This window comes from Scylla paramamosain, unplaced genomic scaffold (assembly GCF_035594125.1).
Source record: "Scylla paramamosain isolate STU-SP2022 unplaced genomic scaffold, ASM3559412v1 Contig11, whole genome shotgun sequence".
Classification (NCBI taxonomy): domain Eukaryota; kingdom Metazoa; phylum Arthropoda; class Malacostraca; order Decapoda; family Portunidae; genus Scylla; species Scylla paramamosain.
This window is the reverse complement of record NW_026973676.1, coordinates 803482-865000: the sequence shown is the minus strand read 5'-3', so window position 1 is coordinate 865000 and position 61519 is coordinate 803482. Positions and strand designations below refer to the sequence as shown.

Sequence of the window (61519 nt, the reverse complement as noted above, 5' to 3'; positions counted from 1 at the left end):
TCTCTCTCTCCCTGTCACTTTGTATTGAGCTGCCTCTGGAACGTGTCGCTTGAGCGGAAAAAGAAAAGAGAAAATGGAAGAGAGAAAAAAAAAGTGATTTTCGTACATTTTCAATATAATTTTTTCGTGTTTTTAGGGCAAAACAATTAAACCAAAACTCAAAAATGAAGAATTGTCTCTCCGCTAAAAAACGCGCATACCAAAAATCAGAAATAACTCCAAACGAAAGAGACAAGACCGATCACGAGCAGTTGCGACGCCGTACTGAAAAACATTGAAGTCTCCAATGCTGAAATATTGTTAATCTGTCACAACAATCTTAAAAACACCCTTGAAAAAACCTTTGGAATATCATCTAGGGTGTTTGGAATGTAGAAATGTTGTTTGGGTGTGTTTGGGAGTGTTTTTATGATTATTTTTATTATGTATTTATTTTTTTGTGCTTTAAATTCCAATAACTTCAAATAGAGCCTTTTAAAGAGTGCTTCTCCCTTTAGGAATGTTGAAATGTTGTTAATCTGTCACTACAACCTTAAAAACACCCTTGAAAACCACAGTAACTTCAACTACAACCTTTTAAATACAGGTAGCAGGGTTCTCAAGGATGTTTCTCATGTCAGTAATGCAGAAATGTTGTTAATCTGTCACTAGAACCTTAAAAACACCCTTGAAAACCACAGAAATACAGCCTTTTAAATACAGTTAGCAGGGTTCTCAAGAGTGTTTCTCCTGTTAGTAATGCAGAAATATTGTTAATCTGTCTCTAGAGTCTTAAAAACACCCATAAAAAGCCCTTGTAACTTCAACTAGGGCCTTTGGAAAGTAGAAATGTTGTTAATCTAACACTAGAACCTTAAAAACACCCTTGAAATCCCACGTCACTTCAACCACAGTAAACAAACAAAGAAAATTTATTATTATTCTTTTTATTTACTTGTTTGTTTGTTTATTTATTTTGTTTGAGAGAAAAAATATTATATATATATATATATATATATATATATATATATATATATATATATATATATATATATATATATATATATATATATATATATATATATATATTATTTCATTATTTTGTAGTAATAGTAGTAGTAGTAGTAGTAGTAGTAGTAGTAGTAGTAGTAGTAGTAGCATATTTTCATTGCATTTTATTGTTGTTTTTGTTGTTGTTGTTGTTGTTGTTGTTATGTGTGTGTGTGTGTGTGTGTGTGTGTGTGTGTGTGTGTCTGTGTGTGTGTGTGTGTGTGTGTGTGTGTGTGTTTCCATTGTATACATACCATACATAATACATTAATATTTTTTTAGTGAAAATACAAAAAAATATTATTATTATTATTATTATTATTATTATTATTATTATTATTATTATTGTTATTATTATTATCATTATATTATTATTATTATTATTATCATTATTATTATCATTATTATCATTATTATTATTGTCATTATTATTATTATTATTATTATTATTATTATTATTATTATTATTATTATTATTATTATTATCATTATTGTTACTATTGTTATTACTATTATTATTAGGTAGGTGAGAGGTGAATCAATAAGGTACTACTAGTTGGAGAAATTGATAACTAATTTTTCACACCATTGTCTGGTAAAGGTCACTCACAAAAATGATAGACCCGGGGCATGTTTTCTTCTTATTTTCCTCCTCCTCCTCCTCTTCCTACCCTCCCCCCTTTCTCTCTCTCTCTCTCTCTCTCTCTCTCTCTCTCTCTCTCTCTCTCTCTCTCTCTCTCTCTCTCTCTCTCTCTCTCTGACTGTCTTCAGCCTCTCTCTCGCTATCACAAGCACATGCACAAGACTTTCTTCTTTCTCTCACCCCTATTCTGTCCACCTTTCTAATGCAAGAGTTAACCAGTATTCTCAATCAATCACCACTATTCTGTCCTCCTCTCAATTGCAAGAGTTAACTCTCTGCCTCTCGTTGCCATTGATCAATGACTCTCTTACATAAAATTAATAAATAAAATAATGATATATATAAAATGAATGACCAATTAAATTAAAGAACGAAATTTTTGTAAGCCTAATCTAGCCTAATCTAGCCTAGCCCAACTTAACTGAACCCAGTGTATCTGTCAGATGAAAACAGAATTGAGACACGTCTCAATCTCTTTTTTTCGGTATTGTTACACCAGGGGTATGGGTACGGGTGGCAGCACTGTGGAGTTGGCAACACTGGGAGAGGCGGGAACAGGGAGAGAGGGGAGACGCGTGGCCAGAGAGGAGGCCAGCTTGTGCCTGCCTGCTTTGTAAGTGTTTCCCTGCCTGTTGAGTGCCTGTCGTGCCCTGGGAGACTTGTGGTGTCCCTGTAAACTTGTAAAGCAGTGTACTTGCGGAGGATTTGTCGATAAACCTAGGAAGTAGTGCCCGTGTTTTCCCTTGTGCCCCGGCTGTGCCCCGGCCTCGTGTGTGTGTGTGTGTGAACTGAACTGAACTAAGTAAAGTAAAGATGGGTGAAGTAATTTAAGAGTGTTTATTGCTGAAGGAAAAGGTAAGAAATAAAAGAAGGAAAGTAAGAAATAAAAGTTTGTGGGCAAACCACGTTGCTATTTTTGTGACTACATAATGTTGGTTTGTGTGGCTCGCTTCTTCATTTATGTATCTAGGTTTAGACTCCCCAGCCTAGAAGGTTGCTTTTGTTGTCTGGGATGTGCTTGTGTGAGTGGAGGTGTTATAAGTGTATCTGTGTACTTGTTCGTGCAAGTGTGGTACTACGCTGTAAGTCATTGTCGTGTGTCACTCCGTCCGCTGCCAGCTGCCGCAAGCATAGACTGGGATGTACCTCCCCTTGCCAGGGCGGGTCCTGTGGTTTTACTGGGAGCTAACTCTCCACCTGTTTTAACATACCGCCCCGACAACTCAGGGCGCAGAGTAGAGTAAGTGTGACGCGAGTTTGATAAGTTAGGTTTCTCAGTGGAGAATTTCCCTACACCGCAGCACCCATGTGATATCTCCCTTCCCCGCAGCCGGCTGCAGCAAGCATCGACCGGAGCCAAACCCCTCGCCGAGACGGGGAAAGATATACGAGTACGTTGTGGGACCGTTCCCAACCACACTGAACTGACTACACGTCCCGTCCCGGCGACTCAGGGCGCGGAATGGAAGTGGAGAGTCCTGGGAACGCGCGCATATCCCACCGAGTAAGCACTTGTTGGTGTGTATTACAGGGAGTGGGTCTGAGGCAGTTGATTTTGATATTATTTGTATTTAGGTGAGATTGGTTGTTGTATTTTTTCTAAGCTACTGGGGTAGAATCTATGATATTTTTGTATGTGTGTTTTATTTTCTATAAGTTTTAGGTAGGTGTCGTTTTGCATGCGTTCCAAGGATAGCCAGATTTTTTGTGCTTGTTCCTGTAGAAAAATGTTTAGTGGCTTAGTATTGGTGTGCATATGTATTTCTTCGGTAGTCATTGTGTATGGATAATATTGGTTTGTGGCGAATCTCAGAGCTTTGTTTTGTACTTTTTGCAGTATGCTAAGTTGGCTGTCGCTCACTGCATGTAGGGGAACAGGTGGGTACTGCAGTATGGGTATAATTAATGCTTTAACCAAGTGAGTTTTTATTTTATCTGGGAGTCCTTTTAGCCTGTATAGTTTATTTAGGGCAACATCTGCTTTTACTTTTCTCTTTTTTACATGGGAAATATAGGCATTTGATATTGTGAGGCCTAGGCTTGTTCCTTCTTCACAGAATTGTATAATCTTCCCGTCTATATTCAATGGTGTCTTTGTTTTGCTGGCTATGTGTAGTGGGGTAAATTTGTTGATATTTGTCTTGATTTTCCATTTTCTCTCAAATTCATTTACAGTCTTAATTTCTCTTTCTGTTATGAGTTTAATCATGTTTTTGGATTTTCCTGGGTAACCTGTTATCTGCGTGATGTCGTCTGCATATGCAATGTTGATTCCATGTCTTGGTTGAGGAATGTCACTGGTATATATGGTAAAGAGTGTAGGTGATAATACGCTGCCTTGTGGCACTCCTGAATGTAAGTGTATTATTTGCCCTGTGTAGTTTTTTATTTTAATCTGTGCTGATCTATCGTCCAGGAAATCACAAAGGAGTTTTTTTATGGTGATTGGGATGTTTAGTTGTAGCAATTTATATTTTAACCCTAAGTGCCATACTTTATCGAAAGCCTTCGAGATGTCCCTGAGAACTACTTGACAATGTCCTTTATCACTTTTGTTTTGTGCTATTTGTTCGGTTATTAATGCAAGTGCTTGGTGTGTACCCCTGTTTGCTCTGAATCCGAATTGATTATTGTTGTATTTATTGTGCAATTCCATAAATTGTTTGATCCTTGAATTGATGATTCTCTCAAAGATTTTTCCAGGCACTTCGAGTAAGGATATGAGTCTATAATTTTCTGGTTTATGTGGGTTCTTGCCAGCTTTAGGAATAAGTTTTATTATTGATTTTTTCCAAATATCGGGAAAATACCCTGATGAAAGTGAAGCATTGAATATATTTGTTAGCGATTGTATTGCTTTTGTGGGCAATTTGTTTAAAATTATTTTATTTATATTACTATAGCCTGGGGCTGTGTTCTTACTTTGTTTTATTGTATGGTTCACGTCTTCAGGAGTTATTTCTTGGTCTAATGGTGTGGTATTTAGGCGGGAGTAGTCTGCGGTGTTAAATGGGGTTATTCTGTATGAGTTATCCCTTAGGAAGGTGTGCACATCAGGTCTGTTTTCGTCATTATCATCTTCAGTGTTTGAGTCTGATTCTGTGTCTGAGGTTTCGTCTCCAAAAACCTTTTCCCAGATTTTTCTGTGCTCTATTTCTTGTGAAATTGGTGTATATAGTTTTTTGTTGTTACCATTAAGTATGTAATGTGGTTCAGGCTCTGATTCTCCGCAGAGTAGTTTGATTTTTTTCCAGAATGTTTTTGGGTCGTGGTAAACATCTGCTGTCTTTTTTATTGTGTTGCTCCAACTTTCATTTGCCTCTCGAGTCATAGTATCTTGTAAAATTGTACGTAGAATTTTGTAGTGTGTGTAGTGTTGGTTTGTCCATCCGTGTGTTTCTGCATGTTGTCTCATCGTATTGTAACTGATTATAATCTTTTTTGTGTTGTGACTGTGTGTTGGGGAAGGCAGTTGCTTAAAGTGAGTTGTGGGTATGTGATTGGCTATTGCATCTTTTGTGACTTTGTACCATTTTTCTATTTCTTGGTCTATTTCTTCTAGACTTGCTTCTTGAAGATTTGGAATTGTCATGTTGTTGTTAATTTCTTCGCTGAAATTTTCCCAGTTTACTTTTTTGAGGTTTTTCCTTGCTGGTGATGGAATAAGAATTGGTGAGGAGGATATAGTCATGATGATGGGGATGTGATCACTGGTGGTTATGGGTCCCTGAGTAATGTGGTAGTTATGGTAGGTGCTGTTGTTTGACAAGATTATGTCTGGATTTGTTCTTCGGTTTCTAGTAAAAAAGGTCGGGAAGTGAGGGCCGACATGTTGGATTAGTCTATTGTCTATCATTTTTTGAAGCTGGTTTCCCTTTGTATTTGTGTGATTGTAGCCAAAAAGAGGGTGGTTTGCATTTAAGTCTGCTATCATGTAAACTGGCTGTCTTTTTCTGAAGAGTTTTGTAAAATCGGGGGTTGGTATGTAATCCCTACTTGGTGGTTGGTATAATGTACTTATAGTTATCGGGCCTGTGAGTGTTTCTACTTGAATTGCTATTATGTCAGATATGAAGTCAGAGGTGACTTTGTGTTTGATATTATGTTTTATTGCTATGGCTGTTCCGTCACTTGCTGTCTGTAGTGTGTTTTTTTGGTAGCATCTGTAGCCAGGGATTTTAATGTGGGTGTTGTTTGTTTGGCAGTGGCTGTTTATCAGAATTATATCTGGGTTTAGTTCTCTGTATGTATTGCTAAGTTCCAATTTACGCTTTCTCCAGTGTAGTACATTATGTTGGATTACTTTTATAGTGTTGTTTAACATGGTGAACTATTGTGAGTTTTTCCTGATTTTTTCTTGTCTGTCTGGAGGTGAACGCAACATTTCTCTCCCTGGTCTTAGTTTTTTGTACAGATCATCAGCAATTGTTTTGAAGCAGTTTACGTATTCTATTTTTTCATCTTTAATTGCTTCAATTACTCTGAAATAGTCTATGTCATAGCTTTCTATTTTTGCAGTGAAGGTTTTGTTTGAAATTAGCTCGAATATTTCATCTCCTGATAGGGTTGATTCTGGAAGGCCAATGCTCTCTGGGGTGAAGATTGTTAGTCCAATATCTGTAGACTTTATTTTATTTTTAGTGTTTCCTCGTTTCCTAGATCTTGATCTGTGTCTGTCTGATTTGTGTTTTATTGAGCTGCTTGGGTGAGGTTTATGTGCTTCTTCTTCTGCTGTGTTGTCTGTCTGCACTGACTCTTCATTTTGGTTGGATTGTGGTGCAGGAGTATTATTCTGAAGGTTGTTTGTGTCATTGGTATTTGGGGTGTGTGAGGTGCTGTTTACTTGAGGAAGTTTGTTTATTATTTTGGCAGAAGGAGGGTTAGGAGGAGCTTTTATTTGTGGCAAGCTGTTCATAGCTAGCATGTTGTTTAGCTCAGTGTTGTAGCTTCCAGGTTCACCCAGGTTGTGCATGTGGGCGTGCATGATGCAGGTGTAGATTTTGGCATACATTTCGTTACTTAGTTGTGGTGTGTTTGGTGAGGATGTATTAGGTTGTTGGCTTGAGGGGGTTTGTAATTGTTGTTTTGTAATTTGGCTGTATGTGGCTGTGCTTTGCTTGCTGTTTGTTCTCTTATTTTTTATGATGTCCTTCCGCATGGGGCATTTGGCTGCTAAGGTGCGATGGGCTCCTTGGCAATTCAGGCACTTTTTGTTGAGGCTTAGACATTCACGCCAGGTGTGGGAGGTGGAAGAACATTCTGAACAGATTTTGTAGTCTGTTGGCTTTTTGCATTGGTTTGTGAAATGATCTTCTAATTCGTAGCATCTGAAGCAAGTGGTGATATTGTAAAATACTTCTTGTTTTATATTATAGTGAGGGATGCTCATCTGAAATAGTCTTAGGCCATCTGTCTGGGCTTTCTTGGCATATGAAGTCTCTTTGAATGTAATTTTCAATGTCCTTGAGTTTGGGAATTTGAAAATAGAATCGATACTATTCGTGGTCCAGGTGTTATTCTGATAGATTTCTTCAAGGATGTCTGCTTCATTGTTCTTGTAGATGTGATTTTCAGTGCTTGGAATAATTACAGATCTGCTTGCCTTGAGTTCTGGTGGTGTGATAGTTTGAAAGCCTTCACCTTTGAGTTCGTTTTCGGTCTTTTGCTTGAAAATCTTGTCTTGTTCGTCTTCTGAGCCCGTGATTATACTATAGCCGTCCGATAATGGAATCAACTTGGTAATGTATACACCATTCTTTGAGAGTATTTCCAAGAGGCAGCTGGTTCTTCTTGAGTCCTTGCTGTTTGGGGATTTTATTTTAACTCTAGGCATTGTTCCAGAATGAAAAATGCTTACATGGGAAGAATAATCCTATAAGGGGGCCGTAGCCCGACAAAATACCACAGCTAAAAATGGAAAGATAAATGAAGATGCCTGCCCATGCAGGGGCAGTTTAGCCACCCGGCTCCTAGAAGCCGTCGCAATGGCCCTGCCCCGCGACCTAACCCTATCCAGTTTTCCTCTGAGGGAGGGAAAAGGAAATGGTAAGATGAGATAAAGAAGGAGGCTAACCCAGCAGCCTACAAGGTCAGATCCAGCGGGTCCACCCTAGCCCCCGAGGGTCACTCTCGGGGACGTCTTGGGTCCGCTCACCGTGGTCTGGCTATGTAGGGGGCTGGGAGCAAGGAGAGGGAAGGGAGAGGATGGCGAGACGCCCGCCGGGCGAGCTCTCACCGGTCAGGGAGAGCTCCGGTACACAGTGGCGCCTTTATCGCTGTCTATTCGGTCCAGAATGTGTGCTCAGTGAGCTTCTGCCTCTCCGGTGCTTGGCAGGTAGCCGTGAGAGTGGGGAGGCAGCGAGGAACGGTGGAGCTATCCAGGGGGATGTGTGCTCTCTCCAATCGATGATTGAGTGATGTCTGTCCCCGCGATGCTGTCAGTTCAGTTGCAATCCTCTGCGATGCTCTTAAGCTCTGTGTGTGTGTGTGTGTGTTGTCCCGGCGTTTATAGTGTGACTCATTTGAGGCCCCGCTGCTCAAGTTTCTTGATCTGTGCCCGTGTGGATAAGACGCCCGCCCGGAGTGAGGGGTGGGCACAACAGTATTATTAGAAAACGTGAACCGTCTAACAGCCACGAGAAAGAAATTTAAATTTTCGTATGGAGAAGCAAAAATCACTGGAATTTGGCTTTCTAAACTAACCTAACTCTCTCTCTCTCTCTCTCTCTCTCTCTCTCTCTCTCTCTCTCTCTCTCTCTCTCTCTCTCTCTCTCTCTCTCTCTCTCTCTCTCTCTCTCTCTCTCTCTCTCTGTCAAATGTGCAGGTATGGCAGTCCATGGAAGTAATGTTGGCAGAGCAAAGGACTGACCTGTGTTCCTTGTTGATAACAAACATGAGCAGGCAGGGTGTAGTAATGTTTTGATGCTACACTGATGCATTGACAAATAATAATCATAAATGGTTTATTAATAATCCAGTTAGGACTAAATTTATATTGTACTGAATATGATAAAAATAAAATGTGATAAATATACGCTTAAAATTAGGATCTTATTAACTAAGGTGGTATTACAGGAGGAGGAGGAGGAGAAGGTTTTGTATTGCTGTACAGGAGGAGGAAGAGATTTTGTGTTGCTGGCAAGAGGAAGAGATTTTGTGTTGCTGGGGAGGGGAAGAGATTTTGTGTTGCTGGGAAGAGGATTAAGAAATTTTGGGCACTTATGGTGAATGTGGGTCCCTCCTGGCTGGGTCCTGCACCCTGGTGGTATGAGTTGCCAGTGCTGCATCTCTGCTTCAGTACTGCCATGCCAGGTGAGTGAGGCAGCCTGGCAGCACAGTGGAATGTTATGATGGGCAGCTAATGTATGTGCACAGGAAAAATAAATGCTGGATTCTTTAAAAAATCAGTTTATCTGTATTTTAGTGGAGAAAGGCCAAGCATAAGTTAAAAGTAATGTGTGGGATCCAAGGAATTAGTAATGTTTTCTTTGAAAGCTACTTGGATGTTATTTGAAAGCTACTTGGATGTTATTTGTTGTGCTTTGTGAGCACACTGTTGCTGCATGTTCCAGCCTTGGCCTCATCAGAGTGATGGTCACTTTCTTTACCCTTTCTTCATCCATGTGGATAAATGCCACTCTTGTTTTTTTCTCATTAGCTTGTAAGTCTCTCCAACAATTTTATTTATGTGTTTCTCAGGTGACGTGTTGTCTGATACGAATACTCCTAGAGATCTCCCTGACTTTGATTTCTGTATAATCTCTCCTTCAAGTTTATATTCCCTTGAAATCCTTTGCTTGCTCTTTCCAAACTCCATTACACTGAATTTGTTGACATTGAATTCTATTTCTCATGTGCAGCTCCATTTCCAATTTTTATTAAGGTGTTGCAGTATTTCACAATTGTCCTGTACACTCACTTGTCTCATGAGTTTAGCATTGTAGGCAAAGAAACTTTTACTGATTCATCATTCATGTCATTCATATATGTTGCAAACATAATTAGGGGCAAAACTGATCCCTGTGGGTGATAACTTCCTTCCAAGGAGATCACTTGTCTCTAATAATCACTCACATTTCCCTGTCTTTCACTGTTATTTGCCCAGGGTCGTGCGCTGGTGCTGCTGGAAGTTATTAGGGTTTTGAGGAGTTATCTTGCTGTCCAGCCAGCCACTCCCTTACGTTAAGAGCTCATGGTTCATGGTGACTGATCTCTGGGTAGGACTGAGGCTCATGTGCCACACACCGTTACAGCCAGGCCACAACCCTCATCTCTCATCCCGTATCTACAATACTTGCTGCTGGTAAACAGTTGCTATGTTAAGAGGCTCACTCCTCTCTCTTACTATTCTTGGGGCTTCAATCCATCCTGATTTTTAATGTTTTTGCTTATGTCATGATCCTAATGATAGATAAAGAGAGAAAAAAATATTGAACCCAGCTAATCATCTCTGTGATCTTTGAAAATAATCCTGATGAGAGAAGAATGCTTTTAACAGTGTGCCTAATGGTCATCCTACTTCCTGCCATTCTTTCAGTGTGATGAATTAGAAGGCTGTCTTTGATTCTGCTCTTGACCACTCCTATATTTCTTTGTACCATTAACTCTTTTCTGTTATTTAGCATCTTTTAATTTTTTTCTGTTCCTTATAAGAGCCACATCTAAACACTATACTGGCTATAAATGTGAAAATCTATTCCTGTAATTCTTTTCTCTTTCTTGTGACAGCCACATTTAAACATTACACTGGCTACAAATGTGAAACTCTTTTCTCTCTCCTGACATCTTTATCTAAATATTATACTTGCTAGGAATTTGATAATCTATTTCATTCTTTTCTCTCTCTTGTGACAGCTTTATCTAAACATTATATTGGCTAGGAATTTGATAATCTATTTAATTCTTTTCTCTGTCTTGTGACAGCTTTATCTAAGCATTATACTGGCTAGGAATTTGAGGATGTATTCACTTAAAAAATTGTTTTTCTCTACATTGTGGATGCATGCAATGACTACATACAGTGCATGTGAACTGCTGTTGAAAGAGTTGATTAATGTGGGGTGTAGTCATCTTGTTTCCTGCCAGTCTTTCTACATGACAAATTGCATGGTGTGTTTGATCCTCCCCATGCCCATTCCTGTATTCCTTCACTCCATTCACCCTTCACTGGTATTCAACATATTTTTCTTCCCTGAGACATTCTATTTTGTTTGACACCCACTTCCAAACATTATACTGGCCAGAAATGTGAAAATCTATTCATTATTTTTTTCCCTTCCTTGAGAGAGCCACAGCTGAATGTTATAATGTGCTGGATACAAATTTAAATATCTATTTTTTAGTCTTTTTGTCTTCCTTGTGACAGCCACATCTAAACATTATACCTAATAGAAATGTGAAAATACATTATTTTAATTCCTTTCTCTTTCTTCTGACACCCACTACTAAATATTATATTGGCCAGAAAACTACAAATCTATTGCTTTCATTCTTTTGTTTATCCTGTGAGAGCCTCATCTAAACATTATACTGGTTAGAAATGTGAAAATCCATTCTGTTTTTTCTCTACCTTGTGACAGTCACATCTAAATATTATAAATGTATTTTCAAGTTCTTTTTGTCTTGTTTGTGACAGCCAGTTCTAAACATCATACTGGATATAACTTTGAAATCTACTCTTTTCTTTCCTTGTTGATGCTTGCAGAGATTGTCCACAGTGCCCTAAGTGGTTGGAGCTGAGAGCTAATTAAGGTACAGTAAAATCCCTCTTATCCGGCATCAACGGGACCGCCGACATGCCAGATACTTGAATATTACTGGATACTTGAATAGAAGTGAAATTATGTACACAATCACCACCCTACACTCACGCATCCTACCATAACAAAGATCAGCTGATCTTAATCAGCAGCTGATCTGATCAGCTGCTTAAGTGTAAGCACAACACGTTTCCTCTTTTCTACAACTTTAGGCATGATGAAGGCATCAGGCGATAAACAGTGCACACGCGGGTCTGAGTCACTGAGTAAACACAGTGTAGTGGGCCGCGGGTGGCGTGAAGCAGTGCTCTCTGGTGGCGAGGGGACAAAGTATGCCTCGCGCGGGAATTTTAATTGATTTTATGAGTACACCTTGATTTTTTATTGATTTTAAGGCTTGGGGAAAAATGTGCCGGATACTTAAAGCTGCCGGATGAGAGGGATTTTACTGTACATATTATTACATTATTACAGTATTACAGACACTCAGGAGCAAAGGAGTGAGGAAGAAAGCTTAGTCCAGTAGTATGTACTAATCCAGATGTTTTGTAATGTGATAATGCAGTGTGTTTAGTGTTTGGAATTGATGTTGAAGGAGTTGATTAATGCACATGTTATTATTACAGGTATTCAAGAGCCAGGGAATAAGCAAGAAAGCTGAGTCCAGTCTGCTGTCTGCACATTAAGCCTCAGCTTGTTTGCTCCCATTATGTATTGTACTTAAAGCTTTGAATTATTATTGAAAGAGTTAATTAAAGCATACATTATTATTACAGGCATTCAAGAGCAAGGGAGTGAGGAGAAAAGCTTAGTCCAGTCTGCTGTCTGTGCATCAAGCCTGAGCTGGTCTGCTCCCACGATGCAGCGTGTGGCAGTGTTAGCAGACACGGCTCTTGTCTGCACCTCATCCTCTTAAAGATATGAGGTGAGCAAGAGGGTGATATTGGTGTAGCTTTGTGTACCATGTGGGAAAACTCCTGCTATGGGATAGAGTCCTTGGTTATAGAAACAATACATTTACTCTGGATGATACACACTAAGACTAAGATACCACTGAGTGGTTTAACTGCCCTACAGGCCTCAGTGAGTACATTGTGGCTTAATTAGGGTCGGACCATTTCATCCTGAGTGTTTATGTGTTGTCCTTTCTGGGAATTTCCCAGCCTGTGGCACTGCCAGACTTTTTAATGGGCAAATTACCAGATTAGACCCTAAGTGTCAGAGATAACCTTGCTTCCAACTTTCTCTCTCTCTCTCTCTCTCTCTCTCTCTCTCTCTCTCTCTCTCTCTCTCTCTCTCTCTCTCTCTCTCTCTCTCTCTCTCTCTCTCTCTCTCTCTCTCTCTCTCTCTCTCTCTCTCTCTCTCTCTCTCTTTTCACATGCTGTGTGAGAGGAAGTGACCAGTGGATTGACAGGTCACTCTGACAGACTTTCTGAGTCACTCAAAGAAACGTGACAACACCTGGAGGAAACGTTGCCAAGTATTGTGGTGTTTGCAAAACACAATGCAGTTCTCACTAAAAAATAGACATATATTACATTAACTTACTTTTTTATATCATTACAGTGTATATATGCTACAACTCCATTTAATGTTGTAGTAGTAAGTATCTGACATAAGGTATGTGTTGGTAAAGTTTAGCAGCACCACAGGACGGGAAATCCCCAGAAAGGACAATACCCAAATGTTGAGGATAAAAGGGTCAGACCATAGGTGAGGCTGTCCGAGTGTTGGAGTGGAGTGGTGTTTGTACGCTGGTGTCAAAAGCAGGTCTTCTGTGAAGGAAGAGAGAGTGGCTGCTCAGACTGGAGGCCAAGACACCTTCACGTGTCTGGCCTCACCACAAGTCCCTAGAACATCATGTCAGTTAAGAGAACTCAGGGTATTAGTTTGTCCTTTTCACAACTATAGACCCAACTAGTTATGGAATTTGGTATTATTTCTGAGATAGTAATCAGCCAAAAAGCATTACTTACTGCATTATTAGATGGTAAGGGAACTGAACTGTATAAACCTTTTGCTTGTTCTTAGGACAAGTAAAAAGATATATGGCCAGCTGTGCTATACCTAACCTCCTGGGGTGTAGTAGGATGGTCCATGAAACTGTCCCTTTCCACCACGGGCTGGCTGGGCTAAGAGTGTGAGTGATGTGTGTGTGTGTGTGTGTGTGTGTGTGTAATATAGGGTTTGAGCAGGGCTCATAGTGTCCTGTCTCCATAGCTATATTTATCCAGCATTTCCTTAAATTTCTGCATGTTTGGTGCTCTAACAACCTCTTCATTTAAGCAATTCCAGATATTCACAGTTCTATGTGGAAGACTGTTCTTCTTGATGCCCCTCAAACACTGACTCTTCTTCCCTCTCAGTCCTCCTATATGTTTCTTCTTCCACAATAATCTTTTATGCAGAACTTTATCAAAAGTTTTTTGATGTCCAAGCACACTACATCTACCCACCCATCTCTGTTTTGTACTTCATCTATTACTCTTGTATAGAAACTCTGTAAATTTGGTACACATGACCTTCCTCTTCTGAAACCAAATTGTCTATTTGTTATAACTTTGTTCTTTTCCAAGTATTTCACTCACTTTTCTTTGATCATTATTTCACAGATCTTGCCTATAACACTAGCTACCAACACCAGTCTATAATTTAGTGGCTCAGTCCTCTTTCCTCCTTTGTGTATTGACACTATATTTGCTCTCTTCCACTCTTTTGGTACTTTTCCCTCTATCAGTGAGCTGTTAATCACATCCCAAATTGGCTCCACCACTTGTTCTCTACATTCCTTTAGTGTCCAGCCTGATACTTCATCAAGCCCCAATGCTTTCCTGACATGCAACTCTCATAACAATTTGCCAATTTCATGTTTTTGCACCAAGACTTTTTGTAACCCTTCCCACCACACTTCCTCATTTGGTTCTATAAAATTTGCTTCCACATTGAACACAGACCTAAAACTCTCATTCATAATTTCACTCATCTCTTCCACTGTTTGATATATCCTTTCTCCCTTTACTATCTTGTCAATGGTCTCTCTGTTTATCATCTTTCCATTAATATACTTGTAAAAAAAAGCTTGGGGTCTTCTTCACATTTCTTTACCACATCCTTTTCAAGTTGTTTCTCCTCCTCTCTTCTTATTCTAAAATATTTATTCCTTGCCTCCTTATACTGCTTTCTATTCTTTTCATTTTTTTTTTGCTTCTTCAGTTTTTCCAAGCTATATCCTTTCTCTTCTTAGCTTATGCACATCTGGCATTATACCAAATATGTTTGTTCCTCCTTACTTTTTATATAGGTACATACTTCTGCACACCTTCATTGTACTTCTTCAAGAATGTTTCATATTTCTCTTGCACTCTCATGCCTTCCGTAAGTCCCTTCCAAAGAATTTTCTTAACTCTGCAAAATTTGTCTTTGCGTGATTTAATCTCCCATTTTTATAATCCTCCTTACATGCTAGAACCTCCCAGTCTTACAGTACCACTTCTAACACCACATGGTCACTTTTTCCCTTTGGGATTAAGCATTTAATGTTTGGACAGGGCTCTGTTTTTTTTTTTTTTTTTTTTTTTTTTTTTTTTTTTTTTTTTTTTTTTTTTTTTTGAACACCAGGTCTAGCATTGATGGTTCCTCCTCCTCTCTGTATCTTGTAAATTCCTCCACCCATCGGTCCATTGTATTCAACATAGCTAACTGTAGCGTATCTTCACTCCATCTGGCCAGCATTTCCATTAACTTCCATCTCCTCCCAGCTGACATTTTTGCGGTTAAAGTCTCCCACTAGTAGTATTTTACTGTCCTTCCTTATCATGTTGTCTAGGCACTTCAACACTTCCTTTTGCATTTCCTTGTGTTGTGGCACGTACGTTAATATGATCCTCCTCCTCTCTCTTCCACTAGTCCTGATTGTTATACCTATCACCTCCACCATACCATCTCCACGTTGCACTTCTTCCACATATATATCATCTCGAAGTATTATCAGTACTCCTCCTTCTCCTTTTCCCTTCTCTATCTCTCCTCTAGTAATTATATCTCTCCTCCTTAAAGCTTAAGTGGACTTCCTCTTTTAACTTTGTCTCTGTTAGGCACAACACATCTGGTCTACTTTCCTTCAGGTAATCTCTCACTTCCAGTACACCTGAGAGTAACCCATCTATGTTTGTATAAATTACTCTTAATGTACTGCTTCCCCACCACTTGTAATTTTTCCGTCTGCTGCTGTGGTTCTTTCAGTACTTGTTCCCTTTCCCAAGTATACCATTTCCTCAGTGTCATATCTAGTATCCTCCAATAAAATTTCCTCTTCTCAGTCTCTGTCCTTCTGTCATTTTTTTCCTTAGCTTCATTTCTCAGGTCCTGCTCTTTTTCCCTTTCTTCCAAGTTCATATCTCTTTTTACCCAAATATTTTTGTATTCTGAACTTTCAGCCAGCTTCCTGATTCTCACTAGGATCTGCTGTATTGCAACTTGGGATCTCATTCTCACTTTTAATGGTCTTTTACCTCCCTCACTATATTTTCCAATTCTATGTGCCTCTTCCACTTCTCGTTCCAGTCCCTGTTCCTCATCTTGGACCATTGTAATAATTTTCCTTACCAATTCCTTCCTTTCCATCTCTCAGATTTAACTGGGTTTTCTTCTCTTGCAGTCCATGTGTGTGTGTGTGTGTGTGTGTGTGTGTGTGTGTGTGTTGCTTTGTATGGGCCACTACATATGTGATTACCAGTCTGGTATACAGAAAGATAGATAGATTATTATTGCTGCTGCTGCTGCTGCTGCTGTATATAGATAAATAGATAGATTTTACTTTTTTTTTTCTTTTTTTTTACTCCAGAGAAGGTAGAAAGATACCAATAACAATATATTTTACTTACTCTGCTCCAGAAAATATAGGAATGTACCTATAGCAATTTCCTAAAGCAGTTTTCCCATCCAGGTGGTATGAGCACTGGGATAAGATGAAGAGCGTATGCAGCAAGTTTGTGGATGTTTTGCGGCTGCACGTGCGGGGTGGAGTGGGGGGCATGGGTCTGCTGTGCCTCAGGGGAGTGGGTGGCGCAGGGGGTGACGTGTATGTAGAGGGGAAGGAAGGTGAGGCACGGAGACACTGTGTCTGTTGTGATGGGAAGTGACATAGAGAGACTATGTTTGTTATGACAGGAAGTGAGGCATGGCATTTAAACACTGTTATGACAGGGAATGAGGCTTGCAAACTTCCTTCCCACCCTGCTCTCCCTCTCACAGACCACTTCTCACCCTGCTCTCCCTCTCACAGACCACTTCTCACCCTGCTCTCTCTCACAGACCACTTCTCACCCTGCTCTCCCTCTCACAGACCACTTCTCACCCTGCTCTCTCTCACAGACCACTTCTCACCCTGCTCTCCCTCTCACAGACCACTTCTCACCCTGCTCTCCCTCTCACAGACCACTTCTCACCCTGCTCTCCCTCACACAGACCACTTCTCACCCTGCTCTCCCTCTCACAGACCACTTCTCACCCTGCTCTCCCTCTCACAGACCACTTCTCACCCTGCTCTCCCTCTCACAGACCACTTCTCACCCTGCTCTCCCTCTCACAGACCACTTCTCACCCTGCTCTCCCTCACACAGACCACTTCTCACCCTGCTCTCTCTCTCACAGACCACTTCTCACCCTGCTCTCTCTCTCACAGACCACTTCTCACCCTGCTCTCTCTCACAGACCACTTCTCACCCTGCTCTCCCTCTCACAGACCACTTCTCACCCTGCTCTCTCTCACAGACCACTTCTCACCCTGCTCTCCCTCTCACAGACCACTTCTCACCCTGCTCTCCCTCTCACAGACCACTTCTCACCTGCTCTCCCTCACACAGACCACTTCTCACCCTGCTCTCCCTCTCACAGACCACTTCTCACCCTGCTCTCCCTCTCACAGACCACTTCTCACCCTGCTCTCCCTCTCACAGACCACTTCTCACCCTGCTCTCCCTCTCACAGACCACTTCTCACCCTGCTCTCCCTCACACAGACCACTTCTCACCCTGCTCTCTCTCTCACAGACCACTTCTCACCCTGCTCTCTCTCACATACCACTTCTCACCCTGCTCTCCCTCTCAGACCACTTCTCACCCTGCTCTCCCTCTCACAGACCACTTCTCACCCTGCTCTCTCTCACAAACCACTTCTCACCCTGCTCTCCCTCTCACAGACCACTTCTCACCCTGCTCTCCCTCTCACAGACCACTTCTCACCCTGCTCTCCCTCTCATAGACCACTTCTCACCCTGCTCTCCCTCTTATAGACCACTTCTCATTCTGCTCACCCTCTCATAGACCACTTCTCACCCTGCTTTCCCTCACAGACCACTTCTCACCCTGCTCTCCCTCTCACAGACCACTTCTCACCCTGCTCTCCCTCTCATAGACCACTTTTCATTCTGCTCACCCTCTCATAGACCACTTCTCACCCTGCTTTCCCTCACAGACCACTTCTCACCCTGCTCTCCCTCTCACAGACCACTTCTCACTTTGCTCTCCTTCTCACAGACCATATCCCTCTTACCCTGCTCTCTCTGTCTGTCTCTCCTCACAGGCCACAGTCTGCTGAAGCTGCGCAAGGCTCGGCCAGACCAGCGGTGGGTTGGGGCAGCTGGCATGGACAGTCGCAAGTATCGCATCTGTGGGGAGGCTGGCGCTGAGCTGACCATTCCTGTCCCTACAGGCACCACCGTCTGGCTCGAGCAGCACCAGAAATTGCTGGGTGAGGATGCCACTCTCACCTTTTTCCTGATGGCACTCTCACCCTTTTCCTTTTTCACCCTGTCTTTATTTTCTCTTTGATCTCTTGTTAGGAGAATTTTTTTTATTGACAGGAAAGAATTGGTTCTGAAATAGACTGGTGGATGAATGGAATGGACTCAGTAATCAGTTGTTAGTGTATATATGTGTGTGTGTGTGTGTGTAGGATGGTTAAGCTGTAATCAGTAGAAATATTTCCCTAAGTTAAGATGTGATTTTTATCTTTTCTTCCTTTATTTATTTATTTATTTATTTTTATTTTTTTCAAGTGAGATAAACTGTGCAGGAGACAGGGTGTTGGTGGCTTGAGGTGGGCAGGGCGGCAACCCCAGCAACCAGTACAATGGGCAGAAGGTACAGGTGGGTTCTGGTGGGGCATCAGGAACACTGGCACTTCCTTGGCTTATTTATTGATTGATTGATTTGTTTTTATGTAAGTGGGTCACTGGCCAACAGCAAGAAAAGGTTAAAAAAGAAAAAAAGGCTCACTAGAATGCCAGTCCCTAAAGAGAGGTCAAAAAGGATCATCAATAATTGGAGGACAAGTGTCTTGAAATGGAAACCCCCTCTCATACTTGTGAAATGTACAATGTGCATGGGACATATAAGGCACCTGTGCAAAGTTAGCAGCTGTGGAGGTGAGAAAAACTATGTACAAACCTGCCTGGCTTCTTGCACTACCCCTTTAGATGATGTGTTCTCATGTTCCTATGTTCCCGCATCCACAGGGACACATTGTGAAGCTGGAACTGAAGCTGTTGGCCGATGTTGGGTCTGGTGGGCTTCCCTAACGCTGGCAAGTCCACACTGCTGTGGGCCATCTCCAGGGCCAGACCCAGGGGTGGCCAGCTACCCCTGTGAGTGTTCTGCAACCTCTCTCTCCTTGTTCACTATCATCTCCACTTTGCTCTGTCTCATGTCTGCTTGATTTTTTGACTGCACTGCTCATTGCCTTTAGTTTAACTGTTTCATGTCCTTATCACTATATGTACCCTCTCTCTCTCTCTCTCTCACTCTCTCTCTCTCTCTCTCTCTCTTCTCTCTCTCTCTCGTCTCCTCTCTCTCTCTCTCCTCTCTCTCTCTCTCCTCTCTCTCTCTCCTCTCGGTCTCTCTCTCTCTCTCTCTCTCTCGTCCTCTCTCTCTCTCCGTCTCTCTCTCTCTCTCTCTCTCTCTCCACCTCTCTTTGTCCATGAATATGTTTTGTCTGTCTGTCACCAACACTTCAGGCTAGAAGTATTGCCATAGTGCACACAATTCATCATTTTCATCTCCTGCCTGTGAGTCACAGCCTGCTCAAGGAAACATAGAACCATTCCCAACAACTATGAATATTTTTCATGCCTCTACTTTGCTAATCTGTCTTGGGCTCATGAAAGTTATGTAGAAAGTACTCTTTTAGGTACAAGTGATTGCTTCATAAACATGACTAGTGGCATGTAATAAAACTGAATACAGGAATTAATTAGAGGAGAAGCATTTAAAAAAATAATTCAATGAAATCTGTATTATTATTTTTATTAGTAGTAGTAGTAGTAGTAGTAGTACATATTTATGCTGCTTTCTTGAAATAACTCATTTAAATTTCTAACTACTTTGTTCCCTCCACCAGTCACGACACTGCAGCCGACCCTGGGTGTGGTGGAGTACAGTGACATGTGGCGGCTGACCATTGCTGACCTGCCAAGACTCATCGAGGGCGCCTGGGCCAACGTGGGGATGGGGCACTGCTTCCTGCACCACGTGGAGTAGACACACTTCCTCCTCTTTGTGGTGGACGTCAACAGCTTCCGGCTGTCACCCAAACAGCCATACCGTTCACCCACCGAGAATGTCATGCTGGTCAACAAGGTGAGTGTGTGGGTGCCCAGTGCCCTGCAGGGGTGTGTGGGGCTGAGGAACTTTGGGTGAATGTGATGTCTGTGTGTTTACAGTTTTGACTTGCTGCTGTGTTGTGTTGATTGGCAGCTTTACTCTCATTTCTAACTAATAGGAGAGTTATTTGCTAGTGCTCTTAATACTGATTCTGTGCATTTATGGTTGTATGTGGACAAAATGTTTTAGTTTTGATTCTGTTTTTATCAATTTATGACATGATGTTGGAACAGAACTCTATCATGACTTGGGGAAACTCTGTACAGTGTTGACATCTAGCCTACAATGAGTGTCTGGCTTGTGGCTTCCTTGGGGATGTCAGACACACCCTGCTGGTAAACACATGGATGTGAATTTGTGATCCAAAGTTTGAGTCATGTTGGAAGCCGAGTCTTTGTGGCAGTGACAGGACAGTCGGTCAACCAAAATCCACTCGGGTCATGATGACCACCTTGGCCTGAGTGGTAACATGTCAGACTCATGTTTCTGTGAGTCCTGACAAAGACGTGATCTCCTGTGAAACCCTCTCCTGGTTGATTCATCCTGCCTCATCCTGTCTCCAGACCAGTGTCTCAGAGTTTGCATGATGCCCCAAGGCAGTGGTTTCCAACCTGTGGGGCGCGGCCCCCTAAGGGGGCACGAAGGGCTGCCAGGGGGGGCGTAAGCACTTCATAAAGTAGAAAAATTACTTAGTAGATGATTATATGTCAACATTATTGATTCTGATGGAATACATAATTGGTATACATACATAATTATGTACTGTATAATTTTTTATCTCTGACATGTGCCGACTATGACAGTAAATAGCAGTATTTAAACCAGAGTGGAGGGGGTGCAGGGAACTTGTCATTTAATGAAGGGGGGGCAAGAATTCAAAAAGGTTGGAAACCACTGCCCCAAGGCATGACATCACAGGGACAGCCTGTCATGCACTTACCCTTCACTCACTCACACACTTCACACACACACACACACACACACACACACACACACACACACACACACACACACACACACACACACACACACACACACACACACACACACACACACACACACACACACACACACACACACAGTCTTCATCTTTACTTTAATTAGTGTAGTTTATGACAAACATCCCTCTCCCGCAAAAAAAAAAAAAAGGCCAACAGATCTACTCTTTTACCTCTTGAGTTAATTTGTACCTTGTCGCAGGCATCGTCATGATGCCCATGAAATCCACTGCTCTTTTTTTCCTGTTCCTTTGCATCTTACCACAAAGTCTCATAAGGGCCAAGAAATCTGCTGCTCTTTTTCCTTCATTTATATTCCTTTGTAGTTACTCCTCCACACCTGTACACACAGGAGTTGGAGCTGTATTCGCCTGACCTGCTGAGTAAGCCAGCACTCCTTATGGTGAATAAGATGGACTCTCCCAATGCTGAGTCTCGCCTGCAGGAACTCCTTCACAACATTAAGAGGATGGAGGGTGAGTACATGTGAACATAAGAATACAAGGGAAGCTGCAAGGATCTATCAACCCACAGTTGGCATTTCCTGTTAGAAATGCCTTCTGATTTCTACTATCATCCCCATACCTGAATTTATCTGGTTTTCTTTTAAAAGCTCCATATTGACAGGACATTAACAGCCATAAGAAAATAGGGGAAGCTACAGGCAGCCATCAGTCCTTAACATGACAATGCCTGTATGAAACATGCCTGCCTATTTCCACCCATCATCCCCTTCCACAAGTTTGTTTAGTTTTCTTTTAAAGCTTCCTAACGACTCAGCACTAACAACCAGATTACTGAGTCTGTTCTATTCATCAACCACTATATTTGAAAACTTTTTCCTTTGTATCTCATTTAAAGCTAGCTTTATCAAGCTTGAACCCACTATTTCTTGACCTATCCTGATCACTGAACCTAAGGATTTTGCTCATGTCATCCTTGTTATATCCCCTAAGTAAAGACCTGAGGGAGGAAGAGAGTAGAGACATCTTTTATCATTATCTTTTCATCTCATTTACTCCTTCATTCCTGTTGGTTTAATATTCTGTGTTTGAAGCACCAAGCCAACTGATTATGTAACACTGAGATTGTTATAGTTATTTTATACTATATTAGGTGAATACCCTCTCCATTAGGGGCTGATAGGACTAAGAGTGTGAATGATGTGTGTATGAGCGGATGGTGCTTTGTCTGGGCCACCCTGTGTGGGATTGCCAACCTGGTATATGGACAGATGGACAGATAGATACATGGGTCAATAATTTGGAGCTTGGATATGAAGAAAATGTAAAACTAGTGGAGATATTTCAAAGGACACAGGAAAAAAAGGCTGCAGTGTTTTAGCCATGTGAAGAGAAGGAAAGAGTCATATGTCAGGAGAAGTGTGATGGAGATAGAGGTGCAAGGCAGGAGAGCAAGAGGAAAACTAAACCTTATATGGATAGACTGTGTAAGGAAGGACTTGAGACAGAAACAATTGTCAAAGGAAAATATATATGACTATGCTTGGAGGAGAGCTGGCAAGAACAATGACTCTATAGAGACTAGGGAAAAGATATCAAGAAGAAATTATGGAGGTGTAATAATTAATAAGGGAATTATTGAGGTGTTTGGGCTGTGGGAGGCTGTGGAAGACAGTGCCTGGAAGTCACCAAATTCAGGGTAAACCTTCCACCATGGCCCAGGAAGTCATCAGCCAGTAGAGATGAGTCCAGAGCCTGACATGCCACCACCTAGTAGGAGGGAATGTATTTATAAATTTCTTGAATAGAGTATAGTTGTCTTACAGGGTTAAATGTCTTGTAGGGATATAAATCCTGCTATATTTACAGTCAGTGCAGGCCGAGGTGATCTGGAAGTCATACCCTGAGCCTCTTTCCCTTCTAATGTGGCTGCTGACTGGTGCTCTCATAATGTTCTTGACACTTCCTCAAATATATTTAAGATATTTTCTATCACCATATTAATTAAACTTTCCCCAAACAGTTTTTTTTTTTTTCATATCAACAGGAAAACGGAGTATTAAATCTTCTGGAAACAAAATATGTCAGCAATAATTCAAGTCAAGGATAACATTGAAAATGAAACATAATATTGAAAATGAAAACTGGAATCATGACGCCTCTTGTGGTTGAGTCGTCCCAGTAGTAGTGCAGTGACTCTCCTTCACTAGGAATTACTAAAGACTAGTGTTTCTTATTGTTACTGAAAAAGGACAGAATATATTTTCTATCTTAGTTTAAGTAAATTAAATAGATGAAAGAATTTTTGCCTTTGTCTTTTCACGAAATAAGCCTCACTGGCTTTTGAAGTGAGAGTAATGAGCTCATTATATTTAGTGAAGCATTCTCCAAAGTAAAGTCCTCTCTTTTGTAAAGAATTTCCTGTATGATGGAATGATATCACAGCCTGTGTAACACATTCATTACCTGGTCAACCTACTGTGGAAGGGAACATTGCTACCATTCCAGTATTTTGTAAAGCGTGTTCATGTTCATCTTTGATTCCTGCTCTTACATGTGAATCTTTCCTGTAAATTGAAAATGTTTTTAATGCCTTTCTGCACTAAGTGACGTTTCACATGAAGACATTTTGATGCATGCATTCTGTTCATAAGAGGGTCTCAAGTGACAGTCATAGTAATAATCACTGGACTGATGACTGACGTCTGGGAATGTCAAAATGGTGACTAAGAATGTCAGACTATTAACTATTGACTGGAGACTGGTGACTAAGAATTTCAGAGTAGACTGGTGACTTAGGATGTCATTTAGGATAGTGAGTAATGATGAGGATCTTGATTGATGAGTGGTGCCTGAGGAGTGTGACTGGTGACTGGTGATTGAAGGTGCGTCATGGGTGACTTTATGTATTTGACTGGTAAAATAGAATGTCTCTTAGGATAATGAGTACTGACCATGATTTTTTACTGGTGAGTGGTGGTGTTCCTGGGTGGTGTTAACAACTGGTGTTCCTCACAGACTATGTGTTGTGTTGCTCCTGTGGTGCCAAACTCACAGAGAACTCATGGGATAACTTTGTAAACATCTCCATTCCACTGTCTGAGGCATCCCAGCTGGTGACCATCCTGGGACACCCCCACCTCATGGTCCAGACCCTCAGGAACCCTGCTGACCTTGCTTTTGACTTGGTGACTGTCAGGAGGTCAGGCTGCTCAGGAGTGGGAGAGGTGAGCTGCACTCAAACATGTGTTTTGTTAGTTATGTGTTTGTTCCTGACCTCTAATCCTTCTGCTTATGTTGTCATCCTCTCTTCTCCATTGGGCTCCTCCAATCACAGTCTCATATCTGCATCTTGTTCTATTGCTCCAATCCCTCCTCAGGATCCTCCTAAGCAGAGGTGCCTCTGGCATTTTGTCTCTGCTAGTTGGGGGACCTGATGAGGTATTTTGCTGATTTTCCCTGGAATGGCCACAGCTTCCATGTCAGAGACCAGGGGTGCGTTAAGTTAAGTGACTTGGGTTACCCGGGTCACCCAGTTCTCAACTGGACGCTCTCTTTGCATGACTTGGGTGACTCGGGTGATTTGGGTTACCCAAACCGAGGAGGTGGTGTGCTCTGTGCTTTGATATCACAGCAAAAATGGCCACCCAACCATACTTATATTGGTGTTATACATGCTCAGTTATTGTGCATAGTGCAGGGAGGCTCCCTTACTTTGAAGAACCTTGCTCCAGTTGTCATTGTGGGTGTAAAGTTTTCTGAACACTTCTTCTATCAGTCAGTGTTTCTCAGTGGTGCAAGACTGATACTTTTTTCCTTTACATGATATTTGAGCCAGATACCAAAGTTAGCTGATAGCTTATTTTCCATTAGATGATATTTGAACCAGAAACCAGAGTTAGTTGATATGAACTGATTTTCCTTGAACCAGAGACCAGATCCACCTGACTGCTTTTTTTTTCTTTTCCAGGATATTTGAACCAGAAAGCAAAGCCAGCACAACCCACTTCAAAGCTTCCTTGGAGGGTTTCTATGGACTCATTCTAGAGAAACTGGTCACTGAGAAATGTAAGTATGCAAAAGTTGGAACAGAATTTATTAGCTAATATTTACCTTTGAAGTATGATGTTGTAGTGGTCAGAATGTTTGCTTCTATCTTGTTGGAATTGTGTTCAGTTTGCATTCAGTTTGCAGTGTGTCCAAGTAACTGCAGTTGGTGTATGCATAGCTGATGTAGAAGCTGTGCCTGCTGCCTCCTTCCTTCTTTTAATGGTGCACCCTTAAATCTTGCCATCACCTAAAATTTTGCACTAAAAATATTTGTAATCACCTTTTTGGTCAGCTTTGCCCTAAGCTAATTTAAAATATATATATATATATATATGAATAAAGAAACAGTAATAATATCTAGCTATTATCCTTTAGATAAATCATGAAAACAAATAAACAAAAAATAAATAAAAAAAGGAGGGGCATGTGGTCCATCGAAGAAGCACATGAGTGAGTTTACATGAGTGATAGGTTTGTTTCTGCAATTTTCTTAAGGGGTAATACTAAATTATTATTGTTTTCCTTGTGATCGTTTTTAATCACCCGAGATCAAGGCTAAGTGATACAGTGATTGGATGGCATGCAGATGTTGATTGACACTTGAAAATTTTGTCATTGTTTTTGCTGCCAACTTTATAATTCCAAGACTCTCTCTCTCTCTCTCTCTCTCTCTCTCTCTCTCTCTCTCTCTCTCTCTCTCTCTCTCTCTCTCTCTCTCTCTCTCTCTCTCTCTCTCTCTCTCTCTCTCTCTCTCTCTTAATAGATTTGGACACCATATTTGGGGGTTGAAGAGATATTGGTAGGAAGCTTGTAGGGGTGTCTGTTCTTAGCTGGTCTTACAAAATTTAATGAATTAAGTAAAGTAATGGACTGGAAATATTAAAATGTATATATCTTTTATTTATATTAATAAATCATCATTAACAAATAACAGTTTTGTGCTTATGTCTTTTTGAACAGTGCAGTGTCCTAAACACAGAGGCAGTTAGTCTCGCTATTGAAGCAGGCTGAAGATAAACACTAGAGGCAACAAGATTCAATCTACTTTTACAGTGAGCAGCTTTACACAATATAATTTGTAGCATTGGTTGCCTCTTCCAGCTTTTCATTGCTTTTTCTCATTCCTCACTTGATCCAGGTCAGGTGTATTATTTCCACATGTGTTTTGCAGACACCATCTCTATTACAGTTCATTTCCTTCTCTCACCTGCTCTCACATTACATGCTGCAGCCCCACACAGTGCTGTTGGTACCACTTGTATAAAGAATTCTATATTTCTCCCTTTTCTCTTCATACTTCTTTCATGCAGTTTCATTCTACTTCTGCTTATCTTCTGAAGCAGTATAATATTCAAAGCTACATCATCATTCTGCTCCCTTTGTGCCTAGTACTTTGTCTTTCACACCTAACTCATAACAGCTGTATGTCTCACTTCTCTCAGTCAGCCACCAGTGCAGTATTCTTTTTTTAAATACCAGCTGGTTCACATTCCACTGTACTTCCAGCTTTCACCAGACTCCCCTCTATCTGTATTAATGAAAACACTCAGTTTCAGACTCCTCATTGGCCTTTCCAAGCACCAGCAGTATTAGCACAATGGCACAAGATGGGGAGGACATGGTGCCTCTCGACCCCGAGCTTCTGGCTGTGCTGGAGGAGGAAGCAGCCTCTCGCTATACTGAGGAGGATAACCAGTTTACAGAGGTAGTGTGTACGTCTGTTGTTACACATGTGTGGTGCTTTGTTTCAGCTTTCCTTTTTTTATTGAGACATCAGCTTAATGTGTGTGCATGCTCAAGTGTGGATGCTTTGTTTCATCTGCCTCTTTTGTTAAGATATCAGCCTAGAGCAGGGGTGTCAAACTCATTTATCCCAAGGGGCCAGATTTCACCTTCACATTCAATGTGCGGGCCAGATAATCACGTATGACCATAATAATATTAATAATAATAATAATAATAATAATAATAATAATAATAATAATAATAATAATAGGTAATTATATAATAATAATAATAATAATAATAATAATAATAATAATAGGTAATATTATAATAATAATAATAATAATAATAATAATAATAATAATAATAATAATAATAATAATAATAATATATTCTACCTTCACTCGCGTTTGCACACACGTAACCAAAAGATAAACCAGTAAAGAAAAGGAAGCATCATTTACCTTAATTCCTGGTCGTGCTGCTCCCAGAAACTTGGCACCTCTTGGTCTGTACAAGTTCGTCTATGTTTGGCGCCAGAGACTGAGCAATGGCTACTTTCAGTGTTGAGTTGAGGTGTTCATTAGTGAGCCGAGACCTGAGTCCAGACTTGTTCAAGTTCATCAGTGAGAAGAGTTGCTCACAGACATAGGTACTGCCGAACATTGACATAATCTTTGATGCCAAACATTTGATTCGAGGATATCTTGGCCGAACATATTGATAGAATGTACCAATATCAACACTTGAGAACTTTTCCTTCAACGCAGAATCGCACTGAAGATCAATTAGTTCTAACTGAATATCCTCTGGTGTCTCATCAGGATTTGCAGCGAAAGGATTTCGAAAGATCGAGAAATCACTCTCAAGGTTCTTTAAGTCTGCAAATCTTTCTCCAAATTCGTTCAGTAACTTGGAAATCATGTTGCAGTACTTTTCTCTGCTGATAATTCCACGAAACTCAGGTGTGCTTTGCAATGATTTCAGTGTAGGAAAGTGTGCAGCATTATTCGCTGCTAGTTGACGTTCAAAAAGTTTGAGCTTCACCTCAAAAGCACGAATGGACTCATGCATGTCTGTCACCAATTTATTGCGACCTTGCAGTCTTGTATTGAGCAAATTCAAGTGTTCTGTCATATCTACCATGAAGGCTAAATCTTGAAGCCAATCATAGTCTTTCAGTTCCTGGACATTTCTTCCTTTGTTATGCATGAAACTTTGTATTTCACTTCTTAATTCATAAAAGCGCTTCAGCACAATTCCCCGGCTTAACCAACGAACATCAGTGTGATAAGGCAGACCGTGAGAGTGAGTTTCCTCCAATAGGCAGTTGAACTGTCTGTGGTTCAGACCTCGCGCTCGTATAAAGTTTACTGCCTTGACAACAACATCCATAACGTGATCCATCTTTAATATTTTACTACAAAGCACTTCCCTGTGAATTATGCAATGAACACTGTGAATTTGATGGTCTGAATTCAGGGTGAGTAGTTTTTCCTTTAACTTTGCTGTCACGCCAGCCTTTCTACCAACCATTTGAGATGCTCCATCTGTTGTCAGACTCACAGTTTTCTTTCAGTCAACACCTATCCTATCAAGTGCACCAGTCAAACTCACAAATATATCATCCCCTGTTGTTGTTCCTTTCATTGGTACTAATTCCACAAATTCTTCAGTTACCTGCATATTTTCATCAACACCACGTATGAACACTGCTAGTTGAGCTATGTCAGTAATGTCTGTACTTTCATCGATTGCTACAGAAAATGCTACAAATTTAGCAACTTTTTCTTTGAGCTGACTATTAAGATTTTCTGACAGTTCATTTACTCTTTCTGCAACTGTATTTCTTGAAAGGCTTATGTTTGCAAATGATCTACGTTTTTCAGGGCAAATATCTTCTGCGGCCATCATCATGCATTTCTTTATAAAGTCCCCTTCTGAAAATGGTTTCGATGACACAGCTATTTCCCGTGCAATCCTATAACTTGCCCGTACTGCAGTGTCACTGGCTTCATGAACACGCTGATACACTGACTGCTGCCTTTTGAGAGACTGTTCTAGCGTCTTTACTTTTTCTTCACGAAGTTTTCCACTATACACATCATACTTTGAAGCATGAGTGCTTGTGTAATGTCGCCGAATGTTATATTCTTTTGACACCGCTATAATTTGGTTGCAAATCAAACAAGTTGGTTTTCCATTCACTTCAGCAAAAAAGTAAGATATTTTCCACTTTTCCTGCATCACACGATGTTCTTCAGTAACTGTTCGCTTCTTGGAAATCATGATGAGATGATATGCAGTAAGAGTCACACCAAAATCTGACGCTGTGACGCTCTCGAAGGACAAAGCAGGACTGAAGTCAAAGGCCGATTCTCGGTGAGACGGAGGAATGACGAGTTATGGTCACGTCTAATACATGTATATTACGGAGCAGGGCCCGTACGACTACGTGTATTCTCGTCACCTATAGTCACTGGCTTTGGAACGCAGTCGACGAGACGAAATGGTCACATGATTTACGTAAAAATATATGAGAATAATTCATTCACTACAAAACACGATAGAAAACTTGAAGCAGATGGTAAAGTTCCTGCTGGTGACATTGTGTTTGCAATCACTTACTTTAATTAAGAAAAATACTTTTAACAATAACACACACACACACACACACACAGAGAGAGAGAGAGAGAGAGAGAGAGAGAGAGAGAATGTTGGCGGGTGGCGGCGAGCCGGACACACACACACACACACACACACACACACACTTGACGAGGTTGGGAGTTACTATACCACAGAGGAACATCACCGCCCAAAAAATATAATAGTATCTTTATATCTTTATATAATGACTTTAAAATGCAAAGGGCTGGCTGGCTTAATCATTCCTGTAAAAAGACCAACTGTAAGACTGAAATATGAGACGTGCCGCGGGCCGCACATAGTAGTGTGGCGGGCCGCATGCGGCCCGCGGGCCGCGTGTTTGACACCCCTGGCCTAGAGTAATGAAAATTACTTCACATCACTGGGATGGATATTCAGTCACAAGGGAGTATAGTTGCTGAAGCCAAGCTGATCTGCAAGCTGTGCTCCCTGCATGCTCTCCACCTCCTTCCCCTATATTTTGAAAATGTTGATATGAAAACATAATGTATGATATCAAAGTATTAACTTTTAGAAAAAAAAAATAGTGTAAAGAAATAGACCAGTTATTTACACAACTCATTCATATGCCTGTGTTTCATATGAGGCGCGCGGTGCAACAACGACGTAACCGTGAATTTTCCATTCCTCGGTTACGTCGTTGTTGCACCGCGCGCCTCATATATTATATGAGGCGCGCGGTGCAACAACGACGTAACCGAGAAATGGAAAATTCACGGTTACGTCGTTGTTGCACCGCGCGCCTCATATCAAGTCACTGACTTGCATCACGTCTCCACTGGTGAATCAGCAGGCATGACTGCATAACCTAGACACAATCAATGGCCAGTGGGAGCAGCAGCAAGTGAACTGTAAGAGTTTTTAAAAAGAAAACTGGTTGTAATCCACCACCAGATCAATATGGGTGTTTGCTGCTATTGTATATTACCCATGCAAATCAGTTCACACTGTTTGGTGTGTAGCTTATTTTATCTTTCCTCCAGGCAGAGAAAATTTGCACAGTTCACAGGCAGTCTCAACAAAGGAAAATAGCCAAGATAAAGCATGTGTGTATACACACACACACACACACACACACACACACACACACACACACACACACACACACACACACACACACACACACACACACACACTTTGTTGATTCATTCCATCTGTAAGCACCCCCACTCCTCCATAGATCACATTAGAACAGAAGTTTGAGGGTTGTGGAGTGTGATATTTCCTGCCACAAACACTGTGTGGAGTATGTCGTCCTAAGGTTAAGTGGTGGGACTTTGGCTGACACATAGTGGCAGTTAGAGGAAAATCCCATCATTATTGGAGCAAGACAGCTGAAGGAACAGAACCCCATGATTCTTCTGGATGTCAGTGCGAGTGGCGGAGCATATCATGCTCTCCAGAAGCCTCAAACCTAGAAGCCAGGTGATATACTGTAACTCAGTTTACTCCAGTTTGCTGGCACATTTTCTTGTATGCAGTCCTGATTTGTACCATACAGTCACTCTGTGTAAGTCTTTGACATCATGAGAAATTTTGTGCACTTGTATATGCATGCATCACAAAATGCTGCAGATGGGATGAGGTAAGTGGTACTTCATAAAAAGGCACATATCTCTCAAGAAAAGTAATTAAAACCGACCCTTATTGTCAATCAAAGCAAGTGGGAAGAACTTGAGTATTGCCATTTAGTAGGTATTTTTGGCATGCAGCTTCTCTGTGGTGAATACAGTGGTAAAAATAACTAACATGCTAGTTGGCCACATGCAACTCACCAATCATGTCAAGATGTGCTGGCTGGACTTATTTTACTCTATCCTTCCACCTCCCTGTGATTCTCTTCTCCTATTACTCTGTCACCTTTCACCTTACTTGTTCAGCACTTAGCAGGTTTTCCTGCTCTCATTCACCTTAAAATCTACTTGCAAAAAGTCCTTCCATTAGGTGTTGGTCAGACATCACTATTTTTTCCTCTCATTCACAGGCAATATTTTTACTGCTTCCCTGACGCTGACAATTCTTCATCTGCTTGCATCACTCAAGTATGCTCATCATTATCCTTCTTAAATATAAATATTTCCAGTCACTAACTGTCACTGAAAGCATAGCCCTAACATTCTTCTTCCAATTTAATTTCTTTGAAGTGCACCACACAACTACACCTTAAACTACGTACAGTGGTAACTCGGTTCGTTCGGTTCGGTTTATGAACAAATCACTTCACGAATATTTTTTAACAATTTTTGCCATGGTTCTTGAACAGTGTTTCTGTATGTGAATTCACAAACACCTTGCAGACCCCCTCAGCTGGCAAGCACACACACACTGTTGTGTTTTGGCATGCCTGCCGTGAACATTGTGATTATCACACACTGGCAAGTCACCCAAGTCAGGTGCATTCCCAGCTGTTGGAGAGGAGCTAGACCTGGATCTCCTTTACCCCATTCCACCTCTAGTAAATTGCATGCCTTCTTATTTAGCTGGCCTCTTTTTACTTTCACTTTCAGGATGGTTATAAAGATGATAATGATTGGAGAGAAAAGACACCATCTCGCCTTGCACCAAACATGCACTGGCTGGAAGGAAATACTGGAGCAAGACTGTAAAGGAGGGATTTTTCTGCATAACTGTATATGCTCTGTTGTCCAATTACATTTCACCTCATGTTCCATTGTCTGGATGCCCAAAGAAAGAGCACACCTGTTACAGACAGGCTTATAAGATGTGAGGTTGTCAAGAATTCCTGGATCACAGACACAAGGTGGAATTTAGAAAGCATGTGCTGTCGTGAGTAGTGCAACAATCCCCATTTTACACAGACTTGTATGCTCAAATATTTCCTTCCAGCCAACCCATGCCTGGTGCAAGGCAAGATTTTGTCTTTTCCTCTCAAATAACTTTCTTTCCAACCATTCTGAAAGTTGAAATAGGAAGTGGCAGACTTAATTAATTTATGAAGGCATGTGATTTAGAGATGGAGTAAGGTAAGGGCTCCCAGGTCAAACAGCTGGGAAGGCACCTGACCTTCATATCAATGACATGAAGGTCAAACAGCTGGGAAGGCACCTGACCTTCATATCAATGACATGATATAGCCTGATGTCCAAGAAACTTACACCTTTCTGTGGTTACTGTAACTTCATTCGTCAAAAAAAAAAAATAAATAAATAAAAAATAAATAAATAAATAAAATAAATAAATAAATAAATAAATAAATAAAAATGCAGTTTCTGAGGTTGGAATAGATTAATTGTATTTTAATTAATTTAAATGGGAAAACTTGTTTTGATTTGTGAACTGAGGTTTCTACTGTACATAGATCCCAACAAAGTTCAGAATCCCCTGAATCCCTCCTCTCTACTCTATAGCAGTTCCTTGTCTCCTTGTCTATGAAATGACCAGTATTTGATATGTTCCAGCACTGCAAAAAGAGCCTGCCTAAGCCGCCAATACTCCCTGCTGACAGATTTGACCGCAACAGACAGTGCAGAGGCAACTTTAGGCATCAAGACTACAGGAAGGAAGGAGGCTGCAGGGATCAAGGGGAGTACAGAGGTCATGGGAATTATAGGGATCGTGGGAATTACAGGGATCACAGGAGGGAATATTCTGACCACAGGCAAGGGAGGTTTGTCAGTGACCACAGAGATCATGATGACAGCAGAAGGGATAGCGAGAAGAGGAAGTACAGGTCTGAGAAGGAGAGTGATGAGTATGGAAGAAGGAATTACCAGTCCAGCAAATACTACAATGGGTGGGGGGGGGGTCATCCTGTTGAGTTTTGTGAATCCAGTGGCTGGTATATTTATCTTTCATCAGGGACTTCACACAAGCTTCCACGCCATTAATTCTTTGACCATTACCAAAAGGTTACTGACATTTAATTCACATTTAAATGCCTGCCTGCCTGTCTGTTCATATCTTTCTCTCACAACGTACTCACCATTCACTTGTGAACATTTAGATTTTTAGGAAATATTTTTGAGCAAGTTCCTTCATCACAAGGCAACCATCTACTAAAAAGAAAGAAAAATGGAATATATGTTGGCATTTCCTTGATTGCTTTTGGTGTTAATGTGTGACTTTCCAGAGTGACAATACAAGTGTTATCCCCACTACAAGTCATGCACTATATATAACATCACTGAGTATCTTTTCTCTCATTTTCATATAAATGTTTGTAACATTTTCATATAAATGTATGCTAACTTTTATGTGGACTTACTGTAAGATTTTTTAAAAGTAAAGTATTTTTCCAATTTACGATTATATACTAAAAACCTCCAAGAAAAGTATTTTTCCAATTCACGATTATATACTAAACCTTCACCTCCAAGATAAGACGTGATAGTTCATAACGTGCACAGGAATAGCATCCAACAAAGTAATTGTTGCCAAAGCCTCCAGTAATCCAGAACCTTAAAAAAGTTGCAACCCTCACTTTAGTCTGAAATTTTTATACTGTATGTCTGCATAATTATCAAGTTACATCCCCATGCAGCCTCAGCACACCAAGGCAAGGAGATACCGTGAAGGATTAGACCAAACATTAACACAGGTAAATCTTTAAACTTACACTAAATCTTAAGATGGCAAGGCAACAACTACTTTGTTGGATACTGTTGTAATATGTACATTTTATTCTCACCCAAACTTTCTGGCATAAATTAAGGATGAATGATGAATAAGGCTGCCACAATTTGTAAAGAAAATACTGACTGATGTTAATAATATGGATTTAAGAAGTAAATGTAAAATAAACCTCTGCATGAATGACAAGACTTTTCTGTAGAATGTAAGCCTGTGCAAATGTCCCTTGTGTTGGGGTAGGAGGAGGGATCCATCCTCTCCCCACTAGAGACTCAGGCACCAAGGTGAATTTGAAATTAACCTTAGGCAATGTTTTTGTGCAGTGTGTGTGTGTGTGTGTGTAGAAGCCATCATCATCAACCACAGGTGATAATGATGGTTCCTGCTTTCATCGTCATTGGGGCTAGCCAGACCAACCTGGGGCTGTACTCTGGAGTGACGCTGTATGCCTCAGGTGGGTGTGGAGGGCTGGGATAGTGGGTAACAATTAAAAAAGACTAGTATACACACAAACCATCACAAACACTATGTAATGCTGGTATACACACACACATAAACACACAATTAAGGCTGGTATACACTTAGAGACATACAAATACTTGCTATTGGTTGTATATTCTTAGAAACACACACACGCTTACTAAGTCTGGTATATACACAAACTTGTATACAAACACTAGTATATACTTAGAGACGCATCCAAACACTTGCTAAGTCTGATATACACACATAAACCCATAAGAGATGCTGGTATATGCTCGGAAATCTATACACATTAGGTAAGGCTACTATACACAAATCTATACATATATTAGGAATTTATGTTGAATGATTGAGATGACTAGTACTCTCTCTCTCTCTCTCTCTCTCTCTCTCTCTCTCTCTCTCTCTCTCTCTCTCTCTCTCTCTCTCTCTCTCTCTCTCTCTCATATCCTTTGTCTATGTCACTCATATTTTCTCTTATCTCTCCCTTTCTGTCTGTCTGTCTGTCTGTCTGTCTGTGTCTGTCTGTCTGTGTCTGTCAGTCTGTGTCTGTCTGTCTGTCCCACATTTCAATACACCCTTCCTGTCTTGTTACACCTTAGTACACCCCTCCTGTCTGCCCCTAGAGCTTAATACACCCTGTATCGCCCCTGCATCTTATTAAACTATTCCCGTTTGTCCTCCTTCATCTCAATAAATCCTGTCTTCTTTCCCTGTCTGCCTGTTTGTCCCATCTTACTACACCCTGTCTGTCCCTACTCCTTAGTCCATCCTTCCTTTCCTCTACACCTCAATACTCCCTTCCCTGCCTGTCTCTCTCTCTCTCTCTCTCTCTCTCTCTCTCTCTCTCTCTCTCTCTCTCTCTCTCTCTCTCTCTCTCTCTCTCTCTCTCTCTCTCTCTCTCTCTCTCTCTCTATATATATATATATATATATATATATATATATATATATATATATATATATATATATATATTCATATATGACATTCTTGGCGTGTTTGTCAGTTTTGAGTGTGTTTTGGGGTGTTTTGGAGTGTTTTTGTCATTCTGGATGAATTTTGGGGTGTTTTGGAGTGTTTTAAGTATTTTTGGGCTATTTTAAAGGAGTTTGGGTGTGTTTTGGGTGCTGTGGGTGGGTAAAGCTGTGTTTCTGGGTGTTTTAGATGGGTGTGGATGCGTTTTGATATGTTTTGGGGTACTTTTGATGTGTTTTGGGGTGTAGAGAGATGGATGTGATGTGTGCAGGGTGCCTCAGTCCCTGGATGGCTGTAGCAGTGTGTGGTGCTCTGTCTGGGCCTCGTGGTGTGGGATTGCCAGCCTGCCGGTGTAAGTGCATGGAAAGGGACAGATAATTTAAGACAGTTTATCATATTTAATTATTTTGTTTATTCATTCATTTACTATTATCATTATTTTTATTTTACGCTCATCTTTTGTGTTCGGGAGTTCGTGGTTAGTGCTGCTATTGACAAAAAAAAAAAGGGAGAGATCGTTTTACTTCTTAGTGTGGAAATTGTCGCGGTGTGTCAGGTGCTGATTGGTGTTGAGAGTCGCAGGTCCCGCCCTCTGACATCAAACAGACAATAAAGAACTAATATGTCGCTGTTGCATTTATTTCCTTTAACGTAAATATATAATGATATAGTTTTATCTGTGTCTCCTGATGTTATGGCACTTTTGGCTAATTTTTAACTAATTCTGTCCATGTCATTATCTGAATACCTAATAACAATCAGTATCCTGCATGTACTGTCAAATCTATCGAAACATCAGCACGTCTACTGAGTTATGGATTTCAAGAGATTCCGAATTATTGCTGTTTCCTTCTGAATTTTAATAGGTTCAGAAAATCTACCAAAATTGGCAGTTGGATATCTATTACGGTTGTAAGAGAGAGAGAGAGAGAGAGAGAGAGATATCAAATTAAATATACATAAATTATAAGGAAAAAAGGAAGATAATAGAGACGGATAAATAAATATATAAATACATAATAAAATGTAATACAGAACAAATTATGAAGGAAAAGAAAAAAAAAAAAAAAAAAAAAAAAATTATATATATATATATATATATATATATATATATATATATATATATATATATATATATATATATATATATATATATATATATATATATATATATATATATAAATGAAGTGCGCTGATAATATACACAGCGTGGTGCAGAGCGTACGTTAATCTGTGGTAGACCCAAGCTGTTTACATAATTTAAAGAGTCTACCTGATTTCATCCATGACAATTAAACATTTGATAATAACGAGAGGCTTCAAGTCACACAAGCTTTTCAATGACTTCACACAAGATCATACAATAGATGAAGAATCGTAGTGTAAACACCGCCGGGACCACTTCAAATTTGGCGCTTGAATTGGAGAGAGAGATGTGGACATTTTGACAATTACAATTACAATGGCTTATAACTTAGTTTTACATGTTCATGCTTCATTATATTTCACTTGTTTTATTTTGTATTAGAATAGTGTAATATGAGAGAAGCTGGATTAATTGGAAATATAATTTGTAGGTTTGTGGGTAACGAGTCCACGCTGACATAGGAGAGTGAGCGGACGTCAGACACACAGAGGGGTGGTGTTTGAAGGGCGTGCGTGTGCAGCTGCCTTATTTAACCCGGATTTTCTCTCAAGACGGTGACACGTGCCAGTGGAAGCTTAATGGCTGCCGGAAGGTGGTCGTGAGGGCCAGAAACACTTATAATATTGACAAATGACCCACCTGCTGCTTGGCCAGCTGGCGGACTGGTCACAGACGCCATGGTGCAATAGGAGGTGAGTTTGATAGTGTTGTTCTTTGTAATGGCTCCGTGTCACGCACAATAACGAAATAGGACGGTAATGTTACGTTAATGTCCTGCTTTCCACAATTTTCGTCAAACTTTTTATTTATTTATTTATTTTTGATTGTGGAAGGATCATATTTAACATTTTCTCCTCGTTAGGAATACATTTGTACACTTGACTCAATATTCCACGGTCCTGCTAACGTTTCTAACCACTAGGACAAAACACCCTTGATTTAACCACGAGAGAAAATTAAAAGCTGCCAAAATTCATTTTATCAGCTGGTGAAGGCTTCCATATATATCCACTTTCCACATATATCCGCCATTAATTGCTATATCTCTCACTTATCATCAGCCAATCCTGTCACTAACTGGAGCCACATAACCGTACTTTCATTTCCGCTAGTCAGATATAATCGCTATTGCCTAGTTTTGATGTGATGAAGCTTAACTGAGGCAGACTGACAGCTCTTCTCTACCGGGACCGCCGCTTGTAATTTAAACTAATGTACAGTGTTTTCAGGTTCAACAAGCAACAGTACTTAGTTGACTTGTGCATAGATAGTACTGATACGTCCCTCCTGTGCAGTGTGAGGCACAGTTACCAGCCAGTAGAGATGAAGCCAGCAGCTCTTGACGAATAGAATATTTAGTATTGGGAGAAGGACGTTAGGAGAAATGAAGATAAAAGAAGTGCAAGAATCAGTATGATGAAAAATATTTTAAGAAACACCCCAAAGAACATGAACTGCAAGAGGGGAATGTTTCTAAGTCTTCGAATACAATATAATGAAAAAAAAAAAAAAATAGAGGATTAATTAATAAGTAAGGAGAAATGACGAAGGTAACGAAAGAAAAACAGTGCGAAAATTAACATAATTAAAATAAACTATGAAAACTATCACAAAGAACAAGAAATATTAGTAAAAACTCAAAAAATTAAGTTAACCGTCCCTGGGTGAAGACTGGCCGCCGCCCCGCCATGTGCGAACAACATTCGGTCAGGGTTGAAGCGATTAGGGAGTTTTCAGCTGTAATTGTGTGTAAGTAGTCACCATCACCTACTGGAGTGACGGGTGGAGTGGAGCAGCAGTAGTGGTGGAAATTTGTGCCACCTGGTTTTGGTTGTCTTAGCATCGGTAGAAAGTGTGTGTGATTTTATTTGTTGGTTTATTTCATTGTTGGAGTCATAGGCGCGGCATGACATGGCTCTTTATGTAAGCGACAACACCAGACAATGTTACCTGTACGTCCATTTGTGAAAGTTTTATAGCCAAAGTACTAGACCCGAGGGAAGTGGAGGTATATTTTCAGTTGCGGTCTTGCTGGCTGGTGAAGCAAAATGTTCAGTCACACTTGAACTGCAGAACACCACAACTTTTGTTTGAAGAAGCTGAAAACAAGCCACTCTATATTTTCTCACCTTACTGATTACTTTATTACCTGCTCACCTTGATTGTTCACCTGACCCAACCTAACCTGACCCAACCTAACCTGACCCAACCTCACCTGACCCAACCTAACCTGACCCAACTTCGCCTCACCTCACTGCACCTCAGTCTTCATGTTTACCTCCCTTCTCTTATCCACTCCCTCTTCCCAGGTAATATGGACATCAACTTAGCCTTTTCTCCCAAGGTTAATGCTTATGTGTCAGATAGACTTATGTGGACATAAATTTAGCCTCTTCTCCCAAGGTTAATACTTACGTGTCAGATAGACTTAAGCTTGTAGAATATCTTGCATTACATATCAATTTATTAATGCAAAAAAAAAAAGTAAAAGTTTAATGAAGTGATGCATCCCCGCATGACACCCTCCCCATCTGAGTGCTTGAGAGTCACTGCTGGCCGGCTGCAGGAGCTGTGCAGGGCAGGGCAGGGTTGTTAATTGTTATGGGAATCACAATACATAGTTATTTGTAGTTCTTGCTTAATTATAAGAAAATAATAATAGTAATAATAAATAAATAAATGGTTAAGTTAGGTGGTAAGTGGTTGATCTATACTTGAGAAAATACATTTTATATATATATATATATATATATATATATATATATATATATATATATATATATATATATATATATATATATATATATATATATATATATATATATATATATATATATATATATATATATATATATTCTTTGGTATACTTATTTATTCATTTTGTATTTGTATCTTTTTTTTGGGTGTGTTATGAGAGAGAGAGAGAGAGAGAGAGAGAGAGAGAGAGAGAGAGAGATGCTATTCTTAATAATGTATTTAATTTTTATCCTATTTCATTTTGTTATATTTACTTCACTGTTCCTCACTAGTCTTCTCCACAAGGCTCTGTCCCCAACCTCCTCTCCACTCAATTCTCTCTCCCTCAGGCCCTCTCCAATGCGATCTTTCCACCTTTTCTTTGGTCTGCCACGTCGTCGTCTTTTTTATTTTTATTATATTTTTATTATATTTACTAAGAAACTAAACTATGCTTTCTACAAAAACAACAACAATAACAACCAAATAATTCCAGACTACCCCATCCCCTGCCTCCCACCCTGCTCCACCCAGACACCATGGCCCGGCAGCGACGCCATTCCACTTGCTACATGACGCTGGCTGACGCACTCCTGACGTGGCAGCGACAGGAGGCGGAGGGCAGGAGCAAGAGTCAGATGGTGAAGGAAGGCGTGACGGAAGAGGTGGTGGCTGTGGAGGGTGTTCGTACTGGGTACCTCGGCAAGGTCTAGGTTAGAGCAAATGGATGATGAGAGACTAGTAAGAAGGGTGTTTGTGTGGAATATTAGGAGTAGCAGTTGGGGGAAGAAGTGTGTTAGGATGGTAGTAAAGAGTGGCTTGGAAACTAGTTGGGCTTTTGATTGGTTGAGTGAAGCCTTGTTGAGAGTGACTGAAGTATGAGTGTCAGAAATGGAGAGGGTTTAGAATGTTATGTAAGTAAGTGGAGAAGTGAGATAGACACAGCGATGAAGCACATGGGATTGAGTGAGCCACGTGTGGAAATAGTGGGATTGAGTGAACAGCTGTGGAAAAGTGTGGAAATTGTGTTGAAAAGTGTAGAAATTGTGGGATTGAGTGAGCCAGGTATGGAAATTGTGTAGAAAAGTGTGAAAATTGTGGAAAAAGTGTGGGAATTGTGTTGAAAAAGTGTGAACATTGTGGGATTGAGTGAGCCAGGTGTGGAGGAGTGAGACAGACAGAGCAATGAAGCACGTGGGGTTGAGTGAGCCAGGTGTGGAGGAGTGAGATAGACAGAGCAATGAAGCACGTGGGGTTGAGTGAGCCAGGTGTGGAGGAGTGAGACAGACAGAGCCATGAAGCACGTGGGGTTGAGTGAGCCAGGTGTGGAGGAGTGAGACAGACAGAGCAATGAAGTACGTGGGGTTGAGTGAGCCAGGTGTGGAGGAGTGAGACAGACAGAGCGATGAAGCACGTGGGGTTGAGTGAGCCAGGTGTGGAGGAGTGAGACAGACAGAGCCATGAAGCACGTGGGGTTGAGTGAGCCAGGTGTGGAGGAGTGAGACAGACAGAGCAATGAAGTACGTGGGGTTGAGTGAGCCAGGTGTGGAGGAGTGAGACAGACAGAGCGATGAAGCACGTGGGGTTGAGTGAGCCAGGTGCGTCACTTGGGGACGACTGTCAGCCAACCCAGGACCAACGGCTGATGACGCTCAATGATGGAATTAGAAGCTGCATGAATTGTTTATGTAGATTTTAGAAGCTGTCTGAATTGTTTATGTAAATCTGAAGCACTTACTTTGAATTGAAGGCTTGGGCCATGTAATATCTTTGTACCATTGTCATAAGTTCCTTAGATAACTCACTACAGTTTTGTTTCTATCTAATAATATGTACATTTACTCAAACTGAATTTTCTTTCAGTGTGCAGGTTTGCAGTAAACCTCCCCGAAGGTTCCAGAGCTGGTCAGCAGGTGCCCAGTTCAGGCTGTCACAAGACTGTGTGATGGTGGACCTTCCACTGATACTCACTGAAAACAGCTGTGCACTGCCACTCACAGGAAATGGTGAGTACTCTAGGTGTGTTGTCTGCTGGCTAAGGGAGAGAAAAATTCTGGTGTGTGTGTGTGTGTGTGTGTGTGTGTGTGTGTGTGTGTGTAGGAACCCATTAAATATTGGTTGTTGTCAGAAATGGAAAATGCTCTGAGGGACTTTGAAAAGGTTGCTTATATCAGTGTGAAATGAGTAGGTGTGTCCTTGGAGACAGAGGCAGCATGTGGCCAGGTCTGGAGGAGAATGTTGACTGAGGCCCTTGAGAGACTGCAAGCTGGCAGAACTGAGGAAGATCCTTGTGGGAATACATCAACAAATCTTGGAGCTTATTCTGAATGACACTGTAGTGAGGAAACTCAAAGCTTGGAGGAGCAGAAGAACAGTGTTGTTATGTGTGGAGGCAATACATTGACTGTGCAGTATATCACAAGGAAGACAATCTTTGCCCCCACAGTGATAAGAGCTAAACACCTGCTTCACCACTGCCTCAGGAGGACCCACTGTTCACCCACACAGTAGAAGCTGAAATAGTGGAGGCAGTATTACATAACAGTTGATCAAAGCTGAACAAGTCAAGGTGTTACTAGTATTTCCAGAATTGTATAAGTACTTTTGAGAGAGAGAGAGAGAGAGAGAGAGAGAGAGAGAGAGAGAGAGAGAGAGAGAGAGAGAGAGAGAGAGAGAGAGAGAGAGAGAGAGAGAGAGAGAGAGAGAGAGAGAGAGAGAGAGAGAGAGAGAGAGAATAGTGGTTTGTGTAGTTTGAGTGATTCACTTACAGACAGTAGTTAGTGAGCAGGTGTTGAATATAATGCTGAGGGAGAATAAATTAATTGGCAGCAGTGTGCATAAATGTAGTGTATGTTTTTTTAAGTATTTTTTTTTTAAAGTGGTGGAGACGTCTCAGAAGCTGTTTTAGCTAGAGATGAGATATGAAGTTTCCAGTTTAGATTATAAGTAAAGGACAGATCGAGGATGTTCAGTGTAGAAGAGGGGGACAGTTGAGTGTCATTGAAGAAAAGGGGATAGTTGTCTGGAAGGTTGTGTCGAGTTGATAGATGGAGGAATTGAGTTTTTGAGACATTGAACAATATCAAGTTTGCTCTGCCCCAATCAGAAATTTTAGAGAGATGAGAAGTGAGGCATTCTGTGGCTTCCCTGCATGAACTGTTTACTTCCTGAAGGGTTGGATGTCTATGAAAAGACATGGAAAAATGCAGGGTGATGTCATCAGTGTAGGAGTGGATAGGACAAGAAGTTTGGGTTAGAAGATCATTAATGAATAATAATACGAGAGTGGGTGACAGGACAGAACCCTGAGGAACACCACTGTTTACAGATTTAGGAGAAGAACAGTGACTGTGTACTACAGCAGCAATAGAATGGTCAGAAAGGAAACTTGAGATGAAGTTACAGAGAGAAGGATAGAAGCTGTAGGAGGGTAGTTTGGAAATGAAAACTTTGTGCCAGTGAAAGTGTTTGTACCTAACCTAACCTAACCTGACCCAACATAACCTGACCCAACATAACCTGACCCAACATAAGCTGACCCAACCTAACCTAACCTGACCCAACCCAACCTAACCTAACCCAACCTAACCTAACCTAACCCAACCTAACCTAACCTAACCTGACCTAACCTAACCTGACCCAACGTAACCTGACCTAACCTAACCTGACCCAATGTAACCTAACCTAACCTGACCCAATGTAACCTGACCCAACCTAACCTAACCTAACCAGACCCAACTTAACCTAACCCAACCTAACCTAACCTGACCCAACCTAACCTAACCTGACCTGACCTGACTTAACCCAACCCAACCTGACCCAACCCCGCCTCACCTGACCGCACCTCACAGTGTTCGTGTTCACTTCCCTTCTCTTCACTCCCTCTTCCCAGGTAACTTGGAGATAAGCTTAGCCTCTTCTCCCAAGGTTAATACTAGATAGACTTAAGCTTATAGAATATCTTGTATAACATATCAGTTTATTAATGCAAAAAAAAATTAAAGAAGTAAAATTTTAATGAAATTGCTCCTTCCTGCATGACACCCTCCCCATCCGAGTGCTTGAGAGTCACTGCTGGCCGGCTGCTGGAGCTGTGCGGGGCAGGGTGGGGTTAACTGTTATGGGAATCGCAATTCATAGTTATTTGTAGTTCTTGCTTAATTAAAAAATGATAATAGTAATATTAAATGAATAAATGATTAAGTTAGGTGGTAAGTGTTTGATCTATACTTGAGAAAATACATTTATATTCATTTTTAGGTAGTTTTATTTATTTGTTTATTTAATTTTTTATTCTTTGGTGTACATATTTATATATTTTGTATTTGTATCATTTTTTGTGTGTTATGGGAGAGAGAGAGAGAGAGAGAGAGAGAGAGAGAGAGAGAGAGAGAGAGAGAGAGAGATGCTATTCTTAATAATGTATCTAATTTTAACCTATTTCATTTTGTTATATTTACTAAGAAACAGTAATTAAACCATACTTTCTACAAAAACAACAACAACAACAACAACAATAACAACCAAATCATTCCAGACTACCCCATCCCCTGCCTCCCTGCCCTGCTCCACCCAGATGCCATGGCCCGGCAGCAACACCATTCCACCTGCTACACGACGCTGGCTGACGCACTCCTGACGTGGCAGTGACAGGAGGCGGAGGGCAGGAGCAAGAGTCGGATGGTGAAGAAAGGCGTGATGGCGGAGGTGGTGGCTGTGGAGGGTGTTCATGCAGGGTACCTCGGCAGGGTCTAGGTTAGAGCAAATGGATGATGAGAGACTAGTGAGATTTTTTTTTTTTTTTTTTTTTTTGTAGGAAGGACACTGGCCAAGGGCAACAAAAACCCAATAAAAAAATATGCCCACTGAAATGGCAGTCCCATAAAAGGGTCAAAGCAGTGGTCAAAAATTGATGAATAAGTGTCTTGAAACCTCCCTCTTGAAGGAATTCAAGTCATGGGAAGGTGGAAATACAGAAGCAGGCAGGGAGTTCCAGAGTTTACCAGAGAAAGGGATGAATGATTGAGAATACTGGTTAACTCTTGCATTAGAGAGGTGGACAGAATAGAGATGAGAGAAAGAAGAAAGTCTTGTGCAGCGAGGCTGCAGAAGGAGGGGAGGCATGCAGTTAACAAGATCAGAAGAGCAGTTACCATGAAAATAGCAGTAGAAGACTGCTAGATATGCAACATTGCGGCAGTGACAGGCAACATTGTGGCGGTGTGGAATGTTAGGAGTAGCAGTTGAGGGAACAGGTGTGTTAGGGTGGTAGTAAAGAGCGGCTTGGAAACTAGTTGGGCTTTTAAACGGTTGAGAGTGACTGAAGTATGATTGTCAGAAATGGAGAGGGTTTAGAATGGCATGTAAGAATGTGAAGTGAGACAGATAGAGCGATGAAGCACGTGAGGTTGAGTGAGCCAGGTGTGGAGTGAGACAGACAGACAGACAGTGATGAAGCACGTGGGGTTGAGTGAGCCAGGTGTGGAGGAGTGACAGACAGACAGCGATGAAGCACGTGGAAAGCACTGAAGCACTGAAAACAGCTGTGCACTGGCACTCACAGGAAATGGTGAGTACTCTAGGTGTGCTATCTGCTGGCTAAGGGAGAGAAAAATTCTGGTGTGTGTGTGTGTGTGTGTGTGTGTGTGTGTGTGTGTGTGTGTGTGTGTGTGTGTAGGAGCCCATTAAATATTGGTTGTTGTCAGAAATGGAAAATGCTCTGAGGGACTTTGAAAAGGTTGCTTATATCAGTGTGAAATGAGTAGGTGTGTTCTTGGAGACAGAGGCAGCATGTGGCCAGGCCTGGAGGAGAATCTTGACTGAGGCCCTTGAGAGACTGCAAGCTGACAGATTGAGGATGTTCAGTGTGGAAGAGGGGGACAGTTGAGTGTCACTGAAGAAGAGGGGATAGTTGTCTGGAAGGTTGTATCGAGTTGATAGATGGAGGAATTGAGTTTTTGAGGCATTGAACAATACCAAGTTTGCTCTGCCCCAATCAGAAATTTTAGAGAGGTGAGAAGTCAGGCATTCTGTGGCTTCCCTGTGTGAACTGTTTACTTCCTGAAGGATTGGACGTCTATGAAAAGATGTGGAAAAGTGCAGGGAAGAGAGAAGGATAGAAGCTGTAGGAGGGTAGTTTGGAAATGAAAGCTTTGTGCCAGACTCTATCAAAAGCTTTTGATAGACAGTGACAGTGCATCTGTGGCCACCTGTGTCATGGCTGTCACTGATCTTCCTGTCTCCGTCCAGTCTCACAACTACAAAGCCCTCTCAAACAATGCCCAGCACAGCACTCTTCCCTTTGTTAAGCTTGACAGCACCCGTTATAATGCAAGAATTAAATGTGAGCTGTGAAATCAGAGTGTAGCAGTAAGGGGGACACAGGCAGGGAAGTACAGGAGAGACCTTCCCTTCCACTATGTCTGGCAGTCTCTCTGTGATTAAAGGGGTGAACATGGCATCCTCAGGGCACGAGAGTTGCCATGGGTGATAATTTGCTACTTTTTTGAGCAGTGAAGCCTTTGTTCTGTGGGTGTGCTGTCATGCACTGTAATATTCTGTGTGGCCATTGTAAAGCCACATTGAAGGTATGTGTAAAGCTTGATGCCAACCTCAAGCTGTCCCATTTTATAAATTCATATAGAAATATTTAGAAAAAAACTGGGAAAATTTGAAATCTGCAGCAATTTTGGTCCCAGGAATTTTGGATAGGGGAATTTCAACTGTATATAGCATTGTTGGGTGTGTGTGTATGTGTGTATGTGTGTTTGTGTATGGATAAGAGGAATAAGATTAACGTTTTCTGAAGGAGTTGGAGGAGGGGAGGCATGCACTTAACCACGATTACAAGAGCAGTAACATTGAAAATAGTGGTACAAGACTGTAAGAGAAGCAACAGATGGCTGGATAAGCAGATGTTAGCTCCTGTTAAGTGCAAGTCCTGACAGGTGCGAGTGAGTCTTGTCAGTGAGGTGTGTTGTGAAGTATTAATGGAGAGAGAGAGAGTTAGAAGGAATGATTTGCAGTGATCACTGTGAAATAAGAGGAGAGGATGCATTGTTGTTATTGCGATGTGCATGTGAAAGTATTGGGTTAAATATGAGACTAATTTTGGGGAATTCATGGATATAGGAGATAAATAGATGTGGAATTATTGTGGGGTGTTAAAGGATTGTCTGAGGCACCTGTTAGGCCAGGGGAGGGAGTGAAAAGTTTGTGGAAATAAGGGTTTGTGTGAGTGAGGAATTAGTGTGTGTGTGTGATGCAGAAATAAGCTCATTCTTCATAACTAGTTTACCCAAGTTGCATTATTTATGTATTTATTTGCAGAGGTTTGTCTTCTGTCTGTGCAATCAAGGCTGGTGGTGATGGTGGTGTCTCATTGCAGGGCCTGATGTGAAGGTGTCTGCAGCCAGTGTTTGGTGTCCTCTGTGCCTGCCTGGTGGTGCCTCATTGCAGGGCCTGATGTGAAGGTGTCTGCAGCCAGTGGTGGTGCCTCATTGCAGGGCTGATGTGAAGGTGTCTGCAGCCAGTGGTGGGTGTCCTCTGTGCCTGGTGGTGCCTCATTGCAGGGCTGATGTGAAGGTGTCTGCAGCCAGTGGTGGTGCCTCATTGCAGGGCTGATGTGAAGGTGTCTGCAGCCAGTGGTGGTGCCTCATTGCAGGGCTGATGTGAAGGTGTCTGCAGCCAGTGGTGGGTGTCCTCTGTGCCTGGTGGTGCCTCATTGCAGGGCTGATGTGAAGGTGTCTGCAGCCAGTGTTTGGTGTCCTCTGTGCCTGGTGGTGGTGCCTCATTGCAGGGCTGATGTGAAGGTGTCTGCAGCCAGTGGTGGGTGTCCTCTCTTCCTGGTGGTGCAGCCTGATGTGTTGCCTGCTTCAGTGTAAATCTTGCAAGCCAGATCTGCCAGCTGTCTCCAGTGTAGTAGTCTAGGGTGCTTTGCTTTGTGTCTTTGGCAATAAATAAATTTGTGAGTATCATTCTCATGTGAATTATATAGTTTGATAAAATTACAGAATGTGCTTGTGTAAACTAAATTTATATATTGGTGGTAAACAATTCATGCATCCCCAAGTAAATAAATAAAATAAATAGGACCCAAAACAATAGATACAATAGATCATCCTCTGGTCAAAAAAAAAAAAAAGCCAGGATTGGCTGGCCTATTTTTGGTGATCATCCTCTGGTCAAAAAAAAAAAAGCCAGGATTGGCTGGCCTATTTTTGGTTAAGTTTAAGGTGAAACTTGCACACATAAGCCCTGTCCGAGCGACACCGGAGTCGCTCGGACAGGGCTTGTGTGTGCAAGTTTCACCTTCAACTTGCCAAAAATGGCTTTTTTTTTTTTACCAGGGCCAATTTTTGGCTTTTTTTTTTTTGACCAGAGGATGATCAATTGTTACTAGTATTTTTTGCTTCCATTTTTTTTTTTATCGGCTATGAACTGGTTACATCAGAAAGCAGCTTATTTGCAATTTGTAAAAAGATTTTAATATATAATTCACATAATTCCACAAGTATGAACAAGATGATTAAATATATTTGTTTAAATCACATTGCCAAAGTTTCTGAGGCGGCATGAATTGTTACACCAGAAAGCTTGTTTATTTGCAACTTGTTAGTATAATTCCCTAAGTATGTACAAGATAATATATATATTGTTTAATAAATCATTATTGTTTAATCATTCCCTAAGTATGTACAAGATAATATATATATTGTTTAATCATTATTGTTTAATCACAAAAGTTTAATAAATACACAATAGGATAAATGATTTGTTTTCCTTGTGTCAGAGAGCTCCTGTGTCAACTTGAGTGAGACTAGTGTTGAGGACTTCAGCCTTTGCAAGTCCTGAAGGATGCTTGTCACTCCCACCAACAGCTTGAAGGGACTCTTCCTGCTGCTAAACTGCTTAACAATATCCTTCCTGCTCAAAATTCTTGCCTTACAATCTTCTTACTTGAAAACTCTTGTACCCTTTTCTCGCTGCATTCTTCCTGCTGTTAACTGCTTGACAATTATTCCTGCTTAAAATTCTTGCCTTACAATCTTCTTACAACTTGACTCTTCCTTGATTGCAATGAAAAATTCCTTGACTCCTCTTGTCAGGCTTACAGGTAGCAAGACTCAGCCCCTCTTCCTGATGACGCTCCTTGACTTAACTAACACCTCGTCAGGCTTACAGGTAGTGACAGCCTCTCTTCCTGATGAAACTCGACTCCGTGATTGCAATGAGTATGTCAGGCCTGATGTGGTAGAGATTCCTGTGGGCAACTGTTCATGGGATGGAGTGAAGCAGCACACGTCACATCTGCAAGGGAAACGGACCATTAGCTCCTAGACACATGAAGCTTGTATGTGCTGAGATTCTTAAGGTTTGATAATTGATTTCATTACAAAACAACCTTTGAAAAGAATGAGGCGTGGAAAAGGTGCCGAGATTCTTAGTATGAGATGTTTGGGGATTGGTTGCCTAAAAGACTATGACTAGACAAACATGATACGAAAAAACCGAGCAAGTTTGAAAAGTACAATGCACTATGCAAGAAATGTGTCGATATTTTGTGTGAATTGCGTCAAAAATTCAGTCACATTCAAGAAAGGAAATTTGAAAAGCATAGCAGTATGACAGACAGGAAATTGAAAAATGTGCCTTAAATAAATACTTCCCAATTATATTTGAAGGATGATTGAAATTCGCATGGCATCAGAAATTTCAATAGCACGACATTATATACATATTAGAAGTTTAAAAGACGAACCTGATGAATAATTTCACCTTCCCCAACACTGCCTCGATCACATGGTATCCTGGCAACGGGAACAGCGAGGAGGCAGCTGAATTCACACCTGTATATCAATCAACTTTGCCTCGGTGCTGATTGGCCAAGGAGGAGCCTGTGGGAGAGAGAGCCTTTGTCAAGTCACCCCTATAAATGTAAAGCACACGAAATCTATAGTTGTAATCAAATTTAATATTGCAGAAGGATAGCGACATTGGTCCTGGAGAAGTGAAAATATAATCTCGAGGATAAACTTATGAATAACTTACAATTTGAAAATAATAATAATTTAAAACTTTCTGCTCACACCTTCGAAGTTTATTATTGCTATTCAAAGTCAGTTTATGGTTCCAGAGATACGTTTTTGAAACCCTCTATAGAAAAATATACGAGGAAATAAAACAGTATAAGAAAAAATATATATATCACATGAATAACAAATTAGGAAAATAAGTATTAGAAATACCAACTTCGAGGTGAATTGAGGAAAAAAAAAAAAGAAAAAAAGAAAAATCTGGTTTAATACAACAAAGCATTAATAGACAAATTTAATGCAAATTTAGAAGGTTAATGTGTGTGTGTGTGTGTTTGTGTGTGTGTGGAGTTGTGTCTCTGAGTACATGACTATTCTTTTGGGTGCCTGACTAGATTTTTTGAGTGTCTCCAGATTTTTTGAGTGTGTCGTCACCAGATTTCTGAGTGCATGAGCATTCTAATGGTAGAATGAATTCGTGTTCATGTGCGTGTGAGTGTGTGGGCGCGGGCGTGTGAGTGCGTGGAGGCGGGCGTGAGTGCGTGCGTGGAGGCGGGCGTGAGTGCGTGCGTGGACGCGGGCGTGAGTGCGTGGAGGCGGCCGTGAGTGCGTGGAGGCGGGCGTGAGTGCGTGCGTGGACGCGGGCGTGAGTGCGTGTGTGGACGCGGGCGTGAGTGCGTGTGTGGACGCGGGCGTGAGTGCGTGGAGGCGGGCGTGAGTGTGTGCGTGGACGCGGGCGTGAGTGCGTGCGTGGACGCGGGCGTGAGTGTGTGGAGGCGGGCGTGAGTGCGTGGAGGCGGGCGTGAGTGTGTGCGTGGACGTGGGCGTGAGTGCGTGCGTGGACGCGGGCGTGAGTGTGCGCGTGGACGCGGCCGTGAGTGCGTGCGTGGACGCGGGCGTGTGTGGGCGCGGGCGTGTGAGTATGTGGGCGCGGGCGTGAGTGTGTGGGCGCAGGCTTGTGAGTACGTGGACGCGGGCGTTTGATGGCGTGGACGCGGGCCTGTGAGAGCGAGGGCGTGAGTGTGTGGGCGCGGGTGTGTGAGTGTGTGGGCGCGGGCGTGTGAGTGTGTAGGCGCGGGCGTGTGAGTGTGTGGGCGCGGGCGTGTGAGTGTGTGGGCACAGGCTTGTGAATACGTGGACGCGGGCCTGTGAGGGGGAGAGTGTGTGGGCGCGGACGTGTGAGAGTGTGGGCGTGGTAATGGGCGTATTCGTCTGATCCTCCTAAGTGTTGGTGTGTGTACCTCACTACTTAATAAAGCAATTCCACAATTTTCGCTGAAATTCGCCGATTAGTTTTGCAGATTTTATTTATTTATTTATTTATTTATTTATTTTTTTTTTTGTAAGGCGTATTTTAGGCGACACACCCTGAGGTATCTAGTCCTGTCAATTTTTTTTTTCCCTCTACTCATATTTTATAGATGTGTAAATTGTAAGTGCCTTATGACTATTATTATTATTATTATTATTATTATTATTATTATTATTATTATTATTATTATTATTATTATTATTATCATTGTGGCGGTGAAACAATGGCAGCGTGCGGCGGCGACTTGCAACAACGCAACTCTTGATTATTTTTCTATTCTATCATCTTGTTTGGCGCATCTATTCGTTCACGCTTTGCTTTATTATAACGAATCACGCTTCCAGGTACAATATTAAAATGAAGAGGCCTTGGGTAGCGGAGCACAAGCAAATTCTTTTACGTCTGGCAGGACTGACCGCGGTGGGGTATTTAAAGCCCTTTAATAATGGTAAATAAAGGCGATTTAAAAATATGAAGAATGGCATCAACTTGTGGTGCTCACAGAAAACGTAAGACAAGTTAAGGAAGACTATGATATTTAATAACTCAATTTTAACCTTAATCGAAAAGTGTTATTTTTTAAGGTATCCCCTCCCCTTAAAGGTGTGTGTGTGTGTGTGTGTGTGTGTGTGTGTGTGTGTACAACAAATATAAACATACATAAAAAGATAATGAATGAATGAAAGTAATGAGCAATGGTCACCGACTCCATTATCCCGACGCGTAGCAACCCTCTTCCCCCGGACCGAGTTTTTCGAGCGCTTCTCATAATTTCGTGTAGGTAGTTAATGTTCATTTCTATGCCCATATTTAATCATCTAAGTATTATTTTTCATGTCTTTTGATAGATTTGGCTCATGGGATGTATACTTTTTCAAATCGGAAGTTGTTATACATGATTTCCTATGAAAACAAGCTGACATAAGATGGTAAGTATTTCAACATAAAGAAATGCATTGAACACTTCTTTCCTATAAATTTCTTGGAACTTATCGTTGGGTTGTCAACGAAAAACTTGGCTGCACGGACATTCGTCCACAAACACAGCGATTCTACCACCTCGTCTGACATGAATAGCTGGAAGCAGTCCAGAGCACTAATGTTACCCCGTGGGATATCAGGATGAGCACCTGAAAAATCTTCTACTATGGCAGGAACAGTGCCAGGACGATGATCAGAAAAAGGATCAGCCATGAGTGTGAAGGTGTGAGAAAAAGGATCAGCCATGAGTGTGAAGGTGTGAGGTGTGGGGCTGGCTGGTGTATCCTCATCGTCACCATCACTATCATATTGGTCATCACTACTCGCCTCACCGTCATTTTCTACCAAATAGTCATCATCTGAATCACTTGCGAGGCCTTCTGATTGTGTTGGAATATCGTCTGATCCTTGCAAGTCATCATCAAGAGTGGTATAACTCTCAGAATCACTGCTGGAGGAAAACAAAGACGCCATGACACAACACGTGTCACTGTCAAATCATACTGAGGGGTGGCGGCAATTCACTTCACCGCCCCCGCCACCACCGGCCAACGTCCTTGAAACACAAGGTGCCAATTAGTCAATTTGTCACTGTCGTAAATTAAAACCATACAAACCGAGAAATATGGAGCCCTGGGTATCATTAATAAGCGATGAAGTACGCACGTACTTCATCGGTTCGGCAGCCGAAAATTCACATGAAGTACTAGGTACTTCATCGGTAACGAAGGGGTTAACAAGCCAATTACCACTTACCACAGCGAACAAGTCGAGGGAACACAAAGCAGCGGCCACAGACATACCAATCTATCATGTTCTTCCGCGCTCGTACGTATTCGTGTGCAAATAATCTCGACTTCACTTCCTTAATTCTCACTTCAGTAAGCTTAGTCACACGTCAGATCACCTCGACAAACATGCAACTTCCTACCTAACAAGCTTAATTACGCTGTCTGCAGTCTAATCACTCTTACAGCTTAATCACTCGCCTAATTATTTCCCCCTGGACATATAAATAACTTAATATCTGTTCAGCATATCTAATTCTCACCTGATAAGCTTAAGTACGTCACCTGAGCAGTGTTATAATCACCATCTGGCCTAATCACACCTAGCCAACCTCACTAGGCCAACCTAATCAGCTCACCTAACCTAATCATTAACTACGTGACTAGCCTAATCACCACTCCTGGGTAGACCTACCCCAATCACACTTATCTAACATAATCCTCACCTATTCAAGCTAATTATTCACTATCTTACGAGTTACGCATTAATTCCACCCAGTGAGTGTTAATTTAACATAATCATTACAAAGCTTACCATTTCACTCCTTCGTCAAGTCCTGCGTCACGCCACGAGACCTCTCTCCGCTGCTGCTACTGGTGAAGTGAACTGAGCGGGCATGACACGCTGAAAGACTTAACGAACCATATTTTGAAACAGTTAGCTGTATCTCTAATACTAATGACTCTAATGAAGGTTGTACTGGTTTTTAAAGATTTTTTATTTTTTTTGGTTCTAGTGACAGATTAATATGTTTGCTATTTTATTAACAGGAGAAACGCATTGGAGAACTTGGTAAGGTTGAGACAGCCAGCAATGAAGGCGTTTCACCCTCGATCCTTGCCCCACAACCTTCTGACTCCTTTATTGGCTTCCATGTAATTAGTTTGGTGTCTTTAAATATGCAAAACAATAAAATAAAGTTGAAATTGTTGTATATACCTTTAAAAGATTAATTATAATAACCATTTTGCCTTATTTCAAGTCTCTATGCATCGTTTTCTAAGATTATAGCTAATTTAAATAAAATCTTTATACTAATCTGAATCTACAAGTTTCGTTTTCTACCTATCGCACTCCCCAGACACACACACACACACACACCAAGTCACATTCGTTACATTAATGACTGTAGTGAGCCAGAGGCGGTTAAAATGCTGACCAAGATGGCGAATTGACAGCTTGCTATGTAAGAATCAACAGTGCACGAGGTTGGACTCAATTTTTACCACAATTAAAGGACGCAGTATGATGTTGCACAAGCCACGGGTGATGCAGTGACAAAGAAAAATATAAACCATTGAGTAGTTAAGGTAACTGTAGGACCAAGAACTTTAGGAACAAGACACTGGAGAACTGAAGGTGGAGGTAACAAACTGCAGGACCAAGAACTTTAGGAACAAGACACTGGAGAACTGAAGGTGGAGGTAACAAACTGTAGGACCAAGAACTTTAGGAACAAGACACTGGAGAACTGAAGGTGGAGGTAACAAACTGCAGGACCAAGAACTTTAGGAACAAGACACTGGAGAACTGAAGGTGGAGGTAACAAACTGCAGGACCAAGAACTTTAGGAACAAGACACTGGAGAACTGAAGGTGGAGGTAACAAACTGCAGGACCAAGAACTTTAGGAACAAGACACTGGAGAACTGAAGGTGGAGGTAACAAACTGCAGGACCAAGAACTTTAGGAACAAGACACTGGAGAACTGAAGGTGGAGGTAACAAACTGCAGGACCAAGAACTTTAGGAACAAGACACTGGAGAACTCAAGGTTGATGTTAACGAACTGTAGGACCAAGAACACGATCTGTAGGTAGACTAGACGTGGATCAGGGCCAGGACAGGGGCGTGGAATTTAGTAGAAACTGTGAGATCGCGTATGGTGAGAAAGAAAGACTGATTCACGCAAATTATATCGTAGTTTTTCATTACTCCTTCCCTGGTGATAGTCTTCCGGCTCGGTGGGGGAGGGAGGGGCGTAGATGCTCCCAGATCTCTTCAACTCCTTTTCAAAATGAACGAACGCACCTGAGACAAGGAAAGAATGGTTCACTTGCAGGTGTAGTGTAGAGGAAGTTCAGGATTATATCAATGTTTTCGTTCTGGCCGGAGCAGCAGCTGTCACGGAACAAGGTTGCTAAAGACCCTATTGTTGAATTTTTTGGGTATCCAGTCTTTGAAACAACTAGCTGGTTCTACTGAGCCCCGCCTTGCCGTGGTCTCGTGCTAAACATACATATTGTTGTGTTTGATGTTGTGAATATATAAATTTTAAGTCCAGAATTTGTGTTTTGTAATAGGCGATGTTTAGTGAGATTCTTAATGTTGGGAGAGCCTGCTGAAGATCGAGACATCATCATTAATTTGGAAAGATTTCGTTAAATGTGGTGTTGTAGCTACCTCTCTCTGCTCTTCCTGCTTCTTCCTGTTTTCTGTTACTTCTGAGGCATCGTTTTCATGATCTGTGGCGGCAATGTTGAGGGTGTCACAAGTTGCGCAGGCTGTGAAGATGTTGAATGCTGAGGTGAAGATGTCGCTGTCGTCGTGTAAGGTGACTCATCTCGTGGGATGGTTGTCAATCATCCAGGTGATGCACACGTACAGTTTCTTGATGATTAAAGTAGAGTCCAAATAGCGAAATGGGGCGTGTTTGGCCTGCTGTAGTGGAAGGACTGCTAGAAGTATCCTGATGTGGTCCTTACAAGTGCAGCCTCTCTGCCCACGATCTTATTGTGTGATGTGTGCCGACCTCGCTTGTCAGATGATGGCGTCCCTGAAGGAGGCACTTTCTGAATGGCACTCCTGACCCTGCATTCACCGAGGCCGTGGATGGCAAGGAAGCCTTTCTTGCACACCCTGTTCTTGATGTATTGAAGAATTAAGGATCGCCTGCTTATTTGTTCTTTTATTTGCAGTATAACCATCTTGTGCAGGAAAGCATTCTGCATCCCATAGTCCCCCACCTCCCACAATTCCTTAAACTGTCTTCAACACCATGGACTGACAGCTTGGTGCAACTGCCATCCGAACATGACGGTCCAGCTGTACGCGCACACATTTCTGTTGTGAAATAATTTTCAATTCATTTCTGCGCCAAGGTTATGAAGCAACCATTCCACTGTGAAAGCAGCCACCTCTGTTAATTGTTACGCTGAAAGTCGATGAGGATAGCGTTTACTTTTAGCTAACATTAACTTTTCACTTTCAGAGTAAAAGTTAACAGCTGCACTTAACAGCTGAGGAGGATACGGCCCAATCGCTCCCCGCACAACACCATGCTGCACACGGCACCATGGCTGGCTGGCCCTCGTCACACCACCCTGTAACTCCAATAGGCTGTAATAAGTTTTTTTCTGTACATTTCTTGGAAGTACCATTTCAACTAGGCTTCTTGTAAATATCTCAAGCTAATACACAGTTATACACTTCTTACGAACACAACAAGGAGGAGATTTCATCTGAGACAGCTCCAGTATATATATATATATATATATATATATATATATATATATATATATATATATATATATATATATATATATATATATATATATATATATATATACACGAGAAATATATATTCATAATAACAATAATAATTGGTAATATTTATTATTATTATTATTATTATTATTATTATTATTATTATTTATTTACAAGTCACATTAATAATTCGCGTCTTAAATTATTTTTATTATTATTTTTAAATTATTTTCTTTTAATTTAAACGCGAAAATTATTATTATCATTATTTTTTTAAACTATATTTACAGATGCACGCACGTACACACGCACACACACACCACAATAATAATAATAATAATAATAATAATAATAATAATAATAATAATAATAATAATAATAGTAATAACAAAAATAATAATAATAGGTTAAAGGAAAGATTTTTTTTATTTCTCCAAGTGAAAAAATCTTAAATATTAATAAAAAACAAATTAAAACAATTAATTAATAAAAAATAATAATAATAATAATGATGATAATAATAATAATAATAATAATAATAATAATAATAATAATAATAATAATAATAATAATAATAATAATAGCCTCTCTCTCTCTCTCTCTCTCTCTCTCTCTCTCTCTCTCTCTCTCTCTCTCTCTCTCTCTCTCTCTCTCTCTCCTAATATGTACGTATTTATGTAATTTATATAGACAATACTACATAAATTATTATTATTGTTATTATTGTTATTATTATTAATTATTATTATTATTATTATTATTGTTGTTGTTGTTGTTGTTGTTGTTGTTGTTGTTGTTGTTGTTGTTGTTGTTATTATTATTATTATTATCATCATTATCATTTTTATTAGGGATTGTTTATATAAAGATTAATAATCCTCTCTCTCTCTCTCTCTCTCTCTCTCTCTCTCTCTCTCTCTCTCTCTCTCTCTCTCTCTCTCTCTCTCTCTCTCTCTCTCTCTCCCTCCCTCCTAATATGTACGTATTTATGTAATTTATATAGACAAGACTACATAAATTATTATTATTATTATTATTATTATTATTATTATTATTATTATTATTATTATTATTATTATCAATATTATTAGGGATTGTTTATATAAAGTTTAATAATACTCTCTCTCTCTCTCTCTCTCTCTCTCTCTCTCTCTCTCTCTCTCTCTCTCTCTCTCTCTCTCTCTCTCTCTCTCTAATAAATAAATCTAATATAAATTAACTATTACATATATTTACACACAATAATAATAATAATAATAATAATAATAATAATAATAATGATAATAATAATTTTCGTCTACCACCACCACCACCAACAACACAAACAACAACAACAACAACAACAACAACAACAACAACAACAACAACAACAACAACAACAACACCACCAACAACAACAAGAACAACAACAACAACAACAACAACAACAACAACAACAATAACAACAACAAAAACAACAACTACAATATTTATTTATATATATTTTCAATTTTTGTTGTAATAATAATAATAATAATAATAATAATAATAATAATAATAATAATAATAATAACAATAATAATATTTTTCAATTATATTTACAATTTCTACAGAGAGAGAGAGAGAGAGAGAGAGAGAGAGAGAGAGAGAGAGAGAGAGAGAGAGAGAGAGAGAGAGAGAGAGAGAGAGCCAGTGCTACCAACATCTGTGGGCTTTCTGGCTCTCGTTTTCTTTGTATCTATCACAATTCTACCAGTTCTATTTCATATATATATACACCTGAACATTCAACCAATACTTCGACCAAAATCAGAATGTTTGTTTCTGAATCTACGAATGTTTTTTTTTGTACAGCTTACCACAACTACCAACATTCCTGCGGCTTTTCTTGCACCTACTAACTTTTAACCAATATTCTTACGTCTCCCTCACAATCTACCAACATTTTTTTTTCGTATTGCTACCAAATCTACCAATATTTCGTATTTCTACCACAATTACTGGCCACCCAATCAACATTTACGAGTTTTCTTTCAAGTTTCAACTAGCATTGTGGCGTGTCTCAGTCCACCATCATTTGAAGCCCTTCAATGAAAATTACCAACATTTTTTTTTGAGATTCAACCAATATTCTTGCATTTTTTCACCCACCTACCAACATTTTAAACTTTCCGCCAAAACAACCACAATTACTATAACTAAACATTATTTCACACTTTTCACCTCTACAACTAACATTTCTCAGCCAACAACCAACATTGCTGTCTCCAAACCAAGTGTAACTACAACTATTTCACTACTACCACTCTCACAACCTTACAAGAACCAATATCTTAGTCAAGAGTTAATATTCTCACAACCACAACTACAAGCATGATATTTTACCCTACCGCAATTTACCGCAATTCTAGAGATCGAGAGGGAGAGGGAGACGGATGGATGCACTCAAAATTACTCCTTTTTCATTAATCTACCAATATTCTATCACAATCTAGCAGGGAGAAGACGTAGTATCCGAATTTTAATGGTTGACAGGATAGCGAAGTATGGATGCAAGATATGAATTTAAAGGATGTCAAGGAGTTCAGATACTTGGACTCTCATATACCAGAGGACGGCAGCCTGGATGGAGAGACCATTCACCGTATCCAATCAGGTTAGAAGAATTGGAACCGAAAAATTAAGTGTCACATTGAAGGGGAAAGTGTTCAAATCGGTAGTTAAACCCGCATTGTCATAAGATACGGAGACGTAGCCAATAGGGAAAGCAGATAGAACAAGTTGGAGATTACTGAGACGAGTGTTAAGGCGGATGCTTGGGGTGACAAGGAGGAATTAAGTGAGAAATAGTTTTATAAGAGGAACAAAGTAACGGAGGTGACAGTACAAGACAGGAGAATAGTCCGGTCACATCAGAGGGCCAGAAGAAGGGCATGGATATAGAGGTAGAAGGCAGAGGATTGACGTGACAGACCAAAAGGTGGAAGGATCGCATTGGAGAGGACCTGAGGGAGAGAATTGAATGGGGAGGAGGTTGGGGAGAGCCTTGTGGAGAAGACTAGTGAGGAACAGCAACCTCGTAGGAACATTGGAGCAGAAGAAGAAGAAGGAAAATGTTACCCTTTCCAGCTCGGAGGTGAGGGGGGAGGAGAAACGAGGGGAAAGAGGGGAACAGCAGACTCCCCCGTCCATTCCCATCTCCTCATCTCCAAAAATGATTCCCTCTCATCTCCCCATTTCCTGTTACCCATCTCCCCACCCTCCTCGCCCCTCGCTTCCTCGACTACCTTCCCATCTCCAAAAACATCCTCCCTTTCTCATTACAATCTCCCCATCATTTCCTTTCTCCCCTTCCCAGTTCCTCATTACTCTTCAACTATGCACATACACCTACCCTTCTCCCCATCTCCCCCATTCCTTCTTACACAACCTTCACCCCTTCCCCTTGCACATCTGCCCATCTCCAGACTCACTATTCCTCTTACTTATCTACCCATTTCCCCATCTGCCCCCAAACCTCCATTCCCCAACCATCTATCCACCTGCCTATCTCCCCATCTCCACCCCTTCTCCTCGTTTTGACCCCAGGAGGAATTTAAGAGGTATCAAAACAGACGACTTGGGAACCCTGGTTAAAATATTATCCCCGGTCTTCATATCTTCCCCTCCTGACGTGACTTTTAAGCATCACCATTAATAAACACGTAACAAATCTCTCCTGACTCCATTGATGCTGGTCGCTGTCTACCATGCACCAAAAATGTGAACCTGCAGGATGATAATTACCATGAAACAGAGGAGGAGGAGGAGGAGGAGGAGGAGGAGGAGGAGGAGGAGGAGGAGGAGGAGGAGAAGGAGAAGGAGAAGGAGAAGGAGAAGGAGGAGGAGGAGGAGGAGGAGAAGAAGGAGAAGGAGAAGGAGAAGGAAAAGGAGAAGGAGAAGGAGGAGATAGGATGATATCGTATTTTGCATTAATTCAAAATCGTAAATACAAGAACTTTCTGACTAATGTATAAAGTTTCTTGTATTTAAACACTCCACACATACACACACACACACACACACACACACACACACACGTCCGATGGGCCTAACGAAATCCAAAAAAATCTAAATTAGGCTTATAAATTCTGCAGGAAATACTTCAGGGTAATATATATATATATATATATATATATATATATATATATATATATATATATATATATATATATATATATATATATATATATATATATATATATATATATATAGAAGAAGAAGAAATAAAAAAAAGAAAAAGAAGAATGAACAACTGACTGGAGGAGAAGGAAGAAAACGAGAAAGAGAAAAATAATCCAAGACACAAGAAAATAAACAAACCTAACAAATAAATAAAGGGGTCCACAGGTGACACAATTCTCACCTGTGTCTTCAAAGCTCATGCATGGAAGCGCGGGGTAAAGGTAGCAGTGTTACTCGTATTACCAACATTACACCACATTAACCAAAGCAAATCAACAAAATTATCACGAGTAAGTGTGTGTGTGTGTGTGTGTGTGTGTGTGTGTGTGTGTGTGTGTGTGTTACATTAATGGTGATGCATGTTTGATGGGATAAAAGGAAAATAAAAGTGAATGATGATGAGGATCAGAGAGAGAGAGAGAGAGAGAGAGAGAGAGAGAGAGAGAGAGAGAGAGAGAGAGAGGAGAGAGAGAGAGAGAGAGAGAGAGAGAGAGAGAAAACATCCCCTCAATCACGGAAACGAAGGAGAGAAATGAGAAAGAAAAAAAAACAATAGATAATGAGGGAAAATAACAGCATAATGAAGGAGAAGAAGGAAGAAAGGAGAGAAGCTTTGGGTAGAGACTTCATGGGTGGAACAAACAAACAACCCACGCCACTAAATAATGTTTTCTCCAGCGCGTTGTCCGTAACATATGCGCCTGTTATGCCCGGGACGACTCCTCTGGCTTTGGAAGTACCGCACATTTAAAACGAATATTCACAGTCTATAAAGTTTACGAGGGAATAACCGTAGCGGCGCCGCGAAGGTAAAGAACAGGGAACACTTGCAGTAGACGCCCAGCCATTGACATCACGGGTGCGGGTATTGTGGGAGGCAAGGGAAGGGAAGGAAGCAAGGAATTTATGAATGGACTGGTGTGTGGGTAGATCTAGCCTTTATAGAGGACAGAATACCGCCTTGCTGGACGCCTAATATTATCATTGATTATCTTTTTTTTTTTCCCTTTGTGTGTAAGAGGGCCACTGGTCAAAGGTAACAAAAGACTGGTGAAAGAAAAGGCCTGTTCAAAGTGCCAGTCCATAAAGAAAGGGCAGAAAGGATCATGGAAAAAAGGGAAAAAGGAAAAAGAAAAGAAAAGAAAAAAGGTTTAGGTGACGTTTTGTTTGACTGACTCCTTAATTGAATGACTGGCTTTTTTTTATTTTTATTTATTTATTTTTTTACGTGCGAAGGTGTACAGTAAAAAAAAAAGTTCTCTATTTTGTTGCTGCATAAACATCAATGAAGG

General features: G+C 40.8%; 1 protein-coding gene and 2 long non-coding RNA genes across 9 annotated transcripts; 2 read left to right on the top strand and 1 right to left on the bottom strand.

Annotated features, from left to right (window-relative positions):
- Positions 1-2153: 2153 nt before the first annotated feature.
- On the top strand, positions 2154-33752 carry LOC135097010 (putative uncharacterized protein DDB_G0281733). Of its 5 annotated transcripts, XM_063998778.1 has the most exons (7): positions 19836-20066; positions 21441-21564; positions 24070-24278; positions 25022-25119; positions 26062-26153; positions 26652-26806; positions 32913-33752. In XM_063998778.1, the coding sequence occupies exons 1-4, from the start codon at positions 20052-20054 to the stop codon at positions 25028-25030; spliced, it is 357 nt and encodes a 118-aa protein (XP_063854848.1). In that variant the 5' UTR covers positions 19836-20051; the 3' UTR covers positions 25031-25119; positions 26062-26153; positions 26652-26806; positions 32913-33752. The 5 variants fall into 5 exon arrangements, with proteins under 5 accessions (XP_063854845.1, XP_063854848.1, XP_063854847.1 ...); XM_063998777.1 differs by lacking the exon at positions 26062-26153; XM_063998776.1 differs by lacking the exons at positions 19836-20066; positions 24070-24278.
- A 3031-nt stretch (positions 33753-36783) lies between these two features.
- Positions 36784-47635, top strand: LOC135097026 (uncharacterized). 3 transcript variants are annotated; one of them, XR_010265302.1, is made up of 5 exons: positions 36797-37380; positions 39921-40137; positions 41288-41430; positions 43962-44179; positions 46812-47635. It is a non-coding gene; the product is annotated as an uncharacterized LOC135097026 (long non-coding RNA). The 3 variants fall into 3 exon arrangements; XR_010265303.1 differs by lacking the exon at positions 43962-44179 and having other exon boundaries at positions 36784-37380; positions 46812-47634; XR_010265304.1 differs by lacking the exons at positions 39921-40137; positions 41288-41430 and having other exon boundaries at positions 36789-37380; positions 46812-47630.
- Positions 47636-48137: 502 nt separating this feature from the next.
- Positions 48138-53223, bottom strand: LOC135097025 (uncharacterized). The gene is made up of 3 exons (XR_010265301.1): positions 53075-53223; positions 49185-49320; positions 48138-48733 (listed from the first exon to the last, which is right to left on the bottom strand). It is a non-coding gene; the product is annotated as an uncharacterized LOC135097025 (long non-coding RNA).
- Positions 53224-61519: the final 8296 nt, after the last annotated feature.

Coding starts and splice junctions, on each gene's coding strand:
- LOC135097010 (XM_063998775.1), top strand. CDS start 26,699: ATGGCACAAGATGGGGAGGACATGGTGCCTCTCGACCCCGAGCTTCTG. Junction 26,807..32,912: donor AGGATAACCAGTTTACAGAG/GTAGTGTGTACG, acceptor GATATGTTCCAG/CACTGCAAAAAGAGCCTGCC.